This window comes from Tachysurus fulvidraco, chromosome 3 (genome assembly GCF_022655615.1).
Source record: "Tachysurus fulvidraco isolate hzauxx_2018 chromosome 3, HZAU_PFXX_2.0, whole genome shotgun sequence".
Lineage (NCBI taxonomy): Eukaryota > Metazoa > Chordata > Actinopteri > Siluriformes > Bagridae > Tachysurus > Tachysurus fulvidraco.
The window spans coordinates 18,333,154-18,386,175 of NC_062520.1; the positions used below are offsets into that span (position 1 = coordinate 18,333,154).

Consider the following 53,022-nt stretch of genomic DNA (forward strand, 5'->3'; position numbering starts at 1 on the left):
GATGATGAGGAACATAAGGGTGATGATGGTGAGAGCGGAGAACAGGAAGAGCAGAGTAACAAACACACTGTTGGAAATGGGTAGCTTCAAGAGCTTTGCCTCTGCAGGGATCATGTTAGTCTGAGCTAGCATGTAGCCCAAGGACCAGGCTATACTTGTCTTGTTGACCTGCAAAACACCAGGAATTTTCCATTACCTCATTAAATTAAATGCAACACTAGAACTGTGTGCAGGAAATACATGGGGTTACATCACAAAGGTTGTTAAGTGATGTGAAGTAATGTATCTACCAGAAGGTGCCTTTCAAAAAGGAAAGGTTTTAAAAATAAATCAAAGTAAAAAAAAAGTATGTATAGTGACTGAACTCGTATATGTCAAAGGCTGGAAAGAGGCTTGTTAAGAAACAATAATAACAGAATTAACAATATATGAAATGAAATCATTTCTCTTGTTAATTAATTTTATTTTATTTATTAACAAATTAATTAAAATTGCATTGCACAATGATTGTTTTATCTGTGATTATTTATCTGTGACCAAGTTCACAACAAACATTTTCATTCACTAACTTTTTTTACTCTGGCTAGGTTCAAGATTACTATGATGCCTAATTTAATCTGCTTGGGATTATATTTTGCCAAATATTATTAGGTTTACTGTGTTTTAACATTAACACCCTGAGATCTGAATTGAATTGATTATCGATCGTTAGCTTCAGGCTATAATGGCATTTACTGAAATTGGTCTGATTGTGTATTAGGTGTAATACTGTACCTCCTTTTGAAAATCAAGTTTTTCCCAGTTGCCAGCATTAAACTTGTATCCATCTGCAAGAATTGTATGAATATAGTTTGCAGAGTAACAATAAGATTTTAAGTGTTTTTCTGTAATGTTGTAGTTTTTCTTGAGCTGAAAAAAGAAAGAAAAATACATCGTTGTCTCAGTCAGCAGTCATTTTACTTCATTCATTCATTTTCTACCGCTTATCCGAACGACTTGGGTCACGGGGGGCTTGTGCCTTTCTCAGGCGTCATCGGGCATCAAGGCAGGATACACCCTGGACCGAGTGCCAACCCATCGCAGGGCACACACACACTCTCATTCACTCACACACTCACACACTCACACACTACGGACAATTTTCCAGAGATGCTAATCAACCTACCATGCATGTCTTTGGAAACCAAAGTACCCAGAGGAAACCCCTGAGGCACGGGGAGAACAAGCAAACTCCACACACACAAGGCAGAGGCGGGAATCGAATCCCCAACCCTGGAATTGTGAGGCGAACGTGCTAACCACTAAGCCACCGTGTCCCCCAGTCATTTTACTTATTCAGCACAATTTAAAACAAATAAAGACAATTCTCTTTAACAGTCTATGGGTGGCACTCACTGTTTGCCAATCCATTGAGCAGAATGACCACACGGTGGAGTTAAACTTCTCCAGACTGTTAGAGCCCTTCAAATTCAGAGTCCCAGCTGTGTAGTAAAACCCTGCATAGGCCTGCATAGGCAACAGATACATTAACATCAACAGTGCAGTACAAATATTGTCATTATAATGATGGATTTGTGATTTACACATATGAAAGACTAAACTGATATTAAACTTGCTCTTGAATGAATAATTAGAACTGAAAGGTAAGTCCTCAGAAAACCTGTATAAAGACATCAGCGAAACTTAAAAAGTAACAGTTAAATGTTTGCCTCAGTATGTTGGATTCAATTATTTGTTTGTTTAGCAATCCACAAAAACAGCTTGATGAAATATAATCATAGTTAATGTAATAATGTTAGTTAAGAATGCCTACCATGAAGACACCTGTCAGAGGTGGTTGGTATACTCCATTAAATGAGCAGTTTTCTTTCCTAGTACAGGACTTCAGGTCAAAAATCCTCTTGACAATACTTTTGCAATTGGCGGGATCACTCTGTCCAATGAAAGTGTAGGACTTCTCAGGGGAATATTGAGGTGGAATACTAAGCTTTGTACACTCACTGCCAAAGATGTCTTTTCCAAGGATGCTGTTGGTGAAGCCAAGAGGGTAGCATGGGTGATTTATACGTGACGAATCAGAGGACATCTGAGAAAGACAAGAGATGCCAAGGTCAGTTATTATTCCATTAAATAAATGTGAAATTGTTTTATGCACTTAAGAAAAATTCAGCTCATTAGCTGACACATCACAAATCAGATGACACATCAGCTAAATCTGTGATTTACGGTATATGGTATGGTTTCTAGCTAAGAAGAACGAAATAGAAAGGAGGAAGGTTAATAAAGGCTTGTGTAATTTTATTTGCCACACATCAGATGACACATCAGCTAAATCTGTGATTTACGGTATATGGTATGGTTTCTAGCTAAGAAGAACGAAATAGAAAGGAGGAAGGTTAATAAAGGCTTGTGTAATTTTATCTGCCACTTCTGAACAGTGCATTGCTAATGTCAGAGTAGTCTGGGAAGGCATTAATATAGCTAGGATTAAGCTTGCTCTATTGCTTTAAATGGACTGCGTATGGACATTATTGTATTAGTACAAGAAAGGTTTTACAGGGGTTTTGCACTCTGCTTTGCTCCAGCCTGCTTTGCGTAATTAGTGTGAGGATTAAGATGAGTCAAATGGAGTGATCAATACTGTAATGCTATAATGTAGTGTTAACGGCGGCTGAACACTGTCCACATGATGTAATGGCATTCAGGTTTTTTTGTTTTAAATAAAGAATATTTTTAAATTCACATTCTTTGAAAAGGTTCATTACATGTATATACAACTGAGGGCTATGTTTGCTTTATCTGTGCTTTTTGATCTAGGAAAATAAATAATATATTTAGAATTTATCTAAAAAAAGTACAAAAAAAATCATTCGATCATTATATTGACGTTCTGTATATTTAATATTTTTGCTACTTATTGGGGAACATGGGCAAAACCTAACATATGAAATATCTAACTATCCCATGATTTTTTTTTCTCCTATGATTATACAAATGTTGCTGTATAACAGCTTTCTCTCCAGCAATTAACATTTTAGTTATAACAGGATCAGAAAATGTTACCTTTACAAGCTCTGCCAAAACTTTTTTTTCAGCCTCATTTTTGCCATAGCACAGGAAGCTGTGTGTGTAAACATTGTATTCATAGCCGTAGAGAGAAATTCTGATGAGATCCGGTCCTGTGGCATCAGATGGGGCAGTGAAGGCGATCTGAGTGGAGGCTCCACCCAGGTCCAGTGACCCCACAGTCTGTGCTGGATGATGATGAACCCATGGATTCCATAAGGTTTTCTGTACAGATTAAAGCAAACAAAGTACAGTTTAATAAATGACTAATGATCTGGGGAACTTTAATAACGTACTGCAGTTTATGGTTGTGATAATTAACTAGCCTAGACATAAAAATATCCTATTAACCTTTGTGACACCTTTGTTTCCCAAAATTAGTCTGGAGGAAGATGTATAAAAACCCCATTATTGTCTTAACAATAAGTTAACAAGAGTTAATATGAAGTCAGACTCTTGGCCTGACCTCCAAGAAGTTTCCCATCAGGTAGTTGACAGTGATCCACCCATACAGCCCTTCTTCCTGACCTGAGATGATGGAAGCATTATGGAAATCGAATGGCAAAGAACGAAGATATTTGTCCATGGCTTGCAGGACATCATTGGACTGCTCTTCATTCTTCTGTCTATATACAAATATCCCAACAAAAGATGTTGCAGGGGATAATTAAAAATATTCAGCAGGTGATAATTCATTCACTTTCATTCATATGAAATAAAAATCTAATCTAAGTATTATTTGTATGAAGCTTTTAACAATAGACATTTGTGCAAGGCAGCTTTACAGAAAACCAAACCAGAGGTGCCGGTGGGAAGAAAAACTGCTTGTTCTTAAATAATAAAGCTTTAATAAAAAGGGAACTGTGAACTTATTGTTAAAGATTTGACCACACAAAAGAGAGAAAAAAACAAGCTTACTTAAGCAGTCTCATTCCAGCAGTTGCGCCGAGAAAGATGGCCGTTGATTTATGTTGATTTAGAGGGATGACATTCATTATGTCTTTCATACAATTTCTAAGGCTGTTCCAGGCAGTGTCAGTCATGTCTGAGATACCAGGTCCTGTTAATAAACATGATTATAGTCACGTTATATTTTCTATATGTATTTTAATTATATCCTGCCTAATGTCCAGTACATAATAAATGTCACCCCTCCCAACTTAATTAAGATATAGCGTGATCATACAGTCTTTAGATGAGAATAAATTTTTAATAGGCATCAGCCTTTTATTTATTATTGGCTTATTGTTCACTATATTCACTTAATGTTGCTCAGTCCAAATCTCTCTTGTATCAATTACTCATGTGAAAGAATATAATATAATAATCTAAAAACAAGGCATTGTTCTTGCTTTCATGAAATAGATAGATAGATAGATAGATAGATAGATAGATAGATAGATAGATAGATAGATAGATAGATAGATAGATAGATAGATAGATAGATAGGTAGATAGATAAACAAACAAACAAACAAACAAACAAATAAATAAATGTAATTATTTCTTATTAGTTAAAGACTCTTATTATTTCACTGCCTAAAATACAGCTCAGGAAATCCTAGTGCAGGTTAAGAGTTTTAGTTAGAGTTTTAGATAAATATTGGGTTTCACACCTTCAACCTGACATTTTGTAGTCTGGGTCACAACCCCGGTGTTGTTCTCTTTCTCGGCTGGCCACTGATACAGATATACTGTGGTTCTGGATGAGCCGGCATCCAACACAATACCATACTACACACAAACACACAAACACACGCACACAGAGCGAGAGAGAGAGAGAGAGAGAGAGAGAGAGAGAGAGAGAGAGAGAGAGAGAGAGAGAGAGAGAGAGAGAGAGAGAGAAATGTGCACAGATCCTGTAATATAATAAATTCTTTTCATTTGTTAGTGGCAGTATTACATGTTATACATCAGAATCACTGTGCTAAGTATTTTCTCTTTCCAGTGAGAATTTCTCTTTCCAGTGAAAAAAGGTTTAATGGACATGGTTCAGAATTCATACACTATATGGCTAATGGTTTTTGGATACCTGACCTTCACTCTTACATGTTAGCCTACTCCCAACTTTTGGTAGACATTTTGAAATACACAATTATCTAGAATGGGTTTGTGTACTGTAGCATTACAGTTTCCATTCACTGACACTAAGGAGCTTATCCCAAACCTGTTCCAGTATGACAATGCCCCTGAAGACATAGTGTGCCAAGGTCAGAATGGAAGAACTTAAATGGCCTGTACAGAGCCCTCACCTCAACCCCATTAAACAGCTGGAACACTGCCTGCACCCCAGGCCTCCTCACCCTACATCAGTGTCTAACCTCACAGCAGTAATGCTTTTGTGGCTAAATGGGCAAATCCCCAACATCTAATAGAAATCCTTACCAAAAAAGAGCTTATTAGAATAGCAAACAAGGACTAAATCTGGAATAGAACACATGCAGATGATGGTCAGGTGTCCATACACTTTGGCCTTATAATGTAAATAGCAAAGTAAATCAGTGTATATATATATATATATTTTAAAAATCTAACAGAAATTGAAAGTCATTCATTCACTTTCTCATCTTTTGAGAATAATAAGCACCCATACTGTAAAGAGACATGCCTTATTGCCCAAGGTATTTTACATGTTCTGACATGAGAAGCTCTAACGGAAAGTGCATTCAGTATTTAAAAAAATAACTTCACAGAGGAAAGACTTCCCTGTAAATTAAGAGGATACTCCTTATTGATTCATAAGCTGATATATTTTGTGTTCAACATTATGTTCAGAAGTTACAGAAAGTCAATTCTATAGATATCTAGCAAATCAATTATCTCTCTGCAGTGTGAAATCCACACCCACTGTCTTGGAAAATGCATAAACTGTAATGGTTCTTTGGTTATCCCTCTGTGGGAACCCTGTTTTATGAAATGCTTTGTGTTTTGAAATGCAGTGTTTCCCTTTCAGAAAGTACTTCCAAGAAAAACATTTTAGGTGTTAAAAGCCCTTAATGATCCAGGGAATTCTCAAAGAACATTTTGAGAATGTTGACATACCCGTCAACCTTATAATAACAGGGAATATTCCTTGCTTAAAATAATTGCAGCTGTCAGGTACCAGGTTTGCAGGTGCTCTTGCGCACTCAGCATTTGCAAGTTTTGTCTCTTGTACATGTTTTCGATTCTCTCCTATAATTTCAGGCTTAGATGCAATTCATAGTGTTAGCAATGTGATATTGCTATGTCATGATGTTGCTCTGTGAATTATCTGTTAGTTTAATAAGGCACATATGGATAGTCTTACCTTAAGTCCAGGGGAAATGTAAGTCCTCTTTTTCACCTGAACTGTAGCTATTGCAATAATGACAGCTATACTTGCTAAGAGAAAGAAAGCAGCTATGGCTGTTGCCAGTTTAGTCGTCATTATCTGTGGATGTAGAAAAAGACATGTCAAAAAAGTAATTAAACTCTTGTACTAAACATGTTTATCAGTTAACACAATGACATCATGTTTATTTCATGCTACACCAGAGTTTTCAATGCTTGAGATAAATCAATGCATGAAAAAAGACTGAAACAGTTGGTGCCAGATCAAAGGGGTTAACTAAATCAAGGTATACAAACTGTGTTAAGAGTTGTTAATCAAATCAGGTTATACAAATTGTGTAGAGATATAGATAACAAACTCAAAGGTTTTTAGTAAAAAGCAGCATGATCATAGAAGTGTTTCTGCTAAAAAAAAAAAAAAATGACTGTAATTTGACTGCAAATATATATATATATATATATATATATATATATATATATATATATATATATATATATATATATATATATATATATATACAGATCGCTTTTTTTTCTAAAAAACAATCTAATCAACACTGATGCTGGGGATTAAACCTGATACCTTAGGTTAAAAGTCCAAATCCTTTAATGTAATAATGTAATATAATCTGAATCAAAGTTATAATGTAATATAATGTAAAAAAATAATGTAGTCTTTTGGGTTTTTACTTAAATATTCTTAAGTGACCATAAGTAGCCATAAAATATATATAGTTAGAATAAATTCAATGCAAAACTTATGGAATGACAGGAATAGTGATATTACTTGTGTGACCATTCAAAGCAACTTCAGCATCTGTCACTTATTGGAAATACAATTTTGTCCACTGAGCAGTTTGTAAGTGGTGGTTACACTCATCCTGATAAACATGCACAGAAACAAATAGATATCTTTGCCTACCCTTCTACGAGAATCTCCAGTGAGGTGGTCAGATGAATGTGATTCCTTCTTGACCATCCTGTCCAGGCAAATGTATGTGTGGGTGGCTGTGAGACTGAATCTATGCTGTGTGTGCATGTGTGAAGGAAGCACTTGGATAGGAGGGGCTGGGAGTTACTCTCTGTAAGTAGGAGCAATACAGTTTCTAGTCACCGCCCCCTCAAGAAGGTCCAACCTTCCAAGGCTCTTGCAGCTAGCACTTTTTAATACAATCAACAAAAGTGTTGTTTTTTCAAATATGGGCTTGGTCATTGGCTCAAATATTCCCCTGAAATAAATAGACTTAAATGCTACTATATACATCATTTTCATCATCTTTTCATCATCATCCTCTTCACTTTCTTCTTACCTCTGTGGGAAACCTTTTTTATTGCTAATTGGTGATGTTCTTTGTGATACTGTATTTATCTGAGTGTGTGTCATGCTATAGGGCGCCGCAGCATAAATGGCTGCCCACTGCTCCTGGTGTGTGTTCACGGTGTGTGTGTGTTCACCGCTGTGTGTGTGTGCACTTTGCATGGGTTAAATGCAGAGAACAAATTCTGAGTATGGGTCACCATACTTAGCTTTATGTCACGTCACTAAGTGCTGATAGCCAAAGGATAATCCAGCAAATTGCAACCACCGGATATGGATTTCATTTTGTGGACATCAACCCATCATGGAACATCATAAAACATGTAACAAGCCACATGTGTCTATGTCGAAAAAAGCAGGATGTCTTTTGCCTGTATATAAATTGCATTAACAGGCCATGCTGTGGGTAGCGTTGGTGGCAGTGGGTAGTTTTTGCTTTGAAGGTAACTGAAAATTTAGATGCAAGCTTTTATAGAAACACATTATAGTAATGTAAGAAGGAAGAAGTGAAATCTGTGGTGACTTATAGCTCAGACCACTAAATGCCTTTTATGTGTAAACGTCATCAGCTTTCAACCTTGGAAGCTTGATTGAAGGTGTAAATATTACATTTAAAGAGCATGGAGAGATAAATTGAATTGACCAGTTACTGTACCTACCTTAATTAATCCCTATAAAACCTGCTTATAGACCAAAATACTTTTATAGGTATTTTATTGTTGAATTTCTCCAATTAATGTATGATTGAAAATGAATGAGAGGAACAGTTTTAAAAATACTCATATCCTCCTTCTGCTAGTAGTAGTAGGACAACAACAAAAAAAGTAAGAATAAGATGAAAATTCCAATCTATAAAACAGATATATCAGGTTTAGTAAGCTTCAGCACATCAGAAATGAATCATTCTTAACAATGTGTTCAAAACCTGAAGTCGAGCCAGCATGCATAGAGACTGACCAAAGGAAAGACAATGAAAGTGGATTAAGCTGTTCTCCTCAGCACATGGTGGTACAACAGGCATATTTTTAGAAAAGAGAGAGAGATTTGATACCACATTAGTGAGTTAGAACCGGAAAGTTAGTCCCTCACTATTAGATTGGTAGAGTTATGTGAGTGGGAAGCCGCCCCATTAGCTCTCACTGGCTTGAAAAGGATTGCAGCCCTTGACTTCACTACTGTGCACATGAACCTCAAGTCTATAAATAATCACCTATAGTACACAGGGTTAAAAAAAATACATAACCCATGTCTCTGCTTTTGATTTTCTGTTTTAAAAGCCATTTAACCAGAAAACCAGATCAATTGATTTGTCCCTTGTGGGTCAATGTGATAAAGTCTACATATGAAATCAAATGTTTATCAGTGAAGACTGGTCTGTGAACAATTTGTGCTAAGGGCTCTGCTATAACAGACTGCAGAAATGGAGTCCATTTTAACATCCACAATCCTCCAATAAATAGTAAATTAAACCTAATAGTGCAGTCAATGAGATAATGGATTCCTAAGTCTCCTGGGGTATAAATGAATTTGCCCAGTCAGCTGAAAACTCTCTTTCTATTTGTCTAAAACCTTCAAATTGGTTCTGACTTGTTTGAATCACACCCCAAGATTACTCAAAACACATTTCCTCTGATCAATTAAGTGCTGAAAAGAAGATGGTAGGAAATGGATCCCACTGGGATACTATAAAGTCACTAAAAGTATTGTACTCCAAAGCTGTCTTGTAATATTAGAAAATGATAATGCACTGTGTAAACAAATATCATACAAACAACTCTTTCATGGATGACTGTTCTTTCAGGAACTCTGAAGACTCAATGGATAGAGGCAGTGAAGAAAAAAACAGGGAAGCGATGTAGACGGAGTAGCCAAAGGGCTTTCCCTTTTCAAATCATGCCCTTCGTCTTCATACTTGAAGACTGACATCAATCATGCACAATTGTGGTGTTGTTCTCAATTGGTTAACTGTTTTAGCTAAATATCACTGTTCTTTGTTCTGACATGTACTGCCTTCAATCATCGGCCACATTCAGCTAGCAGTTATAAAATATAAAGACAGATTTACAGTATTGTGGAACTGCACGCTCTGTCTTGGCCACCCAATTTGGAAACAGATGCATGCAGACTTTGATATTGTGTTGGCTTTCAGTCCAGAGTCCCTGAGTGTTGTCTTGTGTCTTAATTTTCTCAGTTGCTATCGACCTCAGTGCTTGATGCCTGAATTCATATATCATATTAAATGTATAATTAAAGACTGCTAAATCTTTTTTAAGATTGAACAATTTATCTTTGGGAAATAAGATCTTACTGAATAAAATACCTCTTATAATTTATGGTTCATACATTTATCTATATTAAATATATTTATAAAAATTTGTATTCTACAAAGCTTGTTAGACCCATAGACATGCTTACTCTGTACCTATGCACACTTCATTCCACTAACTGAAAGCTGTCAGGTGTGAGCTCCAGTGGCTCACTAGCACCCCTCTATGGACAAAACCTCTACTGGGGAACCTTAGTTGAAAAAAGAAAATAATCATTTTTTTTTTTTAAATGTACTAAACTCATACGATTCTTAGATGAACAAAAGTTATTAAATTCATGAATATAAGCACACACACACACACACACACACACACACACACACACACACACACACACACACACACACACACACACACACACACACACACACACACACACATTCACAAAATGAAGCAATGAAGTCTATAAGATATGCATTACTGTTCCACACCAGGGAAGGTCTAACATGCTGTAATTGAATTTCTCATTGTGCTACAATAATCAATACATGGCTAAACACATTATGCTTAAGGGTGCAACTTGATATGCAATTGTTCTTGCTGAATTATAGCATAAGAGCTGCATAATGGTGAGAACATCCTAGAGTTTTGCTACACACTTTCAACATACTGTATAACATATAATGTTCACCATACTTCCCAAAATTAAGGCTAAGAAGTGGGTAATTACTTCCTCAATAACTTGCAAGAGTTCAGTCGCAGGAATCTTTAAATCAATTGTAATCATTACAGCCTTGCATTGAGCTAGAGTAGGTTCATCCAATGGCATGTCAGCAAAGAATTGTGTCTGCATGAGCAAATATGAGAAGACAGGCAAGACTGCTCATTCAAACCAGTTCTTTTGAAAAATTCAGGTCATACCGAACACCTTACACCCTCCCAAAGGCATTAAAGTCCACAATAAATCACTAAAGCTTTACTCTATTTATCACACATGTACCTATCTACCTTGCTTAGTACACGTTAACCTCAGTTCTGGGTAACTTTATAATACGTTTTGTTTTATTTTTAATAAGATTAATTTATCAATTGTATTGTAGTCTGTTTCACTTTTTATTGAACCACAGGACTTTTTTTTTTTTTTTTTAGAAATTATTGTAGAGTTGATATAAATTCAGAGAAAACTGCTAGGAATAGGGAGGAATGGGTAATCTGTCCCCTCTAAGCACAATATATAGTTATGTGAAAAAATTCAGACCCATTAGATATTAATTTTTTTTTTTTTTAAAAAATGCCAACATGTCAATTTCTGATCTTGTTTTAATTTGAATCTGGAAATAAAAGTGATGTAACAACAACAACAACAACAACAACAACAACAACAACAACAACAACAACAACAACAAACCTCTTTTCACTTTTCAAACAAAAGAAATCGTCAAAATGAGTATTTGAACTGAGTTTAGGACACCCTATGCACTAATAGCTAGTGTTTCCCCCTTTGGCTGGAAAAACCTCAAGGTGACGTTTCTTGTAGCCATCTACCAGTTTTTGACATCAACTTAAAGAAAGTTTCCTCCACTCCTCAATGCAAAATTCTTCACCTGCTTCGAATGTTATCACTTGATTGAATAGAGGTTATCAGTGGTTAATCAGCCCATACCTTTGGTCCGGGGGTGCACGTTGTGGCTACTGGTAAGCTCAGAGCTAAGGTTGTTATCATTTATCCATGGTTAATCAAAGCTATGGGCTGATTAACCACTGATAACGTCCATTCAATCGAGTGATAACATTTGAGGCGAGTGAATTCTTTCAGCTGTGTGATATTTGAGGGCTTTCTTGCATGCACAGTCAGTTTCATATCATATCACAGGATCTCAGTAAGATTTAGATCTGGGCTTTGACATGGCCATTTCAGAATTCTCTATTTTTTACTATTTTTTACAGCAAGTCCATGGTGGATTTACTGGTAGTTTTTTGTCATGTTGCAAGGTCCAGTTCCACTTTAGCGTACAGTTTTTTTCACAGATGGTCTCACATGTTCCTCAAGCACCTTCTGATACAATGTAGAATTCATAGTGGATTCTATGATGATGACCTGGACAGGTCCTGCTACAGCAAAGCTCCAACCATAACACTTCCACCTCCATGTTTCTCAGTTGGTATGAGGTTCTCTTGCTAAAATATTGTACTTGGTTTACATCAAACATTCCCTCTCGTAAGGTTTCCGGTGCCTGTCGTGGCGGCAATACCTGAACCTGGTGGTGGACCCCGGAAGTAAGGGATGCCGTCAAGCTGAAGAAGGAGCCCTATAAAGCCTGGTTGGCTCGGGGGACTCCGGAGGCAGCTGATAGGTCTCGGAGGGCCAAGCGAGCTTCAGCCTGGGTGGTTGCAAAGGCAAAAACTCGGGTCTGGGAGGAGTTTGGTGAGGCCATGGTGAAGGACTATCAGTTGGCCTCGAAGAAATTCTGGCAAACTGTCCGGCGCCTCAGGAGGGGGAAGCAGTGCCCTGTGCACACTGTTTACAGTGGGAGTGGGAATCTGCTGACTTCGACTGGTGACATCCTCGGACAGTGGAAGGAGTACTTGGAGGATCTCCTCAACCCCACCAACATGTCTTCCACTGAGGAAGCAGAGGCAGAGGGCTCGGTTGTGGACTCGTCGATCCCCCAAGCCGAGGTCACTGAGGTAGTTGAGAAGCTCCTTGGTGGCAAGGCACCGGGGGTGGATGAGATCCGCCCTGAGTACCTTAAGTCTCTGGATGTTGTGGGGCTGTCTTGGTTGACACGCCTCTGCAACATCGCGTGGCGGTTGGGGACAGTGCCTCTGGACTGGCAGACTGGGGTGGTGGTCCCTCTGTTTAAGAAGGGGGACTGGAGGGTGTGTTCCAACCTCGGAAAAGTCTATGCCAGGGCACTGGAGAGGAGAATTCGGCCGATAGTCGAACCTCGGATTCAGGAGGAACAATGCGGGTTTCGTCCTGGTCGTGGAACACTGGACCATCTCTATACCCTCACCAGGTTGCTGGAGAGTTCATGGGAGTTTGCCCAACCAGCCCACATGTGCTTTGTGGATCTGGAGAAGGCATTCGGCTGTGTCCCTTGTGGTGACATGTGGGGGGTGCTCTGGGAGTATGGGGTCCGGGGCCCTCTGCTAAGGACTGTCCCTATATGACCGGAGCAGGAGTTTGGTTGCAGGCAGTAAGTCAGACTTGTTCCCGTTGCATGTTGGACTCCGGCAGGGCTGCCCTTTGTCACTGGTCCTGTTCATTATTTATATGGACAGGATTTCTAGGCACAGTCGGGGGACGGAGGGAGTCTGGTTTGGGGACCACAGGATTTCGTCTCTGCTTTTTGCAGATGATGTTGTCCTGTTGGCTTCTTCAAATCAGGACCTTCAGCGTGCACTGGGACGGTTTGCAGCCGAGTGTGAATCGGCGGGGATGAGAATCAGCACCTCTAAGTCCGAGGCCATGGTTCTCAGCCTGAAAAGGGTGGCTTGCCCCCTTCAGGTTGGTGGAAAGCTCCTGCCTCAAGTGGAGGAGTTTAAGTATCTTGGGGTCCTGTTCACGAGTGAGGGAAGGATGGAGCGGGAGATCGACAGGCGGATCGGTGTATCTTCTGCAGTGATACGGTTGATATACCGATCTGTTGTGGTGAAGAAAGAGCTGAGCCGTAAGGCGAAGCTCTCTATTTACTAGTCAACCCACGTTCCTACCCTCACCGATGGTTATGAGCTTTGGGTCATGACCGAAAGGACAAGATCCCGGATACAGGCGGCCGAAATGAGTTTCTTCCGCAGGGTGGCTGGGCGCTCCCTTAGAGATAGGGTGAGGAGCTCAGTCACTCGGGAGGAGCTCAGAGTAGAGCCGCTGCTCCTCCACATCGAGAGGGTTCAGCTGAAGTGGCTCGGGCATCTGTTTCAGATGCCTCCTGGAAGCCTCCCTGGGGAGGTGTTCCGGGCATGTCCAACCAGGAGGAGGCCCCGGGGAAGACCTAGGACACGCTGGATTGACTATGCCTCTCGGCTGGCCTGGGAACGCCTCGATATTCCCCCGGAAGAGCTGGAGGAAGTGTCTGGGGAGAGGGAAGTCTGGGTGTCCCTGCTTAGACTGCTGCCCCCGCGACCTGGCCCCGGATAAGCGGTAGAAAATGGATGGATGGATAGACTCATCTGCCCAAAGCACATTATCTTGGCCTTTGACTCTGTGGTCTTTAACAAACTTCAGTCTTTCCCTGTTTTTCAGGGAAAGATGAAAAATGTTTTTCTTAGTAAATGTTTCCTCACATTGGAAACATTTTTTTCCCTCCCATGATAATTAAAGTTGTCAAAGTCTCTTTCTCACTGTAGATTCATGCACTTTGACTGTAGCAAGACTTTAACTGTAGCAAGAGCCTGCTGTAGTTCCTGTTATGATATTTTAGGGTTTTTTGGAGACTTCTTTAAACATCTTGCAGTTTACTCTTGGGTTGAATTTGCTTTAATGTCCTGACCTGGTCATGTTGGAAGTTGTTTTAAATGTTCTCCAATGTTTTTTGGACAGTGGAATGGCTGATTACAAACTCATTTGGGATATTTTTATATTCATCACCAGACTCATAAGCATCAACAATCTTTCTGAAGGCCTTAGAGAGCCCTTTGGATCTCACCATAGTGATAGATCTCACTTCATCAATTAAGAGCAAACCAGACTAAATAACTCAGGGCTAAATAAGACAAGACTTCCTCAAAATGCTCAGTAACAATGTTCTAATCATTTGCGCATGATGTGATTACACCTGTAGGAAATGTTATAATTACAAGTACAAATAAAAGTGTTTTTTTTTTCTACAAGAAAAAAAAGACATTTCTTTGGTTTCATTTGTTTAGTTATATTAGTTGAATCTTCCAATATTGTTAAAATGAAGATAAAATGCCCATATGTTTAACTATTTAAAATAAAAACAGCCTTTCATGGGGTGTCCTATTTTTTTTCACATAACTGTACATGATAACTTCAACTGCCCCACATCTAAAACCATGCAAAATAACACACATAAAATTAATAATAATATTATACATGCATTTTTAAAGTATTTAAGTAATCTATGCAGAAGGTAATGTGTCCTTCTGGCTCTTCACCTCACAAACTCTCCCACCAAATCATCACAGATTAGACTTTAACAGTATCTAGCTCTGGGTTTATGTTTGTCAGTTTTTTTTTTTTTATCTAATTAAATGACAAGTTAGTTTCCTCATGTTTTTTCATACATTGCCTTGTTTTATATCTATCAAGTCCTGTATGAAAGTATAATGGCTTAAACATTTACTTAAAATCTACACAAACTGGCAAATTTAACACCCTATACAGCTACACACTCATACAAACATACAATCAGAAAATTATGCAGATACTGGTCAAGAGCTTCTGATCTAGTATTTATTTGTTGGTGATAAACAGGCTGGTTTGAGAATTTGTTGATCTTCCAGGATTTTCATGCATAACACTCTCAAGAGTTTACACAAAATGGTTAAAAGAAAGTAAACATCCATTGAGTGTCAGTTCTGTGTGTGGAAGCCTCTCGCTGATAAAAGAGGTTTGAGGAAAATGGCTAGAATTTTTCAATCAGAGAGGAAGTCTAAAACCTGAGCTATAATAGCAGAAGATGATGTCTAGTTCTACGCCTGCCATCCAAGAACAGGCTACAGTGGGCACAGACTCACTGATATGTAACAGATTTTCCTGTCTTCAACTGTTCCTAATTAAAGTAGATGGATAACGTGTATGCTAGAGTACCCTAGTGGCCAGGAAGCTTGGAAACAGATACCCAGTGCATAATCAAATTCAAAGAAGCTGACACAGACACACTGTCACAGTACTGGGTATTGACTAATGCTCTAATATTATATAAAAATTTAAAAATTATAGCACAACATTTTTGAATAATAAAGTATTATCAAATAGAAAATTTATTTTACATGTCTGTAAATGGACTTACATTTACATTTACATTTACAGCATTTGGCAGACGCCCTTATCCAGAGTGACGTACATAAGTGCTTAAATCTCTAACATTGAATACATTAATGCTGGTTCACTAGGTTACATACTTAAGATACCATGAGTTCAAAGTTACAATGAAAAAGTGTCAAAGTTTTTTTTTTTTTTTTTAAATGCAAAAGATAAGGAAAGAAGTGCTAGTTGAAGTGTTTCTGGAATAAGTAGGTCTTCAACCGGTGCTTGAAAATAGCCAGAGACTCAGCTGTCCGGACCTCTAGGGGAAGTTCATTCCACTACCTTGGTGCCAGAACAGAGAAGAGTCTTGTAGTATACTTGTCTCTTACCCTGAGAGATGGTGGAACCAGTCGAGCAGTGCTGGTAGATCGGGGTGCAGTGCGAGGAATGATGAGGGCTTTGAGGTAAGAGGGAGCTGGTCCATTTTTGGCTTTGTAGGCCAGCATCAGTGTTTTGAATCGGATGCGTGCAGCTACGGGAAGCCAGTGGAGGGATCGCAGCAGTGGGGTGGTATGCGAGAAATTTGGCAGGTTGAAAACAAGCTGGGCAGCTGCATTTTGGATCATTTGCAGAGGATTGATTGCGTTCATAGGTAGACCTGCCAGCAGTGCATTGCAGTAATCCAGACTTAATTTTTTTTCTTTTCATTTTGTTTTGTTTTGTATGTTACTAGATTTAATAAAGGTAATAAATGCACTTTATCACACTGCACTGAAGAAAAGTTAAAGATGAACTTGCAGTGATGTAAATGACTATCAGTAACAAAATAATATTCTCTAAAGCATACAATTAAAGTGAATATCGGAAGCAGGAATAACCCTTTATCAAAGTATACCACGGAAATGGTGAGGTGAGCTATGTATAACTTGCCCTTGAAGGCTGTAAACAGAGGGAATTTTACATCAGTACATAAAATTTATTGCAACAGCTGATAGGTTTATTGCCTCTAATTGAAGTGTACTTTGTTATATATTTCTTTGAATATTGTAAATGACCCCATGTTATTACATTCTTTACACACAAACCGGATTTTAGCCTGATGTTATTGGGCCCTAATCAGAGAATAAGACTTGGCTGAGTATCTCCTTACTGCTTGGGATTCAGCAACAGATCAGACCAGCACATGCTCAGGGCCCACAGTCTTACCATTAAAAACTACAGAAGAACAGCTGTTTGCCCAGGCAAGAGAGACAGTGTGACACGGAGAAGTCAGGACAGAGCTATTTTCCCTCCTATATTGTGAAATATTAAATAAACAAACATGACATTTTTACTCTGAATCACTAATCCCAATCATCAGTGATATGACTCTGTCATATAAAAATGAGAAATGTAGAGCAGAGAGTGTCAGACAACACTCTTATTGATTTGCCATCGTCATATCCGCCAACTCCAAGGATAATCACTGTGCCACTGCTGTCGTCCCTTCTGTTGATACACTTGTGTTTTTACTGTTTAATTGTGTTTTTCTGTTTAATTGTATTATTATTGGCTGCAGGGTAAAGCAGTAGTCAGTGTTGCTGCCTCAAACCTCCAGGGTCCCCGATTTGATCCTGAATTAAGGATACTGTCTATGTTGTTCTCCTTATGTCCATGTGGATTTTCAATGATATAAGTACTGTTTTTTTTTTTTTAGAATTATGTATGTATGTATGTATGTATGTATGTATGTATGTATGTATGTATTATTAATACTACTACATATCTAATATTTTATTATTAATAATATTAATTATTATTAATATCATTCATTCATTCATTCATTTTCTACCGCTTATTCGAACTATTCTCGGGTCATGGGGGACCTGTGCCCATCTCAGGCGTCATTGGGCATCAAGGCAGGATACACCCTGGACGGACTGCCAACCCACACACACTCTCATTCACTCACACAATCACACACTACAAACAATTTTCCAGAGATGCCAATCAACGTACCATGCATGGACGGAGTACCTGGTGGAAACCCCTGAGGCACGGGGAGAACATGCAAACTCCACACACACACAAGGCGGAGGCGGGAATCGAACCCCCAACCCTGGAGGTGTGAGGTAAACGTGCTAGCCACTAAGCCACCGTGCCCCCTATTATTAATATGAATGTAATGATATTAATAATTTATATTTATATGAACTAATGACAGTGAATATTGTGGTGGCTCGAGTGGTTAAGGCTTTCCATTGTTGATCAGAGGAGCTTGGTTCAAACCCCTGCACTGCCAAGCTGTCACACTTGGGCTCTGACTCTGTGTTTTGATCCCAAGGACAGGAAGTAACAGTTGTGATATGCAAAAAAGGAATTTGACTGTGCTGCAATGTATATGTGACAAAACAAAGGCTTCTTCTAATAGAATTTAATGATATTAGGCAATCAGCAGATATTAGCACAAGTTATAGTCACAGGCTCATTATTATTAAGCTTCATATTGTTTTCTTGGTGCTTTGGGTACTACAGGTTTTGCGCTACATTAATGATCATACATTACATTACATTACACTACACTAATGAACATCTCACGCCAGTAGACAGGCGTCACATTATATTCATATTCAGGTCCAACAGCCTTATCAGGGTGTGTTCGAACAACAGTCTGACATGACGATCAACAGCTCATGATCCTAGAAACCAGCAGCGGAAGTAATGATTTGTAGATCAGACACATGCGCTTCCGTGTTATGCTCCGCCTCTTCGTGCTGCTCTAAGCCAATCCGATCACTCCTTGTTACAACTCTTCAAGTTCAGGACAAACGGCACGTTTTACGCAACTCCATTCACCAGCGTGGAATAATGGAGGTATGTCCTTTTACTCTTCACACTCACCTGCTAATAAATAGCGCACCTTTCTTTGTCCGTTTGCGTCTTTTTGTGCACGTCTCAGTTACTTCATTTATGTCCGTTGCCTGTCGTCTAAATACTAATTGAGATTGTGAGGAAATGGATCATTGACTTGTTTGATGTGTTGTTTACATTACTACTGTTGCTTGTAATTCCTTTGAAGTGGTATCTGTGAAGTGGTTCAGAAGGTCATGGGTTCGAATCCCAGGGTCACCAAGCAGCCTTTTCTGGGCCCCTGATCCCTTAACACTCTATTAATTGCTTAGCTGTATAAATGAGATAAATGTAAGACACTCTGGATAAGAGTGTCTGCTAAATGCCATAAATGTGAAATGGGAATCTTTACTGCACAACACTATAGCTGATCAGTATCTGAGCAAAGTGCACACAGACTGAATGGACCTCAGAGAGAGATTTAAGTCAATTCAGAAACTTTATTTCACAGCTGATGGACAGTACCGCTACAACAATGTGACCCTGTATATTACTACATTAACTTTTGTTACAAATGTCCTAAAATTGTCGATTAGTAAACAAAAGCATGCCTTGTTCCTAAACACGTTTAGCATGACAATTGTTTTATTATTTTTTTGTAATATTTAACTATAAACGCTATAGCCTGTATAACAGCATTTGTCTTCAATTAAAAAATATAGAGGTAACAAACATTTAATTCCGGACAGATATACACAGGGTTTTTTATTTTTTCAAAATATGTATTTTAATATTACTATTTAAAATACATATTTAAACATTTACATTAAGCGTACTTTTTCTTCTTAGAAATGTATGTATTTAATACAGTTGACCTTTGAAAATGTATGTATTTAATGAATTTTTCATCTGAGATTTGTGAAATACAATATTTAACCCCATGACCTGACAGCCTGCGGCACGTACACCCTTATCTTTACACGCAGCTTGTTCATGAGCTGCTTATTCAGCACTGAAACCGTGACCTAAATTTAGTGGTCTTAACTGTGTTGTTCTACACGTCTCAGTTTATTTTCTACACTTCAACAACATCAATACAACAGATTGGTTGGGTCATCGTAGTTTGTGTAGCTAACAAATACGCAAGTTTCTCCCTGTTTTTTTTTCCACTTATTTGTTCATTTCTTTCTCCAGATCTCTGTGAAGATGAAGGCGCTGTTGTTCCTGTTTGCTGTGTGTATAAAGTCTGTCACTAGCTACAGCAATGGAAAAGTCAAAGAAGCTTGTCAGGACATGATGCCTGGTCATCATCATCATAGCCCCAGTCCTACATCCTCACCGTACACCATCACTGTGGATAAGTCTATATTTCGTCCTGGAGATCAAATTAAAGGTACGTAGATATAGATATCATGTTACGGCTGCTGTATCGTTCAGACTTTGCCTTGGTTCCAGTCAAGTAGAACACTTCCGATGTTGTTATAGGAAACCTATTGAAAACTTTAATGTAAAACTGTTTTATGTAAAACTCAACAGAACTCTACTCTTGTACATTTACCTTTGGCATTGCCATACCTAACATTTGGCAGACATCCTCATTCAGGAAGACTTCTGTGTGTGTCTGTGTGTGTGTGTGTGTGTGTCTGTGTGTGTGTCTGTGTGTATGTGTATATATATATATATATATATATATATATATATATATATATATATATATATATATATATATATATATATATACACATACATACACAGCTTTTTCTACTCATGCACCTTATGTTTCTCTGCAGAATTGAAGTTTTGTGCTAATAAAATCAGAGTAAATTTGTTTAGGATTTTATTCATTACAAGCATTTTCCCTGATGTTGCTCACATTTATTAAACTGCCATAGATAATTGAATATTCAGCAACATTTAACAAACAGTTCTATTTGTTTCTTTTTGTTCTTGTTGACGGTGCTTTGTTTACCATTTGTTAAGAAATCTGTACAGCATTTGCATGCATGTAAATGCTGTACAATTGTGTGAAACATAAATATTCATCTTTTCTTTTCACAGTGACTTTATCATTACTGTCTTCAGAGAATAGTTTGCACTTTGAAGGCTTTCTTATAGAAGCTCGAGATGCTGCAAAACTTGACGGTGGATCTGTTGGAACTTTTACTCTTGTTGACTCGTCCATCTCACAGCTACTTTCATGTCACCATAGAGAGGTCAGCAACTCGAGAATGTTATTAAGGGCGTGAGGCTATACAGATGACAAGGAAATTATATATTTTTTTAAATCAATGATTAAAAAATTGTATGCTTCTTTTGTAAGGGCTCTGCTGTGAGTCACACCAATGATCACCATAAGACAGAGGTTCAGGTTATCTGGACCGCACCACAGGATGCCCCATCTAGTGTCCAGTTTCTGTGAGTTTACACTTTACAGTACATATCTCTGTTTCTTACCAGTTTACTGAGCGATGAGTTGATGTGTATATATTGTGTGAATTTCAGAGCAAGTGTGGTTCAGAAATACGAGTTGTTCTGGGTGAAGATTCCAAGTCCTGTATTGTCTCGAAATGGTGCACCTCCTACATCATTATCTCCTCAGGCCACCAGCTCTTCCGTGCAATTGCCCCATCTGGTGTGTCCTGCTACACCACAAGTTTATTATGATTTCTGTAATAATTTTTATTGGGTTGTGAAAACCTGCTATAATACAGCAATTTTTTAATATAATGGCATGCTCTTAATTTCAAAAATGCATATCTATGATTGTTTGTTCTGTCCTAAACATGTTTGAGCATGCACTGGTTTGCTGACAAGGCTGAAATTAAAGTAATTATGGCCAGAGTTATACACAGACAAATCCAAAGAAATTATGTGTTTGGGAACTGTGTGTTTTTCTGCTTAAGCTGCCTTAAGCTGATGTATTCACTTATCAGGGTGATATATTACGTGTGAAACCCTACACTACACACAACTTGTCCTGTGTCATCTCATTAACACTAGGATGTGCGATGCTTGTGTTTGTTAGGCACATTCTATAAGAGAGCGTTCATTTTGCAGTGAACTCCCAGAAAACTAAAGACATTTAATGTAGTGCAAAATAATGACATTTGATGTGTTGTGATTTGATGGTTTGTGTGATGTGATGCTAATATTCAAAATGTGTGTTTAAAATATTAAGAGCAAAATCGCTTTAACCATCTACATCTGGTAATCTGTTATCTGTCTTTGCTGATACCTGAAAAAGAGATTGGATCTTTTCCATTAAACAAAGAATTTTGTAATTTGCAAGTTTGCAAACTTGACAAATCTAATCGTGTCAGCAATGAAGAATCTGCAAAATGTAGTAACATTTCTCCTCATCTGACACTGTCGCAGTTCACTTCAGAAGGCTGTGGAGATACAAAGACTTGCCTGCGAGATCCAGAAGGCTGCAATCCTGAAATTGATGCACTCTGTTACTTCCTGTCCTTCACTAAAATGGAGCAGGGGGTAAAGTTTGAGCTCAGCGGGCCAGCCGCGGGTTACGTCTCCTTCGCCTTATCAACAGATCAATGGATGGTAGTGAAACATGTTCTTGTACAAAGCACGATTTGTTAGTTGTTGTGAAACTGTTCTGTAAATTTATCTATGTCTGTTTTTAGGGGAATGATGATGTCTACCTGTGTGTCAGTGACACCGGCCGTGTCAGCATCAGTGCTGCTTATGTTGAGGGAAGGACACATCCAGTGACTGCTTCAGAGGTTCTCATCTTCCTAAGCTCAGTCAGATTGCAATGTAGACTACATGATTAAAGGAGTGATTGAGAGATCATATTTACACAACCTTTCTGCTTATAGTACCTGAAAGCCTGGTGAAACTCAGCACATACTTACCTTAGTATTATTACACTGTGCCAGAGACACAGGCAAGTCTGTTCAGATGTAGTTTGCAGAAATTCTATAAAATTTGGAGTTAGGTGATACTCTATAATATTTTTGTAATATACAATCTGCAAGAAAACTTTTTATTAGTAAAATCAGCAACAACATAGTGGAACCATTTTCCTGTAAAGCTTTTAATAAGAAACAAACAGGTTTTAATGTCTAATCACTTGCATTAAATAACGATGGTGTTAGAAAAGCCTGAGTATACTGAAAACACTCACAAAAGCGTATCATGATATTAGAGTAATCAATAATTATGCTACAATACTGTAAAATTCATCATTTCTATATTTCCTTACTTATCTATTAAAAAAAAGAATGAAAGCTCAAGTTTATATGTAGAGAAGAAAACCTGAGTCATTTAAAGAGAGAGACAAAAAACACCCATTTCTTCTTCTCTATGAGCTATTCCTTTTAAAAGACTCTTAACATGGTGTCATATTTCAGTCTTTGAATCAGTCTTTAAAACAGTCGTCTGTAAGTAATATTTTGGACAGAAAGACTTCTCTCTGATCTTTGCCCTCTTTCTGCTCTAGAATGTTTTGAGAGAGACAGCATGGCAGCTGGCTAATGGGGTCATTCAGTGCAGTTTTTACAGAAACATCCACATCACCACCCCTAACCAAGACAGATTTGCCCTGGATCAGATGTACTACCTGTTCATGGCTCATGGACGAGCAGAGAACGGTGAACTGTTATTTTAACACAGGAAACACCTTCTGAAACCAGTATGATGTACACAGGTAATATTTTTGCATTTGTTTAATGATTCACCCTTCATCTGTTCATTGTAGGGAGAACTCATAGACATGACCGACAGCCCCTTATATCAGCAAAGAAAGTACTTATCACTGGTCCTCCAGAGGATCTGACCGGCTCTCGTGCTCCCTTACTCATCAAATTCCATGGTGAGAGTGAACAGAATGTCTGGAACTGTAATGCGTCTTTCTTATAAAAACATTATTACTCCTAAATTAGTAGATCTGACCATGTTTCTTTTTGTTTATAGCTGCGTTCATGCTCGTTGGCTGGATGATGACCGTCAGCACTGGAGTAATTATAGCCAGATACTTTAAACCTGACTGGCCTGAAACAACTGTATTTGGACAGAGAGTATGGTTTCAGGTATAAAAAAAAACTGAAATGAAGACATGGAAAATTATTGCTATTCATAACAGATGCTAAAGTCTTAACTCTCAGACTTATGTTTCTACAGTTTCACAGAGGTCTTATGTTGCTCACAGTGCTTCTGACATGCATCGGCTTCATAATGCCTTTTATATACAGAAGAGGCTGGAGCAAGGTAAGACACACACACACACACACACATACACACACAGTCTGTCTGTGTGACTAATGCTTATCTGTGTGTCATGTTTCTCTCATCCCCCACCACCAAATGTATACCCATATGACTGGTCATTATGACTAAATGTGTCACACTGTCACATGTCTGTCTGTACAAAATACATATTGGGGGAGAAACGAAACACTGGAAAATTAAGATTATTAATATTACCACATAATGGAATTTTCCATGTTATCCTCACATTGCTATTAGATACATTCCAATAATTTTGACACATTTATTTATTTGTTTGTTTGTTTATTTATTTATTTATTTTACTTTTAAACTTATGCATTTTCTTTGTAGAACATCCAAAATAATTTATCATCTATCTGATAGCAATAAAAAAAGTGTTGATGGTTCACAGTTCCAGGCTCCTCAGGTTTGAGGTTACTGCACATACATAAACACAGGTTTCCTGTTGGTTCTCTACTCTCCTCACATTGTCCACTCACATAACCTTCAGTCAGGCCACTATAATTTACCCACAGTGAACATCTGAAAACTGGGGTTACATTTTATTAACTAGAATGGCTGCAGTGTTACCAACAGAGGTCATTCTTTCCCCATTGTTGCAGGCTGTCTATTCTTTTCAAAAGTTACCTGGCAACGCTACATTCTAGTGTGTGATTCATTAAGAGCTGTTCCAGCTCCACTGTGTGGAAATGGACGCGTAGGAGTAAAAAAAGGTTAGCAATAATCATGTCCTGCATGTGTTTTCCTAAGCGCGCCGGCTCACACCCTTACTTCGGCTGTACTGTCATGGCTCTGGCTGTTATCCAACCTATCATGGCTCTGTTAAGACCTGCTCCAGATTCCTCCAGGTAAAACAGGGCTAGTCCTTACTAAATCTTGTCTTTTGGCAAGGGCAGTTAATGTATTCTTTAGAACAAATTTCATATCATTTTTGAGTCCCTCCCCATGCCAGGTATCCAATTCTAGGTATCTGAATATATCCATGAATGTTTTTAATTCCCAATTTATTCATTTTATGAAATGCACATTCAGGTTGTTCTGTAGAGACCGGTTTCGGAGAAAAATCCGGACATCACTACGGAGAGTCTGGAGATGGATACGAATTCTTCTGACTGATCACCCTTATATTGAGATGAAACATTTATATTCTCAAGTCAATAGTGGTTTTATAGTAGCGGTCCCTGTACAATAATGGACATTGCTGAAGGACAGACATTGAGCATTGTAGCATTTGGGGTTCAATTAACAGCGTGTAAAATGGCAAGTGATTGGAACGCAAGGGAGATTTACCCGGCTGTCAATTTTGTATGTAATTTAGCTATGAAGACATATTCTGTTTCTGCTGTTATTGTGCATTCTTCATTTACTGCTTGCTTTATATTTGTTTTTCAGGAGATATATTTTTAACTGGCTCCACTTGGGCACAGGAACTGCAGCCCAGGTGCTCGCTGGTAAGCAATACTCATTACTGCGGTTCTAAAAGAACTGTCTACTTCAGTCTGAGGGGGACCTGTTGCACCTTTTTTTTTCTTTTTTATTTATTTATCTTTTTATTATTTTATAGGTCATGGTTGTAATATGACAGAATAAGATTTATGTAAATAAAAGTATAATAAGTTGTACAGTTTTTTTTGTACAGTCCAGAAATGCCCATGTGCAAATGGTCTGTAATAATATTTAGTATAATAGAAATACATGCAATGGACATTTATATTAACATGCACTTTACCTCTTGATTTTAGTCGTGGCTATCTTCTTGGGCATCCATCAGCAGGCTTTGCTACTCCCTGCCCCCTGGACCACAGGACTCCTGTCTGCCTGTGTGGTCTGGTTTGTGTTGGCAGACCTGGCACTAGAGGTGCATAGGAGGGGGCTTTTACCTATAGGTCAGTGCACTTAACACATCTTTTACAATTAAAATCTAAAATTATTATTTCTCTGCGTATAGCTTTTAGCGCGCTCCTTCTTTTTGAATGGCCTTTTTGCCATGCAGAGCAATAATTTGGGCCATGGAGGTGATTAAAGCCATTATGCATGTAGGAAGAAAATCAATACAACTGTCACATTGTATTGTAAAAGGCTTTTTGGGTACATTGTTGGAAGTTGCTCGGAATACTAATGTCTAATGTTCAACAACAGCTGGCCAGAACAATTTGTGTTGCCAAATTATATGCAAATTATTATACGGGATATAATGAATGCCTCAGAAAAGTACAGTACAGTCTCTAATTTCATCTCACATAGTTAAATCTAACATGATGTTCTTATATTTTAGGAAACATTTTCAGAAACTTTCAGGTCTACACAGAAAATCTCCAAACAGAAGACAAAGAAGGGATTCTGTTTGTTCAGACTGAGAATGAGAGCAAGGTAAAGTCTGAACCCATTTCACGTTCTTGCTACTGCTTGTGATTTAAATTATTAAATTATTTGGCAATTATTTATTTTTTTCTCTTGGCAAAATATCATCCGAGTGTTAAATTGACATCGAAAGGCTAAATTTGTGATCAGAATAAAGTTTCCTAGCATTTCATAATTGTCTCATATTCTAGAGCAAGGTCTCAAAATGCAAGCCATCCTCACTGAAACGAATAAATAATGCCTCTAAACATCATCCAATTTTAGAAGTATTAAAGGTCATTGCATGGGGAATAAATAACAAAATAGATAACATATAATAATCCTATTTAAAATATACAAGATCGCATTGAAGAAAATGCATGACACCCATGCTAATTCTGATAGTGAAAGTAAATATACAATAGTTTACATCATTATTATTACATTCAATAGGTTATTAAAAGGATTATCCACCTTGCGCCGTTAGATCGATCAGAAGTTTCACGATGATTCATCAGCCATTGATTCTTCTTCTATAATGCTTGAGTAGTGCATGATTGGAGGAGACAGAGCAAGAAGTCTTAGACACTCCTCAATACAGAATCTCTCCACATTCTACAAGGTCCTGTTTTTACTACTGTAGATGCCCCTCTTCACCTCACCCACAGGCTTTAATGGAGGTTATACAGTAGGTGAAGGACTGAGGTGGCCACTGCATAAGCTTGATTCTGGGCCCTTCATTAGAACAACAAAAAAGTACCTGCCCTGTCATGGCGAGATCTCGGATTAAATCTTTTTGTTGATCTGCTTCTCTAGTTGGAAGGCGTAGCATTATTCTCTCCTCTGTTAATCATTGCAACACTGACAAAAAGGAGGTCCAATGTCCTGCTGGAAGAATACGTGTTGTATCTTCTTGATTGAAGCAGTCAGATTTTCATTTAAAATCACCTGGTATTTCATTTGGCCCACCATAAAAAAGATTCACAGGGCCTTTGGATGAAACAGCTAATATAGCCTTCACCATACTAACAGTGTGAGGAATTTTTTTTTCTCCTTCTAAAAATTTATCTTGAGTATTTGTCTCCAAAACGCTCTCCTCTCACAACAGTTCTGGTTCCAGTTAAATTTCCAGTAGCATAGGCAAATTTCGAGTGTTTACATTTGTAGTACATATTGTTCTGTTAATCATTTTCTTTAACACAAGTAACCACAGACACTTTTTTTTTTCCCCCAGGGATCTTCTTTTAAAAAGATTGTTTTGGCAGTCTACCTTTGTGGAAACCTTTGTTTTCTGGCTTTTCTTCTGGCCGCCATCAGTGAAGTATGATGGAATAGAATTACAAACAATGTGCCTTTCTGAAGTCTGCTGTTGTGCTCAGTTACTGTTTAAGAAGCTGAAGAGGCCTTATGTGAGCTTGTTCTTACTGTGATTCACACTGTGATAACTTGATCAACCCTTTTAAAGCAACATTCCAACAGAACTCCGTTATCCAAGTAAACTGGATGCTTATGTGCCAAGAATTTAATACACAGTTTAGATATCGTCACGAGGCAAAAAGAACAGAACATCACATTATTTTTATTGTAGTTTTAGTTTTATTTTATTTGATAGTTTTTGTGCTTGAATCTGAACTGTCAAGATGCAAAGGTTTTAGCTGGAATGATTACTGACTGATCTGTATGCAGAACATCCAAACAGAAATGTGTTGAATGTGCTGAAGGAACAGAGAGTGAAGCTCAACATCCATCCTGCTTATTATGATTTTATTCAATCTCAAGTTTTATATAGGTGTCTGAAGTACTTGGTAATGAATACATGCATATTTATATGAAATTAAAGGTATTCTTAAAAACTAAATACTAATTGTTGCATTTGTAAATTAGGAGAAATTTTTTTTGTATTTTATGTACCACGTTTCATGCTACTTTAAAAAGAACACTGCAGAATCAAATATATTAGAATAATTCAGATGTTGTATATGTTTGCATTGAATGAAAGCATGTAATGTTATGATGTATTATTGAATTTATATCAAATGGACACTGGTGCATCTAAGTTGGGGTCACTGAATTTGTAATGTGATTCTGTTAAATGCAAACAAAATATATAATCCATTTTATAATTACATCCAAATATAGAAAATGGATGCAGTTGATTTAATGATAATGAAATTGTTAGATTATTACATTTAATTCAGGTTAGAGTTCCTTAATTGTCTTGTCTGAAAAGATGCCATGTTAATCAAAATTGTCTTTTACACTCTATTATTGTGTTGCATGGTAATGGTTTTTAGGTAAAAACAATCCAATATTCTTGCTATAGTTTACAAGGTTTGCCCATAATCTAAGCTGCACACTGGCAATATCTGTTCAGAATTCAAGCAACTTTCTAACTGCTACTGAATCAATCATTCAATGGATTAATCTACATTTACCGCATTTGGCAAACGGCCTTATCTAAAGCAGCTTTTAATTCAATTTAATTTTATTTCATCCCCCTATTTCTCATTTTATACATCTGAGAAATTAAGGGTTAAGGGCCTCACTCAGGTTGCCAAAGTTAGCAGCTTAGTGGACCTGGAATTTGAACTTTCTGATCAGTAGTCCTATACCTTAACCATATGGCTACATAATCCTCCATAAGCTTTGCAATCATATTCACTGTGATAATCAAGATTTTACTGTGACTGTCTTATAAATTTTGTCTACAAATCTTCTATAACGATGCATTTTGTGTGTGCACAGATGATGTAATTTATGTACAAATTAAAAGGAATCCACCCACCTAATGGCTTTGGCTTTAATAAATATCTTGTTTATTACTCTGTTCATCCTTAAGCTCTTCTCTGATGGAACTATATGCATGAGTTAGACCCATTATTTTATTAGTGTTAATGTCTGTAAGGCTTGCTTCACATTATAATACAGATTATTAGTCAGATCTTTTTTATTTCTGTATATCATTAAAATATCCATGTAAGAAAGAAACATATTTTCTCATTTATTGTTTTTGTTTCGATGCTCATTTCAATTTATTGTTTAAATACTGTATCAACAACTCGTGTTTTTTTTCCCCATTCTTTTCTCAGATAAAAAGCAATGCATATGTGTACTTAATGATGACGTACCTGAATACAAACTAGCAATACTTTTATAGCCATAATACTTTTAGACTAAAACAGAGTCACATGAGCATACAAATATGTTTTTAGACAAATAGGAAAGCATTACATAATGGGTTCTCCATTTACACAATAAAGCAGTTAAATATCCGTGTTCATTATTCAAGTTACTCTATCTCATGTTGGGTCTCTTATGATAACTATATTAAAAGGTAATGATCTTGTCATAAAAAGACAGTACCTGTATTGTAACAAATTCTAACTTTCAGGTAAAAGGTTGGCTTCACTGTAGTGCAGATTGGAGGCAGAAATAGCCAATGTAATCTCTATAGTGTCACATATTTCAGTATAGCCCAGGGTTAAATCAACATACAGGAAAATACAGTATGAAAATACAGGACACATTTTCCTGAACTCTGTACTAAGACATTACAATAAAATATGTTTAAAATCTTTCTGGACATTTATGACAAGAACAAGCATAGACTGAACAACTACAATTCAGCTAACATTCAGGCATCATGGCAAGCCCTCAGATCTCCTGCCTTTGAGAGAACATGAATGAAAAGCTGCAAATATCACACAAGCAACAGCATGTGCTTATGATGAAATCAGGATCAGTTCGTAACACTGCTTGAAGTTTCTTACAAAGAACATGGATAATTACTGTTTGAGATCTAGTCTGTTCCTCTCTAGTGATTCGCAAACTCCCCTGCTTCCCACCGCAGAGCCATGGCACTTTTACGACGACCACCAGAGTAGGTCTCAGGGAACTATGGAAGCAAATGGTTAAAGTATATTTAGATTAACAAACTTGACAAACCATATTTTCAGTTTTACATTTTAGAATTTTTCATTTTATATAAGCAAAAACAACAACCACTGAAGATACACTATTTGGCCACCTGACCATCAAATTCATATGTGCTTTTTGAAAATCACATTTGAAGTTTAGTTCCTCTAAATAACCTTATAAGTAAATCTTTTTTGTAAAGCTTTCTAGATTTTGGACCGTGGCTGTTTGGATTTGCCATTCAGCCAGCAGAGTATTAGTGAAATCAGGCACTGATATGTTGGGCCTGGGGTACAATTGGTGGTCAAGTATATTCCCAAGGTGTTCCCAAGTGGGTTGAGATTGGGGCACTGGGTAGGTGAGTGCTTCCACACCAACCTCAGCAAGTATGGCATACCCTTCTAAATTAGGAATAGTAGCACTGTAGCAGCAGCACATATCTCCTGGTGGTCCAGCAGCTGGAGAATGTGCTCTCATTGCAATGGCTCAGGTTCAATTCCAGACCCAGGAATGCTGACCCAGCCACTAAAGAGTTAATTATCAGTGCTGGTCCCAAGCCAGATAAAAATGGGATGATTGTGTCATTAAGGACATCCAGGCAAAAACCTGTGTCAAATCTAATTATGCGGACCACGTGACCCGCTGTGGCGACCCCGAACAGGGAGCGGCCAAAAGAAGAAGAAAAACAAGGAAACTTAGTAGCACACAAAAGAGTGTGATGGTCAGAAATCCACAAATGTTTGGCCATATAGTGTTAATAACATTTAGGTTGACTAGAACTCACTCTGTTATCACAGGATAGTGTTGATCGATCCATCTTATATGTCTTCATAGGTGATGAGGGGGATGATTTACATTTGATAGGGATATCATCTAAAAACAAACAATTGATGAATTTATAAGCATTTATCTAAATGTAAAAAAATGCATGATGCATATTTGCCAACAAGGCCAAGAATCTTTAAGGGTTTTTTTGAGTGAATTCTAGATCATATTAATTATGTTCTAATTATGAAGACACACAAACCTTGTTTGTCAAATGGGTTGTCCAGGAGATTTGGAGAAGCAAGAAAATTCTCTTTAGAGTAAAGACTTGCTCTTTGTCTTTTCAGTTCTTCCTCTCGTTGCTTTACCATCTTAATCTCTTCATCAACCAGAGAGAGGGAGCTCCGGGACCGCAACTTGAAAAACGGGTTATTGAGAAAGGTTTTCTCTTCAGTTACCAAGTTCAGGTTTAACTCTGATGCACTTCGAATAATTAGGTTTGATGTTTCCAGTATGATTACGCTGGGGTTTTCCTCTGATTTCCAGTCAGCAGATTTAGATGTCACCAGCTTTCCAGAATGGCGTGGACTTTGATGGCAAGATTCAGGTTCAAGGATAATGACATTGTTGGCTGCCATTTCGTGCTTCTGTGATCTTGTTGGGGAGGATGTAATGATGAACGATGGCATCTGGGTGCTGGAGGATAATCTGCAGTCATCTTCCTGATGGTCAAGCATCTTTCTCTTCTCGTCAACCTCTTGACACAATTTCCCAGGGTTCAAGATGACAGGTTTTCCTTTTCCTGGCACACAGTCACTTATGTATGATTTGGACATTGCCCATTCACGTTTCAGGATTTCCTCTTTCTCCATGACAGAGCGAATCTCTTTTTCTACTGGGGTTTCTGGGTCATCATAAGGTGACCTGAAACTAGAATCATCTACTCCTGAATCTTCTGAGCAGGGGCTAAACTGGGCATGTTGGTAGTCTCTGCCAAGTGCTAAATTCTCTAATTCGGCATCCCTCTTCTGTCTGTCAATGTTGCGCACTGGTGTGTACATATAGCTGTGATTGCCCTGGCTGGGCCCAGTCCTGAGGACTGGATGATGTGTGATGTTCTTTGTTTGCTCCTCCATCTGCAGCCACTGATTGCGTGCGACTCTGAAATCCACGTGCTCTGTGCTGACATTTTCACTCTTCATCTCCTGAATCACACAGTAATCTTTTGGTATTTTCTTGTTTGTGTCTGACTTGACAGAAGTAGATGAAAATTCTTTATGATTTACAGAACCCTTCCCGAGCTCCTCTTCATCCTCAGATATTTTGGACAAGCCATGGAATAGTGTAGAGGGATTATACAAGATCTCTTGTGCAGGCAGGGCATAAGTTGGAGAAATTTCAGGTTGCTCCAACACAGCATCCTCTACAGGCATATCCTGCTCAGGCTCATCCTGTGCATCTAACTGGTTTTCAACAGTCTTTACTTCAGGCTTTTGAATGAATAGCTCTTGTGCACTTAGCTGAAGGCTGTCAAGATAGGAGTCATCATCCTCCTTATTAATAGAGGAAGAAAATATTGTTCTCCATTTCTCATCTGTCTCACTGTCAGATGATGCTGCAGCAATTTCTACCAATAGACACTCCTCCAAATCTTCAGGATTTTGACCAGACTCATTTGAGATGTCTGACATAACTTCTTCCTGGATGAATGATTCCAACATGGATTCATCTACTTCACAGCCTAAGCCATCTAGGATATCCTCATGGAATTCTGCTTTTAATGGATTTAGTATATCAGCATCCTCGGCATCTTCTATTACAGTCACAATATTTTTCATCGGTTCCTCTTTTACTGAATCCTGTCTTTTTTGCATGGCCTCATTCTCATACATGCTCTCAGCACTAGATGGTGTATCAGACACAGACGAGGTAATAGATTCATTGCGATTTAGCTCACCATTTGTGTCCTCCAATACTAAAGCTTCTTTCGGGGAGGGCATGTCTTCAAATTCATCACCATTTGTCACTGTGGGAGGCAAATCTGCTAAAATGGCATCAGCTACTTTGGCACTCAGGGATTCAAAAAGAATATCATCATTGCAAGCCTGTTCTTCTTCAGCACTCGTGTCCTGGTTTTCAATTAATATGGTCTCCTGGACGTCCATCTCATAGTCTGGGATGTTTCCTGTGTTGGATTGCTCACTTGTCTCCATGGTGACTGACTTGGAGATTGTATTAAGTTCTGTTTGTGTCTGATTCTCAATGGGTAAGAAAGCGTCATTCACTTCTGTGCCACCACCAGATTCTGGATTGCCACCTGCAGCTCCCTACAAAGCAAAAAGAAAAATACATAAATGTATTTTATATACTGTACACATATAAGTCCCATATTACACAATAAGTCCCAATTAGCAGTCATCTTTAGTATTAGTAGTTACTGGGGCTTTAACAGGCAGGTGAATATTAAGCACACAAAATTATATTATTTTACCTACATAGCTACTGACATGAACATGATTCATTAACATGAATACTTGCATATGTTTGGAAATAACATGACAAAATGTGTGAGATCCAAGCATGCTTTTTTGCTTATTTATGCTTGCATGCTTCTAGTATATTTATGGATCCCTTACCTGGTAGGTGTCATGACCATATGTCATGTCCTGACAGAAAGGTCATGACTTGCTACCCCAAAGCTTTTTTTTCTCATCAAAAACACAAATGACCTTTTCTAGAAAATGCATCGGATTCACCTCTTGGTTCAACTCTTTCCCTGTTACAATTGTGTGAACAGCTGTTCTCATGACCACAATTGTAAACAATATTTCATTTTGCTTAAAGCCCTTCAAATAATGGATTTCAGATTATATAGAACAGGAAATGAAAAAAAAATTGTTTACTATTGCAATGAATCATTTCACACACTCCGTGGCTTCGAGCAAGGAAAAGCAGAAGCCTGATAGAATTAAATGGTTCCATTATGTAAGAGTGCAAAAAAGGTTCTTCGCCCACATACTGTATGATGCATCGGGGTCCTTGCATCTTATTAGCCTTTGCCTCTGTTTAGCTGAAGAAGAAGTGAATGAAGCCAAGCAGAAGCCCATGAGGAAATGTTCCTATCTTGTTCTAATACACAAAGCTGAGCTAAGTAGGATTAGCCAGTGTTTAATACATTTCCTGTATTTACTGTATTTAGTTTCATATTCCCATTGTGAGGGCTTGAAATTCACAAATTAAATACTTTATGTCAAGCACATACTACTTTTGCTCCTATTGTTTGGGTGTTTGATAATGACATTTGAGTTTAGGTTGATTACAGGAAGAGCAAACAAACTAACAGTGAACTCATCGTTGCCCCGTGCCAAGTGTCAGTGTAATGTGCAGCCTAATGCTAAAACTCTTTCTCACTATAGCCACTGGATTCAATCCCAGCTTTACAAAAGAATACACACAGATTCTGTTGGCTATCGGGAAATGACTTTCATTGACATTTTTGTGCTGTACCATCACAAGCCAAAGAAAAGGTTCAGACACTGTTTAATAATCTATAGTTATACACATATCTATCATTTTTTGTTCCCAGGTAATACTTCAACAAAAATATCTTTCGGAAATACCTCTTATCCACTCAAGCACTCAAATATAATAAAAAGAACAAGATATAAAATGTCTCCATTTGTGTTTCTATACATTTTCAATTAAATGAAACCCTACAAAAAGCATAAAGCACAATGAAAACAACAGACAGGGAAAAGTGCTGAGTACCATGGCAACAGCCCAGAAGGTATAACAGCTCAGCTGGTGAGTAAACGTCCATGCTCACAGCTTCTTAGTCTCAGTGCTTGTGTCATAATAATCAGTATGCAATAAATAATTCAGTGACATTAGGACTGAAGGCAGACTCAGTGTAACAGAGGTATATCTGCAGCCAAACACCTACCATGATCTCCAGCCAGAACAGCCAGCAGGCGATCATCTCTATCCTGTTGCTAAGTAAATATTCTCCTCTCAATACCTGTATGTTCTCTGATTTCAATTTCAGGATAAATACATGAACATTTAAGCTAGTGTTGACAAGTAAATGACTCAGGATAACATCGAGTTATTGGCAGATATGCCATTATATGTATGCTTGGGACTGTGATGCATGCTACCTTAGGCAATACTTTCACTCTAAACTTTCCATAATGAGCTATGTGGTCAATAACTGATTGTGTAACGTGTATGGATTTGTAAGCTTTTTTAACGTGGTCCCGGGATCTGGCCGGCGGTTAGATAAAAAGGTTACAATTTTCGGAAAAGTTTTTCCGTTCTGTCAGCGCATCTTCCAACTGAGAGATTCACAATTCAGTTGATCACACAGAATCTTCAGACTGTGCCTGCGTCACTGAGAGCACTGATGGTGCGTTAGCTTGCTTTTTAATTTGAAGGACATTTTGCTTTCTCAAGCACAATAACCTGAATCATAAGCAGAGTTGATGTGAAAGAGACCCTGCAGTGCGTGGGCTGGCCATTCAGAACTCCAGCCAGCCACTTTTCTGAAAAGCTCACAGCCTTAAGAGACAGCTTGATTAGGCTCCATCTGTCACCACACAGCAGGGGCACATGTTTCACAAGTTTCACAAGAGAACAGTCAGAAAAGAATTGCTGTGAAACAATCCAGTAAATGTACTGACACTGAACCCTGTAATGTTTTTTCTGGCATTATATGTAACAATATATAGCATTTTCTGGTTATTATGTGACATTTCCAAAATTATTTTTCATGCTTAGCTGTGATTATGATTTCAGCTTCATCTGTTACAGAGGTGGCTGACATCCAATGCTGTGAGTATAAAATATCTCTCATTCTTGTGGATGTTCGAAAGCCAAGACTGCTGCACTCTGCTTTTTTAATGAGGGAGCAGAGAGAAGCAGAAACTCATCATCTGCAATCAGTTTCAACGACTTGCCATCCCATCTGACTCTGATTTTCAAATCCGCATTTTGGCATTTTTGGATATGTACACTTAAGGCATCACACAGGAAATTGCTAACAAGATTTTCAATAGAATATACAGTTATTTCTTACACTGTGCAACTTTGCAACTTTCACTTCTATTAATAATCATGCTGATGGGTGCAGAGAAAATGTGGAATCCAAAATAGAACACATTCCAAAAATTATATATATATATATATAGATAGATAGATAGATAGATAGATAGAATATCTATCTATCTATCTATCTATCTATCTATCTATCTATCTATCTGTCTATCTATCTATCTATCTATCTATCTATCTATCTATCTATCTATCTTTATATATATATATCTATGTATATATATATATATATAGATATATATATATATAATTTTTGGAATGTGTTCTATTTTGGATTCCTATAATATCTATCTATCTATATCTATCTATCTATCTATCTATCTGTCTATCTGTCTATCTATCTATCTATCTATCTATCTATCTATCTATCTATCTATCTATCTATCTATCTATCTATCTATCTATCTATCTATCTATCTATCTATCTATCTATCTATCTGTCTGACTGCTATTTCTAAAATGATGCAATTATATGACATTAAGTAAAATTATCTCTCCCCTAAATAATGTCTATAATAAAACATGCATTAAACGTTCAAAGGTTTAAAATATGTTTTGCAAATGAATTTTTCCCAAATAATTCCCCCAAAATGCAAAATAATATCTCTCTAATGCCTGATAAAGCTGCAGCAAAAAAGGGTAAACTCACATTCACAGAAAAATAAGAAATGTTACATAGACACATATGCAATCCATATACAAATATCGTACTATAAACTTGCCCCATTAACAATACTGTCAGCTTAAAGTCATATCTGTTTTTTACTGTGGTCTCTCCACACAGGGCTGCCTACCAATAGCACTGCATAAGCTCAAAAGCTCATCACCCTTCCTACAAAACACACCGGCACAGGTCACTTGATTAGCTAGGTGTAGTTGTGAAGTGAAGCGAATGAGTTGGCTGTGAGTGTGGCTGTGTCTGTCCTACCTTGCTCTGTGGCAGCAGTAGAGTGGAGAGTGCTAAGCTGATGCTCTTCCCTGTAGCCACAGAGACGCAACTCACACTGAACGTGTGAGGCGCAGCCAATAGCTGAGCAGTTTGTCTCTGCTGCTTCATTACACACTCACACTCACACACTCACACAAATACATGCACACTAACACTCTCACAGGAGGTCTCGCAAACTGTCAGCAAGGAATGCAGATATTTAGCTCGAACTGACATTCTCAAGCAAATACCAGATATGTGAGTTCAGATTTCTTCCTGTTAATAACACTCACTCAGAACACTGAGGCTGTTAGTTAGATGCAGGAATTGTCTTGATTAAACATGCTTAGTATTTCTTATTCAATAATAAATGTTATTTAAGGATCTATAAATCTGGAGATTTCTCATTTCATTCACAAAGGGTGGATGTTGCTACATTTTGCTGCAATCAAACTTTTCCTAATTCAGGTAAGTAGTATTCAAGATGCTCATGAAAAACAAAGAGTAAACCAATATAAGCTCTGTTAAAATAAACTAAAGGGTAGTGATAATCATTATGAATGACTAAAAGAACCTGGCATTATTGTTGTATTTTAAAATGTTGTAGCTTTCAAACTGGGATACACGAATAGTCTGCCTAAAATAATATTAGCAAACAAAATTCAAGCTGATGAAATCAAAATGATGAAATTCTGAAATTTCACTTCCTCTTCATACATCATCACACACAGTCCAAAAATATTTTAGGCTATTCGGTGCATTCTCATTCATTTCAGGTAAAGGCTTTTGTACAGTATTTCTAGTTGCTGCAAAAAAGTTTAGCATTTAGGTATTAGTATTTAAATACATTACATTTCCAGCATTTGGCAGATGCCCTTATCCAGAACGACTTACATTATCTCTTTTTTTTATATACAAATGTGCAATTGATCGTTACGGGCTTGGTGGACCTGGAATCGATCGCACAATCTTCCAAACTACCACATGCCCCACAAAAAGTTAATATGTACAGTACCCCCAAAGTGCAAATCACATTAACAACTAAGAAAACGCAACAACCAAACCAGAATCACAACAACAAATTCAGAAGCATGGCAACAAAATGACAACAAAAACCAAAAAAAAGAGCATCAAATCCATTAAAGTCCAAATGTGATATTCGGTTTTGCTGGTGCAGTTTGTTAATGTATTTTGTACCTATAATGCTGTGTTTATTGTAGGTACTGGAAAATGATTCTAATAAACAAACAAACAAACAAACTAACTAATAAATAGATAGATAGATAGATAGATAGATAGATAGATAGATAGATAGATAGATAGATAGATAGATAGATAGATAGATAGATAGATAGATAGATAGATAGATAGATAAATAAATATTTACTCTAGAGATGTTACCTATTTAAACTACCCAGAGTGTCTATAACAGAGTTAAACTCAAGAGTCAAAATTAAAGTCAAATTTAGCATTTGTCATTAACGAATCCCTGTAGAAACAGCACAGCGCTATGCTGTTTTTTTCTACATCATCCTGATAGTGTACTGTGGATAAAATAGCTTAATAGGACCATCAGTCTGCTCATCACCATACTATGTTTATTTCATCCAAACACAAACATTATTGTACAATTACAAATAAAAGGTATTGCAATTTCTCACAAGAATATTATTAATATAACTTTATGTTTATACAAATGCAAAAAAAAGGCACTTAACAAACAAAAGATGCGCTGCACAGTCAAATTTCAAAAACTCCTAAAATTATATTTTTCATGTGCTCTCTTTATAATGATGGAAACAGAAATCATTTTAGAAGCAGAAAATCTGTTCTCATATTTCTTCTTTTCATATTCTTTTCACTCATTCTCTGTTCTACTGTAGGGGACACTCAATTCTTATGTCTGTTCTTTCTTATTATGTCTTCATTGGATATGGGAGCCTGAGAACTCGCTGTGAGGGAACTGCACATGTTCCTAGTTGAGGCTGTTTCAATGTCAGGACTGTGGGGAAAAAGGGAACGCAATGAATACATTCAATAGTCTTATCTCCTGTTAGAAAATGGACAGACAGAATGAAAACTATATATTCATTTGTAATCTATCACATTTCTGTTCTCTTTGTGATTGTACAATGCATATTTTTATTGGTTATGTAACCGACTTTCATGCAGCTGTTTTGAAATGTCTCTTGAACAGTCAGTCTGCCTTGAAAGTGATGAAGGACAAACTGTTCAATTAAGGATGATGGACAGCAAGGGCATGGAAAGACTGAGAAATACTGTGTTACTCTTTCACAAAAGACTCAGACAGATGTTCAATCCCACTTTGGCCCTGTGGATGTGTGAGGGAGGGAAAAATAACAAAATGACGTGAAGAAAATGATTGAGTACTTGGACCCAGAAAAAGCAAGCGACACAATAGAAATTATATTAAAAAAAAGAAGAAGAAGAAGAAGAAGAAGAAGAAGAAATGGCCATGAAATAAAATTGAATCAGTACATGTCCTTCCTTTATTATTAATATATATGTGTGTGTGTGTGTGTGTGTGTGTGTGTGTGTGTGTGTGTGTGTGTGTGTGTGTGTGTGTGTGTGTGTGTGTGTGTGTGTGTGTGTGTGTGTGTGTGTGTGTGTGTGTAGTTATGTAGGGGAAGCATTTTTAAAGGGTATTTAATTAGGCAAAATAATGAAGACATATTATATTATTTAAAAACAGGCAAAGTAATAAATTAATATATATTCAAACATAAGAGAAGTTGTTTTTGTAACACAGAAATCTTTCTGCATTTGATTTTGTTTATTATGTGATGCAGTCACAAGATATTTACATACTAATTGTGTCCACTGAGAGGAGCTAAATCTCTCTCTCTCTCTCTATCCTGAGGCACTACACATTTGAACACACCTACTGAAGCACACAATGCAATATTTTATGTGTTCTGTATAAACCATGGTCACATTTTGAATGAATTTTTTGTTTGTTTCAGATCTACATATCAGAAAATATCATAAATTCACTGTACAAAGGACTCTGTTAGGTCACAACGCAAACATGGCATGCATTGTTAGTTTAGCAGGCATGTAAAATATAATCTAGTATTTGAAAGCACATATACAAATACAGAAGGGTTAGATGCTATACATCAACATGCCGTTCAAGGCCATTTTGCCGTTTGATTATACCTGACGTATCTGTGTTTTGTGTTTGGTGTTTGGTCAGGTGCTCTCCTGAGCTGTGACTTCTGGTAAAACCATGCCTGACTTCTGAATGATGAAGATTATCATTCTTGGGCTGGAAGACCTTGCTATGGTAGCCTTGTGGATGGTATGAGAGAGATGGTTCCTCATTATCCTCTTCATCATTGCCTATTACTACCAGTTCAGCTTGGATCATGTCATTTTCCTCATCCGACTCTGCTCGCTGAAAACCCATAAATATCATTGTCACAGGCTCACTGCAGTCCATCTCATATGGGGAAGAATTGTCTGCACTGAAGTAAGCATCTTCTGTTGGATAATAAGTGGAGTTCCTCTCCAATTCCAGTTCTGAATCAGACACTGGAATGAGCCTTTTCTGCTCCTTAATCTCCTCCATCTGCTTTGCTTTGTCTGTGTGCACACCATCACAACCTCGGGTAATATTTGCTTTTTGTCTGTTTACAGCATTCTTGTTCATGTAAAAATTCACATGATCTGGATTAGGAGAAAGCCTGGCTTTGACATTTTCTTGATATTGAGAGGTTTGATGGTCGGGCTGGAATGGGCTAGCAATCTTGCTCTGTACGTGCAGGAACCCACTGGGATCTTGTCTAACCATCCCTCGCTCCACTTTTTGTGGAGTTGAGGATCTGCTGTAGGAACTGGAAAAAACAGGCTCATGATACTCCACATCAGTTGGATCCTTCTTTGCTGTGGCTTTTTTTAGAAGCTCCTCTACTTCTAGAGAGCTCATCTCATCCAGTGCTTCCTCAGACTCCTTTCCCACTGACTGTACAGCATATACTGACTTCTTGCCATCATCATAGACTTTGATACCTTTTTGTTGGAAATCATGTGAGGTGACTGTGGCAGAGGAGAAAACCTGACTCTTGCCTGTGCGCAGATCTTTTTCCACACTGATCTTCATAGCATACATGGCTGGAGGAAAAAGGCTATGTTAGATCAAGTCAAGCCATTGGTTTACTCTATACACTGCCAATCAAGGGGTTTTGAACATCTTTCCAGGTAAATGTTCAATGACCTGCAGGTTAGACTTCTGCAGCGCTTGGCTATCTAGAGGGGTTTTGTGTCTGTGCCTAGAATAATAAAAACATTTTTCAATTATCTTTATATCTGTTCCTTTTTGTTTGTAAAGCACATTTAATTGTCTTGTATATGAAAAATGGATGTTATCAACCTTGCCTCGTGTATGTTGATAGAGTAGCGGTGTGATGCTTTCTCCATAGCGTGCCATCATGTTTTTATTGTGTCATTGCTAGACCTGCTGGAGTACTTAATCACAGTCCACATCTGAACAAGATGTACTTTAGAATGTGTTTTTTTTCTATCTGTCAAGCAGCGTGTTCTATTGCCTCCTGTCTCATCTAACATGCCTGATTCATTCTGATGCTCTTCTTATGATCTGTTCGGTCTGTGTTTGGAGATCTCAGTAGTTATGATTGATCTTTTGCTCACAAGTGTGTGTGAATATCCTAAAGAGATGCACCTCTTCCAAAAAAAAAATAATAATAATAATAATAATTTGATAACTAAGAGACTAAGAGTCACTTTTCTGATTCACTTGCTTCAGACTGGATACTGTATTTTTGTCATTTAAAATGACTTTGATTAAATCATGCACTCCTCCCAGTATGATTATCAAGTATGATGTATATTGATGTATATGATGTATATTATTAATATGATTATATTCAAGGCTGTATGGAAATGAACAAAGTCCTACTGTACAATGCTTTCCTTTATACATCCAGATTCTCTCAAAGATTCTATCATGTCTGCTCATGGAACTTTTCCTCGCCACAATGCACTGACTCTCATTGAAGCTTAAGCTATATTAAAGACATAAAGTCATAGTCACATATTTTATTTAGCCAACATGCATCAAAGAATAACAAAGAAAAACAGCTATTTTACCATAGTATTTATGAGGGAACTGAAATATGTAAAATTCTTTTTTTTTTTTAGAATAATTTATTTCAATAATTTATGGGAAAAATTGTGAAATCTTTTTTCATGAGCTAAAAACATTATTGTGATGTTTAAAAGACTAACAACTAAAACTACTTTTGCCTACACAGTTAAATTCCAATTACTATATGACTAAAATAATTTTTTTTCTAACAAAATCAATTCAAATAATGTCAGAGCAGCTCAGCGTCTATAGTAGCTTGCAGCACTGTGCTGTGCACTTTTAGTTTGACATGTGTGTATGTTCTGTTTAGTTTGCCACGTGTGTTGTTATTTTGGTTTGAGTTCTATCTCTGCCCTTGTACTGTCATTGGTTGTCTCCCACATGTTTCCTGATTGCTGTCAGCTGTTTTTTAGTTTGCCTCATAATTAGTTTGAAAGCTTTACTCTTGTGTTTGTGTTGACTGACTTTGTTGAGTGGTTCTGATCTGTGATGCCAAGTTCTGGTTTTGTACTTGTTCTGGTTTTGATGTGTTTTAGATTATCCCTGTTACTGTTGTTTGCTGATCAACCAACCTCTGCCTCCTTCTTGTTCTGATTTTGAATTAGGATTTGTATTTATCTGCCTTCCTCATTAATAAAACACATTTACGGCTCCAACTTCCACATCCATTTCAACTCCCACCGCATGAGAGAAAGTGAATGATGAAATCTTTGTTTTTTTAGTGGAAATGCAGAACTAATTGACCAAGGTGTAGACATAAATCCCTCTAATTTTATTACTGAGTGTATATTTATCTGTCAATTACTGTTATCACTCTCTACATGACATTTATTTATATTATTTACTGCTTTACCCTCAATGTGCACTGGCCCTTATTGAAGTTATAATTTAGCACTAAATGTCCCAGTAGGATTTAAGAGATGACTAACAAGTTTGTGAGTACAAAGATGTTGTTAGTCTTGAAGTTGCTTAATGTGTTTCCATGCATTTTATTAATATATGGCAATGGCCATTATTTTTATTCAAGTAAAGCAGAGAAGTTAAAGCATACCCTTTTTCTCTGCTTCACTACCACAATCCTTTACTGGAGTGTTGACTCTTCTCATTAAGTTTGGGGTGTATGACTTAGGAATATCAGGTATTGCAGAGTAGATATATTGAATCATCTCTGTAAATAAAAATAAATAACATATTACAAAAAAAAAAATCAGGTGATTTGTAGTACTCAGGAGTTATCAAAAAAGTTCTAATGGCCAGAACAAGGAAGCATTTTACCTCTTTGCACATCACCATTTACTTCCTGTGTAGAAATACAGTTTGTGGATAGAAAAACACAACTTAATGTCAAGATATTAAACAAAATAACATGATTAATCCACCCAATGCCAAACTGTCTTCAGTTCATTCTGACAGCCATGAAATTTCAAACAACAGTTTTGTAACAGTTGGTACACAACCAAAAAACACCTTACGCCATTCAACCATCAGCCATCAGCAAAAGTAACCCAGAATGCTGCAGTAAGTCTTCAGAGCCTACAAAACATGGGCAGAAGACCAAACCCCAATAACTATAAAAAGCAATACCTTTATAATGTCTTCAGCTGTCCTCTCTACCTCCTTCAGTCGCTTCAAAATAAGCTCTTCTTTTGCTGAGATAGACATCTCCACTGTTTCAAGGTCCTCAATCTCAAGCTCTATTCTGCAAAAAAAAAAAAAAATCAAACAAACAAACAAACAAACAAACAAACAAACAAACAAATAAATAAATAAATAAATAAAATAGAAAAAGGTTACAGTCCAGAAGTGATATCCTGCAGTAACAGCTAAATATTAATAACTTGCAAAAAGCTAAATCTTCATTCTTATTTTTGTTTCCATTAAAAAAAATACTTTTATGAGATAGATGGACAAATTTCCCAAAACCATACACACTATCATTCAATCAATCTCTGTTATTCCTTGCATGCAGAACTCACTAAACCAACACTCACAAAAAAAAAAAAAAACCCAGAAAGCTTTAATAATAATTTTCGTGGGATCATATGCCATTTGTTTTATAACAAATTCTCCAGGTTGTTGGTCAGAGAGAGTTAAACAATGGAGTGGAAAAAGAGAACTTGTTTTGCCATGCTGTGATTGGGGGCATGACTTTGAACTTGAAGTGTCAGAAACATTTATTTAAAAAAAGATGAGTTGGTTCCTCTATCTGACAGGAAAGATTTAGTCCAGAATGCTTTTTTTTGCGTTTAGTGATCAGAGCCCGGACAGTTTACTAAGCTAGCTTCTCTGGGTTAAAGTAATTTCAATTTATTTCCCTTTTGTTTTAGATGAAAAAAGAAATCAAGCTGTGAGACACGAGGAGATGTGGTGACATGAAGTGTGACCTGGTTCTAGACTGCACCATCTAGTATGTAATACGCTAATGGATAGGTGGAGATGAAGTTGCTAATGTGTTTACCATGACTGTCAGATTTCTTCTTGACTTAATCTTAGGTCTCAGAAGATGAATATAGCATCCTTGATTAGTTATTTATTCCTTATTGTTCAGTCATCTATCAGTTAGTGTGGAACTGATGCAAGAAGACAGAATATGTAATAACTAGAGAGTAAATCTGCTTAAAAAATCCTTCCAATCCTTTTCCTTTCCAGAATAATTTGATTAGTACCTAAAATAAAGAAGACGATGGCAGGGTGCAGATCTTCTTCCTGCAAAGCCCTGAACTATTGAACAGCCTTAAAAATACTGTTTCTTAAATCCAGTCTAAAAACTAAAAACATATTTCTTTATTTTTTTTTAAAATAGCCTTTTTCCCTAAATGTAAAGCTATAGGTAAAGAAGTTTATACTTATTGAAAGTTCTAGAAAATTAAGATATTCTGATGCTGTTGCACACCTCTCAGGTTTGTGGAGTAGAAAGAAATTGATATCCCTGTGTGTCCTCAAGCCTATTTTACCTTGTCATTAGTTATACTGTCATAGCTAGACCTGCTGGAGACCCCATTTGCACGCCATTGGATTACAGCACATGCTTAATAATCTGCGCTCTCTCTCTCTCTCTCTCTCTCTCTCTCTCTCTCTCTCTCTCTCTCTCTCTCTCTCTCTCTCTCTCTCTCTCTCTCTCTCTCGCTCTCGCTCTCGCTTGAGTTGTACTCCTTTTGCCTGACATGATGCAGGTGATTGATCTTGACCCACTTCTGCTCCTGTGGCTCCTCTCACTCCTCAGACCTGCCCAGTTCATCCTGATACTACTTTTACTGACAGCTTCTGCACTTGTGAATCTCATTCTGCTTTTGTGGAATCCCCAAATTGCCCCAAAATGACAAAAAGTAGTTTACGCCCATGACTCTCATATAAATACATGTTTTAAAATTATATTAATAAATTAATGAATTGAATTGTGCAAAAGCTACATATAAAGAGTTCCACACTTGAACTCATAAACAGGATATAAGAAACAAACACCAAAACCCTGAAGCAGTCGTATTGATTGGAATACCTGTGGATTTGTTGTTGCAAGACTGTGACCTGCTGCTGCTCCTCTTGAGCCTGTGCCCTCATGGCCTCTTCCTCCTGCTCATTCTGACCGCTCAGGCCATCCATGAGCCACTGCTCTCGCAAGGCTTTTTTCTATTTGGAAAACAGAAAAAGTACTTGGTTTACCGTCATTACCTAGGTCATGGCTTAAAAATACAAAACCTCAAATAAATAATACAAGGATGTGCAAGTGTAGAACCTGCCATACCTTTAGATACTGAAGTTTTAATTTCTCTTCCTCAATCACTCTCCGTTTCTCTGCAATGTCCTCTTGTATTCTTCTTTTCTTCTGTTCAACACAAAGATAAACAAAAACATTGTAGTCTTCAAAATCCAATAAATCTATACAGTTATTAAGCTGATGAGTCCTGTATATTTTTCCACTGGACTTATTCTATGGTCACTTGTTATATCTGATTTTTTATGCATTCTTACTGGTATGTGCAAAATATGGAGAAGGTTTTCTAATCCTGTTCCAAAGTTTGGGTAACAGTAGCTTTAAACCATGTGGAAGGTATAAAATGAGATGATTTTGTAGGAACAAGAATATATAAAACAAGATCTCCAGAAAATGAAAGAAATCACAGAGAAAATACTAATTAATTTGCTTTACCATAATAATTGACATTTTTATGCAAAGATGAGAACAGTCGGATTTCTATCATCTAATTATTCAATTGCAAATTGACAAAATGGCTATGAATTAAACTAAGTATGTTCTAAATCAATACCAAGTCTCACTGCCGAGGCCAATACTAGTCTGAAATACTGGATCTCTAGAGGTTTGACACATTTTCATGCAATTTAAAATCCTCTGATGTATTTTATGCCGTGAAATCATGTGACGTCGCAAACAATTTGGCCTCAGAACCATTGAGCCTTGCCTTAATGTCAGTTTTGGATCATGGAATAGGAAAGTTGATATATACTAAAGAAATGAATAATAGCAGCTGTGTTTCCTAATGAAAACTTTCAGGATGTTTTTAGGAATCTATTATTCTCAGATGTTTAGATGAGGAGGCATGGTATTTAGCTTTAGTGGCTCATAAGACTGTAGGTAAAAATGTTATCCTTGCGTTCATCTCACAGACTACAGAAAAGCTTTTAAAATGCGTAAAGAATATAAAATGATTCTACATTCATTTCTGAGAAGACAACAATCTGTAGTAGGGTCTGCAATAAAACCTTGTAGCTTTTACCCAAGGGAACAACCGAAGAATGCATAAGGGTTTTACATTTTCTAAGAGTGCAAAGGCCATGCAAACCGAGTAGAAATCAATGAGCAAGCATACAAATATGGCTATATATAAAGTATTTTATTTCAAATGTCAAGTACTTCTAGTACTATACTCACTGTGATGGCCTGTAGTCTCCCTCGTAATAGGTCAGCCTCCTCCATACTGACTCTAAAACAAAGAGCTGAGAAAGAATTTAGTCTGAGCGATGCATACAGCCAGAGAACGAATGGGGTACAGGCAGAAAGCAAGAGAAAAGAAGCCAAAATTAGACTATGGGTGGGTGGATGGTTGGTGAAGGGGGGCACATTGTCTCGTTGGTTAAAGCTGGAAAATCATTGGGGTTTGGAAGAAAAAGTTGGGGGTCAAAAAAGGTAAAAGAGTGTGACAGCGTTTTCTCTGAGGGATGACTGGGTTGAAGTGAGAGGGCTAACAATTTACTGTCAAAATGAAAATGTAGACATAGTTGATTTGTTTTTCTGACACATCATATCAGATTTTTTTCAGGCAGATGAGCCTGGAAAACTAAGACCTCAACTTGGGAAGTGATACAGTATAGTTTCTCTCAGTTCAGTGGCTGCCAATGACCAAGGGGTAAAGTGGCAATGCATACCATGCCAGTAACAGGAGAAGGCAAATAAATATCAGTGTATCAGTAAGACAGTGGCCAATGTCATAAACAATGTATAAACATGTCAAACAGTAAATTAATCCGTATAATGGTAAAGGTTCTGTCATAGAAATTATTGTTCCAAGAATATGACCCACTACTCTAAGCCTTGATAATCTTTCATACCATTTCTAGAACAAACACTGTAGATTGATCTATAAATATTACTCCTATGCACCCAAGTGCTGTATCCAAGGCCAGTTTATGATGGATTGGATTTGAAGAATGATGATGACTATGTTGTTCATGTTAGTAATAGTCTGCTGGTGTGAAGCCTCATGTCTGTCACTCAAAGCTCAGTGTCAGAAAAGTCATTCTAATAACAAATGTGCAGTTATATAACTTGTCCACATAAGAGTCCTCCGCAGTGATGTATGTGAATGCCAGTCAATAATAGAACTAGAAAATAAATAGGCCATTGATTTACACCAAGTACTGGAAAGTCATGTAATGTCAAACACTATTCCTCAAGGCTAGTTAATGCAGCAGAGATTCCTAAAGATATTTATGCATCAGATATTTCCAAACATGTCCATGCTTTAGAGAAATCTGATATATTCATAAATCCTACATTTCCGTAATGGGTTGAGCATCTACAGTATACTGATTTACAGCATGTTAAAGTGTTTGTCTGGGTCTCTCTCTCAGCACTGTAGTGAAAACAAGCTACTTCTTGGCTGAGAACAGTGTCCATATGACACCAGAATAACAACTGGTTTAAAGCCCCTGTCAGACTTGTGCTCAGTAACAGCAGTGAATTATAGAACCCTGGCTGAGTTAAGTCTAAATTTGTTGAGACTGACTATGTGAAGTGTTACACAAGTTTGCACTTTTGTTGGTGTTCAGCGTTTATGTGTACATGAGTGTTTCTGGTGCGTGGGTGGAATGATTAGTATGCAACTATTCAGTAAATTGGTGACATGTCTCTGTGGCTCAAAACATTGTACACATCTGACTGAATTATTTTATGTGTCACAGAGTATACATCAAAAATTGCATTCCATGATTAAAGAACTTTATTTACATTACCTCTTTCTCTTCAGATACATTTTGAGAATACACAGACACACATACATATATTTGCATGTGTGTATCTGCTTTCAACAGATTGTATGTTATGTTTAACAATGCATCAGGGAAAGTTCTCCTCAGATTGGTAACTCATTAGCATATTTTTTGACACCAAATACAAGTAAAAATTTTCTCATGTTTCACTGACACATCATGAAGTAAAAATAAAGGAATGCATGTATAGTATAAATACACAGGATGTACACTTCAAATTAAAAAAAGGTTCTCCAATGGTAATTTAGGCAATTTAATATGTGTGACATTCTGATTATATGGAAATCACCACCACCATAATGTCAGTTAGGCCAGCGGATCTCAATCCTTTTGGAACCAGCGACCCCTTTAAGAAATTAAATTTTTAAAACTTTAAAATTCAGAATTTAAAATAAAATTCACTTGCTCCTCAGAATAGACTTATTTAAAAAAAAAAACATAATCCAATATTGAAATATAAGGCTCATTAATCAAATGTAGTTCCTCAAACATGTCAATTCTTCTCCTAATATGTTTTTGTAATCATGTTGGAATATTAACAAAAGTGATGTTGTGTTTCTGATGTTGTGGGTGTTGACATGAGTTGAGGATCGTGCTGTTAGCTCATCCAGCAAGCTGCGATTATTCCATTCCACAAGCCTGATTATTTTGTCAATGAATCTTTTTTTATGTAAATTTGAATATTTAAATATGTTCTGAATCTTGCAAGAAAATTTTAGCTATTGGCCAAAATAATAATAAAAGAAACAGGCCCACAACAACACAGATCTTCTACCATGCTAACAGTGAGGGACCCAGAAAGCTGCCACCTTGCAGGTCTCCAAATGTGCATCTTGGATAGATTTTTGCTTTCTAACCCTCCTCCTCCTCACTGTGACTATAAGACTTTCATCCTCATCAGTGTAGGTTTATGGTTGTTTAAAACATTTTAAACAATGCCCTAACAGAAGATTTTTAGGTGTGTAGCTATTTTTCTAGACATTATTGAAGTCTGAAGTTCAACAAAAAAAGGTATAGTCTTCTCCAAGTTAATGACTAGGGGAATGTGGCCTCAGGGTCACCTCATGAGTGGACCAGGAAGGGCTTGAGAGTATCTAAACACTCAGATTGGATGTAACTGTATACCATGCTAATTGTCTATATTGAATCATTTGAGGATTACACATATGTATTACCACTGTATACAATTGATTAAATACATTAGCCAGCTGAAAATAGCTTTTGTGTGTGATTCAGCTTTCCAAACATCAGGTTTAAAATGAGCTTTAAAGTGATAAAAGTTCTCATGCTTTAGTGACTTTTAACTTATAATTAGCACTCCACTGTTTAAAAATATTGAGATTTTATCAGATCAAGTTCTGTCAGTTAAAACAATGAGCTTGTAATCAGGAATTTTTGGATGAATTCATTTTGTCTGTCAAGTATTTAAGCTGTATTAATGATCAAAATCACATCTACCAATAATCCAAGCAAATGAATAACATTGATTGCCTTTCATTGGGTGAGGTCCATCACCAGGGTTTATATCGGGGTGTCCAGTGGAAAACACCTGCTGAATGGGGTAATTATAAAAAGTACAAGGCTTTTTCCTATTTATTTTGTGTGAGTGAGTCCATATATAGGCAGTGTTAATCTCATCTCAATTATAAAATTCTTAGACCCCCATAGTATCAGAAAATAGCTTTTTCTTCCTACTCTGGAAGACAGAGGATAGTTGTATTCTCAAGGGAACTGAAGTGACAGCAATATAGAAGATACAGATGGAGGGATGGATGGATGGATGAATGGATGGATGGATGGATGGATAGATAGATAGATAGATAGATAGATAGATAGATAGATAGATAGATAGATAGATAGATAGATAGATAGATAGATAGATAGATAGATAGATAGATAGATAGATAGCCTTGTAAAAGTAAAGCCCTGCAATTTTATCAGTTACACTGTGGTTTAGGATTAAAAAAAACTGTCAGGAGACGCTACAGAAGGTTATGTCAGAAAGGCCTAAGCTGTCAGTAGATCTGAGAGCAACTGAAAATACCTTTTCTGTCCAGCTGTGCTGAGCTGTGGAACACAGACATTATCTTGTACACTCCTCAGGGCTGTCAGCAAGTGACACTGCTATTTAAAACAAAATGTAAAACCACTACAAGTCACGCTGACATGCTCTCTTAACACAACATAAAGAGAGATTTGGGTCAGTAGCTGGTCTGAACATTCTCTCTGTCGTCTTATGTGGTTCTAATCGTGTGGTGAGCACTTAATATTAAAAAAAAAACACAATCAAATCAAATAATAAATCTTGATCTTCCCTGGAATCACAACAGACCGGATTGTATCTCTAGCTTGCCTAATGTATCACATGCATCTTTTAAGATACAAAGCAGCAAATCTGTTCCTATGGCAAAGAGTTACCTCTATTTGTTTCTGTTCAGCTTTCCTAACATAAAGAGACAATCATTTGCAGTCTTTAATCTTTTTGCTAATGGTTTAATAGGATAATCCCAGAGGACATTTGAATAAAGAATAAATATATACTGTATGTCTATCTTTTGTCGTGTAGGGATGAGTAGAGAGATCTCCCCAAACATAGTGCTGCCGTCACTGTGACTCTGTAAGCCTCTTGAGATGACAGCAATGTGTTACCAAAAGTCAGACCCTTTTAAATCTTATTATAAAGGCATTAAAGACCTCCCACAGGGACAGTTGGCAAGCATGGAATCATGCCAAGCTTAAAAGAATTATAAGATTACTGGATCAAAAACAACATGCTCAGAGCAAATCAATGTCATCTATACCAGTAATTATACTTTTTTCTTTCAACCAACACAGTTAAGTCAGATATTAACCTTAATAGAAAAACTATTGATTAATAGCAATCATATACTAAGCGCAATCATTTCAGTACAAGGAAAGAAAAGCATAGACTTACCAATAGTTTGTGGCTGCTATCAGATCTTTGGTTAGTACAAACTGGAGGGAAGTCACTTTGCTCTGCTCAGTTTACAGTCCATCATAGCTGAGTGTGTGCGCATGCGTGTGTACTAATGAGTGTGTAGAAGTGCAGGTAATGTGGGCTGAGATTTAAGCTGGGGTTATCACTCTCTGGCAGACTGCCCCCATGTTCCCTTACTAACATACACACACTTTCTTCTCTTCTGTTGGTTAATTCTCTCTCACTCCCCTCTCTTCCCTCTCTCCTTCCTCTCTCCCGGTCTCCAAGCTCCTCCTGAGCCTGTCAGAACTGGGCTGCCAGACCATATGTGAGTATAATACTGCCAAACAACAGACAAACAGACATACTAATACATCCCGATATGCAGATCATGTTCATCGACTGTAAATCATCATATTAACAGTCACACACTTATCTAAGCAGCATTTCCAAAATTATCCACAAAGGGCAGTGCTTTGGAATCAAGTTGGCTCATTAGTTTCGCCTGTACAGTTGCACTGAGACTGCATCAGAAGCCTCTGTGCTGCAGTATGTTTATTTTCATAACAACCATTGCACTACAGTTCAGAAAAAAGTTATTAAAATATTATGATGCTTTTTGTGTTCGCCAAGAGCTTTTTAGATGATAGATCCAATGCACAAACCTCATCAAAAAATGATTGCCTCATCCGCTGTTTGAGATGAGTTATTACTTAAGGGATCAGATTTACCAAGCCACGCTTCAAGATATGTGGGTTCAGAATGCAGGATTGTTATACAATCTGGTTCCTAAAACAATTCACTCTTAGAACAGAGTTATTTTTTATAAGTATATGAATATAGATCTGTAAAATGTTATGGTGAATGTAATGTTTCACAGTGTGTTCTCTTAGCTGGGTACTCCCCCGCTCTTTTCCCCATCATTCATGCCATCATTCAGCAGCCTGAGGCAGGTACAAAAGTCTCCATGGCAACGGGCTGAACCCTCACCATGTTTTCTGGTCCTTTGCTAGCTAAAGATAGGAGCATGCAGCACACAGATGTATTCACACTGAATACAAGATCTCGTGGTTCACTCAGTTCTCTACGGTATTGTTCTGAAGCTGAAGAGTCCATTAAATTGATTGGACAAACGATATGGGGCACTGGATTGCTAAAAAGGGATAATCTGAGAATGAAAATGAATACTGAATTGTCATGAATACTGACATGAGTGATGACTGTCAAATGCAACACTAGTTGAGTGACAGTTAAGAGTAAATCTATGAAGTGGAATAATACTGTCATGAGCAGCTGACAAAATGAGCTCGGAGGGACAGAATGCGCATAGACGCAGATGCACATGGGCACCCACAGACACACACACGCTTACAGACTCACACACAGAAACGCTCTCAGCAATTTGAACAGGAACAGCTTGCA

At 37.3% G+C, this 53,022-nt stretch overlaps 3 protein-coding genes across 8 annotated transcripts in view; 1 reads left to right on the plus strand and 2 right to left on the minus strand.

Annotated features, from left to right (window-relative positions):
- entpd3 (ectonucleoside triphosphate diphosphohydrolase 3) overlaps nt 1-7,418 on the minus strand; it is an 8,887-nt gene extending 1,469 nt beyond the window's left edge. Inside the window, exons 1-10 of the mRNA XM_027148815.2 lie at nt 7,300-7,418; nt 6,355-6,477; nt 4,682-4,799; nt 3,985-4,126; nt 3,533-3,692; nt 3,064-3,291; nt 1,814-2,086; nt 1,396-1,506; nt 775-909; nt 1-168 (exon numbers count right to left, since the gene is read on the minus strand). The exon at nt 1-168 is cut by the window's left edge and continues 1,469 nt beyond it. Of these exons, the coding sequence (XP_027004616.2) occupies nt 1-168; nt 775-909; nt 1,396-1,506; nt 1,814-2,086; nt 3,064-3,291; nt 3,533-3,692; nt 3,985-4,126; nt 4,682-4,799; nt 6,355-6,477; nt 7,300-7,416 (1,575 nt within the window). The 5' untranslated portion in view covers nt 7,417-7,418. The remainder of the gene's footprint in view (nt 169-774; nt 910-1,395; nt 1,507-1,813; nt 2,087-3,063; nt 3,292-3,532; nt 3,693-3,984; nt 4,127-4,681; nt 4,800-6,354; nt 6,478-7,299) is intronic.
- An 11,196-nt stretch (nt 7,419-18,614) lies between these two features.
- On the plus strand, nt 18,615-29,097 carry frrs1b (ferric-chelate reductase 1b). Of its 2 annotated transcripts, XM_027149572.2 has the most exons (16): nt 18,615-18,750; nt 19,921-20,119; nt 20,785-20,939; nt 21,047-21,141; nt 21,229-21,358; nt 22,102-22,284; nt 22,368-22,466; nt 23,186-23,336; nt 23,444-23,557; nt 23,659-23,774; nt 23,866-23,952; nt 24,724-24,821; nt 25,366-25,424; nt 25,716-25,859; nt 26,249-26,343; nt 27,548-29,097. In XM_027149572.2, exons 1-16 carry the CDS (start codon nt 18,745-18,747, stop codon nt 27,638-27,640), a joined length of 1,824 nt encoding a protein of 607 aa, XP_027005373.2. In that variant the 5' UTR covers nt 18,615-18,744; the 3' UTR covers nt 27,641-29,097. The 2 variants fall into 2 exon arrangements, with proteins under 2 accessions (XP_027005373.2, XP_047667368.1); XM_047811412.1 differs by lacking the exons at nt 26,249-26,343; nt 27,548-29,097 and having other exon boundaries at nt 23,850-23,952; nt 25,716-25,858.
- Nucleotides 29,098-30,115: 1,018 nt separating this feature from the next.
- Nucleotides 30,116-52,062, minus strand: palmdb (palmdelphin b). 5 transcript variants are annotated; one of them, XM_047811411.1, is made up of 10 exons: nt 51,598-52,056; nt 50,707-50,786; nt 47,047-47,111; nt 45,901-45,981; nt 45,655-45,785; nt 43,743-43,857; nt 43,434-43,458; nt 43,210-43,326; nt 40,211-41,164; nt 32,638-33,320 (listed from the first exon to the last, which is right to left on the minus strand). In XM_047811411.1, exons 2-10 carry the CDS (start codon nt 50,744-50,746, stop codon nt 33,271-33,273), a joined length of 1,578 nt encoding a protein of 525 aa, XP_047667367.1. In that variant the 5' UTR covers nt 50,747-50,786; nt 51,598-52,056; the 3' UTR covers nt 32,638-33,270. The 5 variants fall into 5 exon arrangements, with proteins under 5 accessions (XP_047667364.1, XP_047667365.1, XP_047667366.1 ...); XM_027149574.2 differs by lacking the exon at nt 32,638-33,320 and adding an exon at nt 38,445-39,032 and having other exon boundaries at nt 51,598-52,062; XM_047811408.1 differs by lacking the exons at nt 40,211-41,164; nt 43,210-43,326; nt 43,434-43,458 and adding exons at nt 30,116-30,208; nt 31,013-31,101 and having other exon boundaries at nt 31,256-33,320; nt 51,598-51,898.
- Between the last annotated feature and the right edge of the window lie 960 nt (nt 52,063-53,022).

Bases quoted from the DNA above. Each gene is read 5' to 3' on its own strand.
- frrs1b (XM_027149572.2), top strand. The intron at 23,953-24,723 runs GTAAGACACACA...TGTTTTCCTAAG, and splicing joins ACAGAAGAGGCTGGAGCAAG to CGCGCCGGCTCACACCCTTA. The intron at 25,425-25,715 runs GTAAGCAATACT...TCTTGATTTTAG, and splicing joins TGCAGCCCAGGTGCTCGCTG to TCGTGGCTATCTTCTTGGGC.
- palmdb (XM_047811408.1), bottom strand. From the start codon at position 50,746: ATGTCTGTGTTCCACAGCTCAGCACAGCTGGACAGAAAAG. The intron at 33,321-43,742 runs GTATTGCTTTTT...TTTGCTTTGTAG, and splicing joins CAGCTGAAGACATTATAAAG to GGAGCTGCAGGTGGCAATCC. The intron at 30,209-31,012 runs GTGAGTTCTAGT...TTGCTTCCATAG, and splicing joins CACTATCCTGTGATAACAGA to TTCCCTGAGACCTACTCTGG.